The following is a 72,089-nucleotide window of genomic DNA, read 5'->3' on the forward strand; positions in this document are numbered from 1 at the left end:
ATAAATTCTTAAAAATTTCATTAAAATGGCAATTAGCTTTACATTAAAAAGTAAGAGTAAAGAGTCACCTATGAAATTATATTCATTGCTATAACACATTTTAGTCACATAATAAGAGTAAATATGGTATCATATAATTGCCAATGTTTATGACAATGTAAGCTCCGATCTGAATAGCATTTTTTTGTTTTGACTTCTCGTATTTATTTCAATTATAAATAGGATCACACTGCCATGTTCATTTTTTCTTTTTGAATTGTGATGCAGATCACACAGGTAATTCTTTTTTTAATTTATTTTTTTATTGTACTTTAGCTTCTGGGGTACATGTGCAGATCATGGAGGATTGTTGCATAGGTACATGCATGGCAATGTGGTTTGTGTCCTACAAAGGACACAAACTCATTGTTTTTTATGGTGGCATAGTATTCCATGGTGTATATGTGCCACATTTTTCTTGTGTTGAGAAAACTGGCTAACCATGTGCAGAAAGCAGAAACTGGACCTCTTCCTTACATCTTACACTAAAATTAACTCCAGATGGATTAAAGACTTAAACATAAGACCTAACACCATAAAAACCTTAGAAGAAAACCTAGGCAAAACCATTCAGGACATAGGCATAGGCAAGGACTTCATGACTAAAACACCAAAAGCATAGGCAACAAAAGCCAAAATAGACAAATGGGATCTAATTAAACTCCAGAGCTCTGTACGGCAAAAGAAATGCTCATTAGAGTGAACTAGTAACCAACAAAATTTTTGCAAGCTACTCATCTGACAAAGGCTAATATCGAGCATCTACAAAGAACTAAAACAGATTTAAAAGAAAAAAATAAACAAACCTATTCAAAAGTGGGCAAAAGATAGGAACAGACACTTTTCAAAAGAAGACATTTATGAGGCCAAGAAACATATGAAAAAGTGCTCATCATCACTGGTCATTAGAGAAATGCAAATCAAAACCACATTGAGATACCATCTCACACCAGTTAGGACGGAGATCATTAAAAAATCTGGAGACAACAGATGCTGGAGAGGATGTGGAGAAATAGGAACACATTTACACTGTTGGTGGGAGTGTAAATTAGTTCAACCATTAGGGAACACAGTGTGGAGATTCCTCAAGGACCTAGAAATAGAAATTCCATTTGACCCAGCAATCGCATTACTGGGTATATACCCAAAGGATTATAAATCATGCTATTATGCAGACACATGAACATGTATGTTCATTGTGGTACTGTTTACAATAGCAAAGACCTGGAACCAACCCAAATGCCCATCAATGACAGACTGCCTTGTTCATGTATACGTATACTCCTTTAAGACTCAAAGACTTAAATTTATGATTTTTTAAAATTGTACTTTAGTTTCTGGGGTACATGTGCAGATCATGCAGGATTGCTGCATAGGTACATACATAGCAAGGTGGTTTGCTGCTTGCATCCCCCCATCACCCCTATCTGGCATTTCTTTCCATGTTATCCCTTGCTAACCTCCCCACTATCCACTGTCCCTCCCCTAGCCCCACCAACGGACCCTAGTGTGTGACGCTTCCCTCCCTGTGTCCATGTATTCTCATTGTTCAACATCCACTTATGAGCGAGAGCATGCAGTGCTTGGTTTTTGTTCTTGTGTCAGTTTTCTGAGAATGATGGTTTCCAGATTCATCCATGTCCCTACAAAGGACATGAACTCATCCTTTTTTATGGCTGCATAGTATTCCATGGTGTATATGTGCCACATTTTCTTTGTTCAGTCTATCATTAATGGGCATTTGGGTTAGTTCCAGGCCTTTGCTATTGTAAACAGTGCCACAATAAACATACATGTGCATGTGTCTTTATAATAGAACAATTTATAAACCTTTGGGTATATACCCAGTAATGGGATTGCTGGGTCAAATGGAATTTCTATTTCTAGGTCCTTAAGGAATCACCACACTGTGTTCCACAATGGTTGAACTAATTTACACTTCCACCAACAGTGTAAATGTGTTCCTATTTCTCCACATCCTCTCCAGCATCTGTTGTCTCCAGATTTTTTAATGATCTCCGTCCTAACTGGTGTGAGATGGTATCTCAATGTGGTTTTGATTTGCATTTCTCTAATGACCAGTGATGATGAGCACTTTTTCATATGTTTCTTGGCCTCATAACTGTCTTCTTTTGAAAAGTGTCTGTTCCTATCTTTTGCCCACTTTTGAATAGGTTTGTTTTTTTTTCTTGTAAATCTGCTTTAGTTCTTTGTAGATTCTGGATATTAGCCTTTTGTCAGATGGGTAGATTGCAAAAATTTTATCCCATTCTGTTGGTTGCCGGTTCACTCTAATGATTATTTATTTTGCTGTGCAGAAACTCTTAAGTTTAGTTAGATTCTATTTGTCTGTTTTGGCTTTTGTTGCCTATGCTTTTGGTGTTTTAGTCATGAAGTCCTTGCCTATGCCTATGTCCTGAATGGTTTTGCCTAGGTTTTCTCCTAGGGTTTTTATGGTGTTAGGTCATATGTTTAAATCTTTAATCCATCTGGAGTTAATTTTAGCGTACGGTGTAAGGAAGGGGTCCAGTTTCTGCTTTCTGCACATGGTTAGCCAGTTTTCCCAACACTATTTATTAAACAGAGAATCCTTTCCCCATTGCTTGTTTTTGTCAGATTTGTCAAAGATCAGATGGTTGCAGATTTTTAATTCTGGCTATTTTATTTAATTATTTTGTGAAGAAAATTTAAAAATGAGTTTTAAGATAAATAGCTAGAAGTATATATTAATTTTTACCTTTCAAAATTTTGCTGCTTCTTTTAATCAATCACTTGTCATGTAAATATTTGAGTACAAACTCTGCTACCCAGCTCTATTCTCGTTGGTAAGGATACCAGGACTATAAATGAGATTTCATCCGCAACCTGGGGGAGGTTAGTTTCATGTAATACACAGATAGTGAATAATATGATACTATAAGTACAACAATCAAGATATGAAAATCACTTTGTAACACAAGGAAATTGTGACAAACTCTCAGAGGGAACCCTGGAAAATTCTATGGAGAAAGAGATGTTTAGAAGTCTAGCAGTTCCTCAAAGGCTTAAACACAGAATTACCATGTGACTTAGCAAATCTACTCTGTATCCTCAAGAGAACTGAAAACATACTGTCCATATAAAAACTTGTACACAAATGCTCATAGCAGCATTAATCAAATAATCCCAAAGCAGAAACAACCCAAACATCTGTCAACTGATAAATGGGTAAATAAAATGTGGCATATACAGTGGAATATTATTTGGCAATAAAAAGGAATGAAGGACTGATAAACACTTCAACACGGATGAACCTTAAAAACACTATGCTAACTGAAAGCCAGTTAGAAGAACCACATATTATATGATTCTGTGTATATAAAATGCCTAGAATAGGTAGATCTATAAAGACAGAAACTAGTCTACAGTTGAAGGCAGGGAGGAGTGGGGATTAACCACTAATGGGTGCAGAGCTTCTTTGGAGAGGCGATTAAAATGGCCTAAAATTGGTGATGGTTGCATATTACTGCAAATAAACTAAAAACCATTTAATTATATAAGTAGATGAATTGTATATTTAAACTATATCTCAACAAATCTGTTTTATATTAAAGTAGTTCATATATGTGAAGCTTTTAGAACAATGCCTGGCACATAGTAAGTGCTATATGAAGGTTAGTTATTATTATCATGATGATAATATAAAATATAAACTTAAGAAGAGAATATGTTACACTTGTGAGATTGTGAAATAGTTCAGCACTACACAGTAACAGCCAGAAACTCTACAATCACTCATTCTACACTGTAGATAGAATGTAAATTTGTGCAGTTTCATGGGCAGACAGGTGACTTATTAGAATAATAAATACTTATGCTTTTTGACTCAATAATTATAAAAAATTGTATTTACTATAGCATGGTTTATATTGCAAAAAGATCTAAATAACTATTAATAGGTGTCTGATTAAATAAATAAAATAAAATCAAATAAGAAAATCTTATGTGGTCCTAAGAAGAAAGAAAAAAAAAAAAAAGAAAAACTCTTTCTCAATTAGCTAATCTCTAAGATATATTGTTACGTAAAAAATATAAATTGCAGAAGACTCCTAGTGGCATGCTGACATTACTGTAAAAAAGAAGTTGTATGTATGTGGATAAATACATACACATGCACACATTTACAAACACATTAACGCTTGTGTGTTTATAGACTTTTCTGGAAGGATAAACTTTATCAGAAAGGAAACTAACAGCATGTGGAGAATGAATAGGGGATTGGAAGTCTTGGGTCAGAGAAAGCTTTTGTTTGGCTGTGCATAATTTTGTACTATTTGAAATTTCAATTTTAGTGTTTTTGTTTTTGGTTAACAACAGATTACTTTTTCAAATAAAGAGTTAATTTGAACAAGAGGCTGAACAAGGTGGCTCACACCTGTAATTCCAGCACTTTGGGAAAATGAGGCAGTGGAATCACTTGAACCTAGGATTTGAAGATTAGCCTGGACAACACAGGGAGAGCTCTATCACTGCAAAAAGAAAAAAATAAATTTTTAATTAGCTGGGTGTTGTGGCAGACACTAGTGGTCCCAGCTACTCAGGAGACTGGTGTGGGAGGATTGCCTGAGCCTGGGAGGATTGCCTGAGCTCAGGAGGTAAAGGCTGCAGTGAGCCATGACTATATCACTGCACTCCAGCCCGGGTGACAGAACAAGACTTCTGTCTAAAAAAAAGAAAGAAAAAGAAAAGAAAAGAAAGAAAGAAATCAAAGATATGATGCCAGCACAAAGTTCCAATCAAAGGAAATTGGAAGTTGTCCTCCATTTTTCTAACCCAGATTTGGGCTACGTGAACTTAACTATGGCAGAGTGTGTTTGTGTGCATATGTGTGTCTGTGTATGTGTGTGTGTGTGTTTGTGGTTGTAGCTTCATAATTAATAAATCTAGTGAAAGTTTAAAATAAATGGAACCCTGCTTTCTACCCCGTTTGCCACTGGATCATCTTTTACTCAGTGTTGTTAATTCACCTGACAACTACTGGCTAACAACCTCCTAACTTCCCAGCACCAACAGATGCTGTGGGAAATACCTCAGGCACAGAAGAGCAATACTTCCTTCAGGTTACTTATGACTGAACAGAAGAAACAAGAAAGCTCCGATCTGGCCCAGTGCCTCACACGAGTAATACCAGCACTTTGGGAGGCTGAGGCAATAGGATCACTTGAGTCCATGAGTTCGAAACCAACCTGGGCACAGCAAGATCCCCGTCTCTATTAAAAATACAAAAATTAGCCAGGTGTGGTGGTGCACACCTGTGGTCCCAGCTACCGGGGAGGCTGAGGTGGGAGAATTGCTTGAACCTGGGAGTTGGAGGCAGTACTGCAGCCTAGGCAACAGAGTGAGACTCCGTCTCAAAAAAAGAAAAAGAAAAAAAGAAAGCTCTAATAACAATATAAGAGGTTAGAATTTATTCATTCATCAGGTCGATTCTCTTTCAAGCCTCTTACAAGGGCTTGTTTGGGATATTACAGTATCACCAGGAAGTCAGCAGGGGGCACCTCAAACTCATCTTCTGCTAAATGGGGCTAAGCTCATTTTCAGAGCAGGCCTTTGACATGGGTCTGGAGTTATCCCTGAATGTGACACCATCAGCAAAAACATCAATGACGTTGCATATTCCAATTATTAACTGAGCCTCAAAGTTTTCTTTCTTCTTCTACACAGATTTAAATTTTTAATTTTTTGTTTTGTTTTGAAAAAACGGGGAAACCACTTATAAAAATTCATGAGTTAGAAATCCAGTGGGTTGTTTGTGGGACATTCTTTTACGTTTTTGTGAGCTGTCTTCTCGCGAAGGCCTGTATCCTGCTCCCCCTCGGTTCCTCAGTTCCTCTGGGACACCATCTGGATAGCGTCCTCTGTTCTTCTTCTTTTTTCTGTCTTTGTTATTTTCTTTTCTTTCTTTCTTTCCTTTCTTTCTTTCTTTTTTTTTTTTTTTTTGTTTTTTGTTTGTTTGTTTGTTTGTTTGAGACAGGGTCTCACTCTGTCGTCCAGGCCGGAGTGCAGTGGTGTGATCTCAGCTCACTGAGACCTCCACCTCCTGGGTTCAAGCAATGCTGGGGCCTCAGCCTCCCGAGTAGCTGAGATTACAGGCACCTGCCACCACGCCCAGCTAATTCTTATATTTTTAGTAGAGATGGGGTTTCATCATGTTGGCCAGGCTTGTCTCACCTCCTGACCTCAGGTGATCCATCTGCCGCGGCCTCCTAAAGTGCTGGGATTACAGGCGGGAGCCACTGCACCTGACCATGCCCTTTTCTTTTCCCCTTACCATGAAGTCTCTTCCTGGATGCATCATTGCAATGCACTGGCGTTTTAAAAACTTCTCTCTTTTAAAAAATTATTTTGAAATTTATCTTAATTTTATTCAGACAAAACTTTTAATGCTGATTATAAAATATTATTTCTTCCTGTCTCTTTAGTTTTTTTCTATTGTTTTTGGAAAGGGGAAGGGCATGGATTTTCTCAACTCAGGAAAACTGAAATCTTAAAATGTCTCCAGGTTATCTTACACTGTAACTTTACGGCCTGAAGCAGCTCTCCCCACATCCCGCCACATTCCCAGATCCCAGAGCTGCGAACCTCAACTTCATCCTCACCTTCAGCAACACATCTTCATCTCTGTTCAGAGCCAGTTTGTGCTACAATTTAGCGAACAGATGTGAGTGGGTGGTGGTGGGAAAGCCTTTTATGAAAATTTTTAGTGAACATCTTTGTTTTTCTTATTTAAAAAGTCAATGGATTTTAATTTTTTTAAATATTTATGACCATATTTATACGTTTTGTTTGTATTAGGTGTTTTTACATTAATTATAATTTTTATTATAAGGACAAGATCTGACTCAGTACTGATATTCTTTAGAGCCCAATTACACATTTCATTTTATTTTAGTTTAGCAAGAAAGCCACAAAACAAAAATCTACATTAAAATATGTGTGTACAAAACAAAAATTATATTCCCAGCCTATTCCTGTTTGCAATTGCAGCAACATTAAAATGTAACACATCAAATACATTTTTTTCTTCTCACCTGCAATCGCCAAAGAAAAAAAAAAGCATCTTATGATTTGTGGCTGCTGCTACTTAATCTTCCCTGAGTTTCATCTTCCTTCATCTGTAGAAGGGAAATATTATTCAATTTGGAGCACTTTTGTAATGATTAAACGCAGCAGAAGATGAAAAGTGCCCAGTGCAATTAGCAATCCTTCAATCAAAATAAGCTAGCTAGCTAGCTAGATGTCTAAATAATGCTTCCCTCCATCCAGAATTTCCAGTTGTTCATTAGGTATGCACATTCAACTTTTTACTTAGGTCATTTAAAATGTGTCCCAGGGGCAACTGTCCTGCTATAAAGATGCTGTTTTGCTGAACGTTTATAAAATGCTTAGCTGCTTCTCACCTAACACTCTTAGTCTGTTGCAAATTAAATGTCAATTATAGAAAAAGTGAAGCCTTGAGCTACTGAAGGCCGAGTCACCTCGCTGAAGTTTGGATGAGTCGCTTCACTAGTGCACATGCAATCCTGACCTGGAGATCATGTGAGTTTCTGCGTTAGAAGGCAACCACCTGATCGCTCCCAGCGCAGCCAATCAGGAGAGTGTGTTGCCACCACACCCACCTGCTCCGGCTTTCCCCGGGAGAGGAGCCAGCCTGCCTTTTTTTTTTTTTTTTTTTTTTTTTAACCAGGCTAAGCTGCTACGAATTAAGTCTTCCTGGAAATCTCTGCAACTCTAATGGATGTGCTAATGGCACAGTTCACTCCAAACTGGATTCATATTTAAATATTACATATCCTCAAACTCTTGAGTGCTTTGATTTTTTTATCTGGTTAGCCTGGGAAACCATTTTAAAAAATACTTTACAAGTATCAGACTTTCCCTTAGCAATTTCATAAAATCTCCTTGCAGTTCCCTGAAAGGCACAGAAGTGCAGTTTGGTTTGGTTGTCTTATCAAAGGACATTTACACGTGAAAATAGGCTGCAGGAGTATTCTATGTAAGACAGCAGGCATTTTTGCACGTCTGTTTATATGCCATTTACACCATGAACACATCCAATGCAATCGTACTCATCTTCTGTCATTTTTTAAAATTAGAGTTTATACAAGATTTTTGGAGGACGGCCACATCATAGTTATTCATCCCTTGCATGGTTTCTTCTGCCACTTCTAAAGTTCTGCGGAGTTTAATTTTTGGCAGGTTTGAAGATTCTCTACATATTTTGTAGGACAGAGTGAGCGTGCACAACATATTGTGTAATAATCGCAATACAAGACAGTGTGCTCTGTTGTGGCATGGCATGCAACTTAATGAAAGAACTTTGTTGTGCAGAATAGCAACCTTTGAATTATCTGGGTGTTATCAATTTTTTTTTCATTTTTCGAGAAAAACTTAAAAAGCCTTTCATTGTGTGTTCGTTTGTGTAGTGATGGAGGGCGGGATGAGTAGAAGACATTAAAAATATTCAGACCATGAATACAGTGGATTAGAGGCTCTGATTTGATGAGCCAGTTTCTCAGCCATAGACTGGGAGGGGGTGGGGGATAGAGTTCATTGTCCTTTATGGCTATTATAAGTCTCTTATAGTTAAGAAGATATTTAAAATTATTCCAAGCATTTTTGGCAGAAAAGCACAGTATCCAATGTGATTTTTTTTCTTATTTTATGTGCATGCCTCTCACCCATTTAAAAATAGCTTTTTTGACCTATAATTTAAATACTATATAATTCCCCCAGTTAAAATGCACAATTCTATTGTTTTTAGTATATTTACAGAGTTGTGCAGCATCACAATCATGTAATCTAGGGCGTTGTCATCAACTCCCCCTAAATCTGTCTATTCTTCCCCTCCCCTATTAACTACCCAGCCCCAGGCAACCACTGATCTACTTTCGGTCTCCATAGATTTGTCTATTTGTGGACACTTGAAATAGAATCATACAATGTGTGTCTTTTGTGATGATCTTACTTATCATAACTCAGGATGGCTTTAGATTTTTTCACCTCAATGTACTGCCTCTGAACATAAAATATTATCCTTGCATTCCTTGATGAGTTTGAGGATCGAGAATAATTTGCATGAGGAAAAATTAGAAGCTAGTTAGAGCAAGTGGGCTTTTCTCCATCACATAAGCTGATCCATCTTGCCAATGTTAAAATACCAGATTGTACAAGCACAAGCTGGGACGCAATGTGAGTCCCTGCATCCCTACATTGACTTTGCGGCGCGGAGGGGGTTGGGGTGGGGTGCGGGGTGAGGGGGGACGACTGCAAGTGATAAACAGGACTCATCAAATGAGGGGTGTATTAAAGGGCCGATCAAATGTAATTTAACAGCCATACTTTCCTTCCTTGGAAAACAGGTGATTGTTGAGTATTTAACATGAATCTAGATAAACCTTGCCATTAGTGCTTAGCCAGGGGGCCCCGGGAGAGTGGAACCCCTTAGGCTAAGCCAACAGGAGCCTAAAAGAGCAACTTTTTCCATCTGCCCTTTTCCCCTCTTCTCGCTGGCAGGGTTGATCCTCATTACCGTTTGCTCAAACGTTTGGAAATGAATTTAGGGCCCTCCCCCCAACTTATTATTTTATAGCCAATAGGTGATGAGGTTTATTTGCATATTTCCAGTCACATAAGCAGCGCTGGCGTGAAAACAGTGTCAGACTCCATTCCCTCTCTTCCTCTTCAAGGGAAAGCTGCCCACTTCTAGCTGCCCTTCCCTTCCCTTAAAGAGCGACTTGCCCAGCGCCAGATCGCGGATCCAGCCCTCTCCCGCCAGTGGCTCAGCCGGTCCATCGGTCCGTCCGCGCCTTGCAGCTCCTCCAGAGTGACGCGCCCTGAGATGGAGAGCAAAGCCCTGCTCCTGCTGGCCCTGGCCGTGTGCCTCCAGAGTCTGACCGCTTCCCGCGGAGGGGTGGCCGCCGCCGACCGTAAGTTTTGCGCGCAATTTCCCCTCCACCTGCAGTCCCAACGGTGGCAGCTGTCTCCCGAACTGAGGATGGGACTGAGGAAGTTGGAAGGGGCTGCGGCTGCGCCCGGGGACTCTCCCAGCCTGGACACTCGCCCCGAAAGGGTCCGTGGAGTGGGATCCAGGAGGGGCAGGGAGGGAATCTCCCCGCGATCGCTAAGCGGCGGCCCCCTGTTCCCGCTTTTTCTCTCCCGGGTTCCCGCGCTGCCCCTTCCACTCTGGCTGAGACCGCGTGCCGGGCGCTAGGGCTCCGCTGGGGAGGTTCGGGGTGTGGGGGGCGAGACTGCGGAGGAGGGGAGTAAGGGTCCGTCTGGCGGTGACCTGCTGTCACTTCCCTGCCGGAGGGTCCCTGAAATGAAAGGCGCGCGGGCCAAGGTGACCTCGGCTTGGCTGGGGCGGCGGCTTAGCCCTCGCCCCGGGACGCGCGAGCAGACAATGTCCCATTCTGGGGAAGCCAGGGCGCGGGGAAGCATTCCGGGCATCTCAGCAGCTCGAGACACGCTCGCCCTCGGCGGGACCTCTGGCTCCGCTGTGGGAGTGGCAGTGGGTGTAGGGGTGGAGAAGGGACTCATGGCGCGGAGTCCTGGGGACGCGGCGTCCAGTCCGCTATCGGGCGCCCGGGACTCTCTCCAGCTCCCAGGCTCGCACGCCCCTCTTTTCTTAGTGCCCCAGCGAGGGGCTGACCCTCCCGAAAACGTGGCGCAGCGATCAGAAATCTGTGGCCGCCGACTCGGGGGCTGCCTGGTCTGCACTTGGCCACCCTTCCTGTCCTGGGGCTGAGACCAACTCCGGGCTCTCGGCGGCGCGGCTGGTAGCACGTGAGGTCACCGCCACCAGGGCGCTGTCCTCTCACAGGGGTCCAGGCGTTCGAGGCCAGACAGGAATGTCTCAGACCTGCCCGCAATGGAGGCAGCCTGTTTAATGTGAACCTTGATTCAGTTAACTTGTAACAGCAACACAGACAGCAGCTGAAGCCATTCATAACAAGGGCCAGTATTTGCTTTTTTCTTCATGCTGGAATTAGGGCGGTGTCGCTTGGATGTGCTTTCAGGGGCATGTCCCCAGTGGTTCACGTTTGATTGCCGCTGAACTTTTGTTTTATTTTGGCATTAAATGTCGTGAAACCACATTTTTGTTAGGTTAAAAAAATGTTGGCCAGGAGCAGCAGCTCACCCATGTAGTCCGAGCACTTTGGGAGGCCGAGGCCCGAGGATAGTTTGAGGCCAGCAGTTTCAGAGCAGCCTTGGAAACATAGGGAGACACCGTCTCTACAAAAATTACAAAAATTAGCCGGGCATGGTGGCATGTGCCTGTGGTCCCAGCTAGCCAGCAGGCTGAGGAGAGACGATCACTTGAGCCTGGGAGTTCCAGGAGACTGCAGTGAGCTGCGATGGCCCCACTGCACTCCTTCCTGGGTGACAGGGAGACCCTGTCTAAAACAAACAAACAAAAATTTGATTCCATCAAAGCAAAATTGGTTAAGACAAAAAAGTCTCTTTTCTATTGGACCAGTTTGAAAACACTGTACAGTCGATGAGAAAGTCTTCAACATCTTATGTGGGGGTATGTTCCCCTTCATACTGCTTAGCACTGACAAGATGGTAGGAGCGAACTCCAGATTCTTATTTCAGAAAGCACACCATAGAATAATGTTATTTTCATTGCAAAACAAGCACAGAAATATGTCGGCACATTCAAGTTTTTGCTAGACTCCCTTGGAGGTTCAAGAACCTAAATTCTTGGGAGTCAGTGTCACCTCTCTGGGTTTAGCTTCCTCAATTCCGAAATGATGAGTTTGGATGAGGCCAATGTTCTCTGAGGCCACTGTAACTCTTGATTCTTTGATTTAAGTGGACACTTATGTGAGTAATTAGTTTGATTGAGTTTTAGCCAACACATGTTTTCCTGGCTGTAAATGCATTAAGGAAAGATTATTTCAAAGTAGACTTGAAACAACTGCCTCTCATCCCTTCTACTTTTCACTCTACTCATCCTATATATCATGCCTTTCCCATCACTGCGAATTTCTGCCTCTTTCTCCTCCAGATGCATTCATCTAGGAAGGCAAGAATTTCAGGGTGAGAAAGATGTCACCGTGGTAACAGCGATGCTGGCCCTGGTAACAGAGGGCAGCACCTCTTCTGGGCTCTTGAGTTCACTTATTCATTCTGGATTCTTTCTGAGAAGAATGTGAGGATAAGAGGCACTGCCCTCAGGTACTTTGTCCTGTTGTCCTGGGAGGCACCACCCTCTCTCCCTGGCCCCAATTAGGAAAGTGTGAGCTAAGGGAAAGGAGCGTATGGTCAGTGCTTAGCAGCTGCAGTTCTATTTGCCTAGCCTTTATGAATTTCCAGGCTATCTTTTGAGTTGAACTTGATGGCAAAGGAGAGCAAAATAGCAGATGTCACTGGAGGAGAGCTCAGCGAGGGAGTGATTGATTAATAGCTGTTTTGAAAGGTGGGAGTCAGGTACGGGGAAGAGTTGCAATGGAAAATTTTCACTTTCTTTCAGCAACTTATTTTTAACTCAGCTCTCTATTCTTGCTTTATTGTGGAGGAAAAACCGGGTCAGAAAGGCAGTTTACTGCCTTTCTTATGCCAGATTGTTCAAGAAACTGCCTTGCAACTTACAACATTTTGCGGCTAGTTTCTTCTGTGACCACCACAAAGGCTGCATTGACTTAAATATGAAGATTTTCTAGCCATCAAAATGATGCTTCGTAATGATTTTGGATCACAGAGTGTAAGGAAGATATTCAAGACATGAGTATCATTATTTTTTCAGGTCTGGATGAAGAGACAATCTGGATTTGCTCATAATGTAAATTCCAACTTTTATAGCAATATAAACGGCAAAAACACTTATCAGCATAAAGCTTTGGGAGCATTTATCCATTTAATGAATTTGTCACCACAGTGAACTAAATGCCTTTTATTAACAGAGACTTTCTAACCTGGGAGTAAAGTCTTTGTCACAGTGCTTTTGTCACATTCTGCCTTTGCAAAAGTTGAAGGCTCCGTTAGTTTCTGAAGGAGTAATAGGATAGGGTTCCAACTTACTCAGAGGCTAAGAGTTTGAAATTTACTCTTAACAATATCTGTTTATTAGACTGCATAACTGCACTTTGCTATCCTGTGGCCATTTTGAGATTGTGTGCATTGATGCCGTTTGGGTACTCAACAAATGTTACTTCGTATAAATATCTACTATAAAGGAATGGATTATCTTACTTAGGTGATACAAATTCTGCTGGAAGCGAGCCTATTAAACTGTGTCAATTCACTCTTTTTGCTCGTCCCAGTCTGTGCTCTCAGAATGATCAAATGCTATCTAAGTAATTTGGTGATTTTGATTTTTTGAATGAATAAAAGAAAACGTCTCCCATCATCATTTGACAGAACAGAATAAAGGTGACCCAGGTGGCATGGCCACCCTTTGTCTAATCCAGCCACAGTATTCACAGTACTCAATTCCTTTTTCTGTGTATGCTCATCCATGTTTCCATAAATGTTGAAGTCTCTTTCTCTGCACTCAAGTAGGGGTAATGCCATTCTGGCTTGGATTAATAAGAGTATAGTGCAGAAGTTTAGAGAAGCTTTTAAGTAGCATGAAAAGTTAGATGCTTTTGGAAGGTTGGGGTTGACTGTAGGTCAATGGATCTGCATTTGGAGATCATCAATAGCCCTTCATTTGAGATATAGCTATCATGACATCGACGATGTACTTTTGAAAAAAATTGGTGGCAGAATTAATTATGGTGAAAAATAGTGTGAGTGTTAGCACTTACATTTTAACTAAAAAGAATAGCATCCCAGTCTTTATCTAGGCTTCCCTCCAATAAAACAGTTGTTAGCAAAGTAATCATGGACTTTCATTGTATGAGTACAAGGCAACTGGAAGTTTCCAGTTGCTTCTTCAGCAACAAGAAGAAAGTAGTCTCAGATTAACCATGTAAACATTTTATATTTCACTTTAAAAATCTTGACTTAAATATGCCTACATGATGATACTCAACCAAATTATTCCATTAACCAGTCCACAAGATCCCATGGAATAATGATGGCTTACACTTGTTCACACTTGATGGTATACTTCAACTGGGCAATTTCAACACACATCTGTGAACCTATTTTTTAACCTGTCTCTTCAGTAGTGTGGAAGGTTAGCCCTAATATTGAAGAAAATTCAGTGTAAAATTCAGGTGATACATACAGGATTATTTTTTACTATTCCAATAATAAAACAATTTTTATAAAAAGTAAACCTGCTGGTTTGATAAAGCATTGTTTAAATTGGAATATCTGAACAGACGAATGAATTCAGTGTGATCATGATATTGATGTTTTTCTTCATCAAATCGACCAGATCAGTAATTCAGTTTGTTCTTTGGTATCCTACAGACACTGCCTGAGTCAGTAACTATGACCATCAGTCTCAAAGAGCAAATGAATTACTGAGGAAGCTCTGTAGGAATGAGAGAAAAGGGGAGACCGAGAGAGAGAAAGGGGTGAGGAAATAAAGTGACAGTCAAAATTCCAAAGATAACTGCATTATCATTGAGCTCTTGTGCCTCATGTCATTGCATAAATGTTAATCTTACTCGTGTGATAACTTTGATCTGCCTTTACAGCACCATCTGTTGCTTTCCTGGGATGCTCAGTGCTTCCCTCTTTCTAGCAACAAGAATTCACACTCTTCCCCTCTGTACATTTATCTTTCTCTATGTGCTTTAACTTCAACCTAATTTTCTCTCTGTGAGTTATTATGTATGTTAGAATAAATTGTCTTTGTTTACACACTCAGATTTATAGTTGTTTGGGAATTTAGGAATAAAGATCACACGGTCAGGAAAGGCATAATTTATAACCTGCTTATCACCCAAAACTTTCTCTGAAATGCTTAATATGAACGTTTCTGATGGGCCTGATTGGCAAGCGATATGGAGATATTAAGTTAAATTCAGGATGGAAGTCCTTCCCTCCCTTCCCTTCCTGCCTTTCTTTTCTTCCTTCCCTCCCTCCCTCTCTCCCCACCTCCTGTACTCCTTCTCTTCCTCAGTTCTAAGGTGGCCTTAATTTCTAAGGGACACAGTAAAAAACAGTCTAGATGGATGAGTGCAGTCACTAATATTATTTCCATGTGTGGAAAACAATAGTTTCCTTAGTAACAGTTGCATCAAATCAGTTCATCTGCCACCCAATGACAATCACAGTGTGCACTGAGACAACTAAATATACTGACTGCCCTACAGCCAGGGTCCACCTTCCCACCCATCTCTACATGGTCTAAGTCAGTTGCCAGAGAGCTGACTGAAGTTTGGGAAGCACATTAACCTTAGGACACCGAGACATCCTCGGTGGGTTGCAGACACAGGTAGTGTGAAAATGATCAGAACATCCAAGAAAAGGAAAATTTGACTAAGTGCCAGTAAGATTTATGATTTCATATCTGACATAGAATTGAAACCATCCCATAGTTCATAGAGTGGCACTATTTTCCGGTCAAATTAAAATCATTTCCTTTAAAAGTGAAATCATAGTCTCCAAATACAAATGTCCTAGAAAATGTGTAAATTTCATATTTTTCTTTACATGCTCTGGACCCAACAGAGGGAAATTGGAGCTGTCAGTGAGCCATACATGCAATCTGCTATAGGATCTACTGATTGAATAGACTTTTTTTCATGGAACTATACAAAGGCAGTCTTAGTCATTTCAAAGAAAATTTGTGGTCATTTCAAAACCACCAGCAATTCCAGGGACACCAAATTGCATAATTGTAGGGGAAGTAGACTAAAAGTGAATGGCAGCCTCTGGGTTATCCTGGGCAGTAGTCTTAAAATATCAATTTGGCAAATAGGTGGTAAGCTAGATTTGTCTGCCAGGTTGTTCAGATCATCTCTGCTTTAAAAAGATCGATAATCAGATATGTTAAAATAAGACTAGAGAGGAGGTATGAGCTATTTAAGGTGGAAAGATGTGGGAGAGGGTAAAATTAACTTAGTTTTAAATTTTCTGAAGCACTTTTGAACAGGAAAAGAAGTTCCTGGACACTAAAAGCAGAATTATATTAAGAGTACTCAATACTCTTTTCTGTTATTAGAGAAATAGTAAAGGTACCAGAGCGCCTTCTGGTTGGGAAGGAAGAAGATGACCAACATCTTCAAATAAAGATGAGAAATTGAGCATATTCTTGGTGAATGGATGAATTCATGTGCAGTTTTACTATATGAAAATAAAAAGAGCTTTGAAGATCAGTAGTTTAGCACAGATTCTTATTTGAATAAATGATCTTATTTACCCATTGTAACAAAACTTCTTTACTCATAATTAGAATCATTAAGAAATTACTCCTACATTTTAGATGATGGAGGTGTGTGTGCACGTGTGTGTATGTGTGTGTAATCAACTCACTGCATATTTCTTAAACCATAATACTGTTTAAGAAAGTGTGGAAAATAATTACTCAAAAGGAAAATGTTGGCCAGTCCTCAGATAATTAGATAAGGCTGATTCGAATGCCTGTACTTTCGCTGTTGTTACTATGACACTCTTATTTTTATTCTTGGCTTGACTTCTGCAGTTATTTTGAATTTATAGATTTTCACATTTTGAGTTGAAAAAAAGAGCCCATTTAGATTCAGAAATGAGAAATAGTCCTAGCAGCCTCATTAATCTCCTGAAAGTTTTGAATGACAAAACCTAAAATCTACAAGTTATTACCTTCTTACAGTAAATAGGTAGGTTTTATTTTTTTTACTTTTTTACTTGAAAAGGAATTAAATGACTTCCCTTAATATAACTTCCTTTATTGTGCTCTGCTTTGTGAAGTCTGATTTTATTTGCAATATAATTTACTTCAGCTATTCACTGTACCCCATGAAGATTTAGTAGCATTTATCAACATTGTCCATAGTTTCAAAAACTAGCTTGTCTTTCTCTTCTTATCTAGTTTGGAATTAACTATGAAGAACCAAAGTGAACCCTTTCTACAACAAGCTTTGCTGTGGTTTTCAAGTTTTGCCTTTGTGTGGAAGACTGCAATGACATAGTGGGCAAAGAAATATTTGGGAAGAGAATTAACCATGGCTCATACCTAGCATGAATATTTCTGAACAACGTACTAAATGATTTCTTAGAACATTCTGAAGTATATCTTGCCATGGGGTGGGAACAATTTCATACAAAAACTTCCGCATGCATTCAATTTTCTTTAAAAAATGTTTTTAAAATTATTTTATTAATAATAGAAGCCAGTCCTGATGGCTTACAACTGTAATCCCAGCACTTTAGGAGGCTGAGGTGGGCAAATCACTTAAGGCCAGGAGTTCGAAACCAGCCTGGCCAACATGGTGAAACCTCATCTCTACTAAAAATAAAAAAATTAGCTGGGCCCAGTGGCTCACACCTATAATCTCAGCACTTTAGGAGGCCAAGTCAGGTGGATCACTTTAGGCCAGGAGATAGAGACCACCCTGGGCAACATGGCAAAACTTCATCTCTACAAGAAATGCAAATTAGCCTGGTGGGGTAGCACACGCCTGTGGTCTCAGCTGCTCAGGAAGCTGAGGTGGGAGGATCACTTGAGGGTGAGGCTGCAGTGAGCCAAGATCACATCACTGCACTCCTTTGGTCTGAGCCAGAGAATGAGACTCTGTTTCAAAACAACAACTACAACAACAAAAATCCACAAATAGTGGAACTACAGGACACAAGATCCATGCGTGAGTTGATGTTCTCTAGGAAAGCAAGTTTGAAAGTAGAACTCAGAGACCTGGTTCTGGTCCTCACTCTCCCACTAATAGCAGGATGACCTTAGCCAAGTCACTTAAATTCACATCTTGAGAGAAGATTGAATTAACTAAGGAATCTCCAAATAGCAGTTCACATACTTGAAATCATGAACGTACACACACCCACCCTGACTGAGGAGAGCTACAGGAGAGGCTGGAAGACTTGTGACAATCTTGGCTCAGAGTTAAGGCTGTCTCTCTGTCAATTTCGATCAATGCTGGAGGATCTGTTGTTCTCTTGAAATCCACATTTGTTTTTGAAAAAACTTCAGAAACATAAATAGCATCAGTGGTGGTTTCCTGTGAACCTAAAACATATCATTCCAACAAATAAAACCAAGCAACTCTCCAGTTAGCCTCATATCTAATTTTTCTTTACAGACAGAAGAGATTTTATAGACATTGAAAGTAAATTTGCCCTAAGGACCCCCGAAGACACAGCTGAGGACACTTGCCACCTCATTCCTGGAGTAGCAGAGTCTGTGGCTACCTGCCACTTCAATCACAGCAGCAAAACCTTCATGGTGATCCACGGCTGGACGGTAAGGGAGGCTCTTTGGAGAAGACTGGATTGGGGTTGACCAGGTGTCCTGAGGGGCCTGCCCTAGTTGTTGGGGACCCAGTGATGGGTCCACATCCCATATCTCTCATGGCTCTCCTTTACATTTGAATACGGTTCTGGCTCAGGTGGGATCTGAAGCCACAGGTTCATGACAACTCCCCCTACGCAGTGCCAGCCTTCATTGTAACACTGTACCTGGTTGGTGCCCTTGAGCCAGAGCTTCCTTGGAGGTGGGAAAATGATGCTCTGCCCAGTCACAGAGCAGAAGATAGGTGACCGCTGTGGGGAACCGGTGGAATCCTGGCATGATCCTGCATCATCCAGCACATTGCCAGGAGAACCTTTCTAAAGAAGACAGTCTAGAAGAATGAGTAGAGGGCTGGAGTGGAGTGAGGAAGTATGGGGTCTGTGCTGGCTTCACCATTCTCCAGCTCTTTGCTGTGGGTCAAGTCACTTGTCATCTCTGGGCCTCCATTTACTGATCCATAAAGCAGAGGCTGGACTAGATATACCTAAGGACACTCTACTTCCAGAATTTTCCAGGTGTAAACTTTAGGGAGCTTTTCTAGAAATTAAACAAAAAGAGCTAGGCAGGGAACTGACATGCCAGAGGATTAGAAAAAGTGAAAGTGTGATTAAATTTACTTTTAAAAAATATTGATAAAAGTCCCCTCTCTAAATAAGTCACATAGTCACTTTACATTATGTAGTCCTTGCTTAGTTTGTTTTAAAATTTTTCAATCCTGAGTGAGTAGACTGTGTCATTTATTTAAAAGGATTTATGTAAAACGGATTGCTAAAGATATATTATCTATCCATTATGTCAGGGCTTGTGAATATTATAATACTAATTTCTAGTGAGAAGAACTAGCTAAAAATAACATTCATCTAGTCCAATTTTCTTTTCTATATAATTTAAATGCCTTTGTTACTGACTGAAGAGGAAAACTGCTACAATTTTTATAGAAGTGAAGACTGCTACTAACAGAATTCACACCGATGTTTAATAAAATATACCCACTTACTAGTGTTAACATAGTAAATACAATATTTTATGATAAAAGCTCAAATTCCTAAACATAAATCCTTTTATATTTTCATAAGTGTAAGTAGGAAAAAAATTTTGTTGTTGTTGTTGAGGTAGAGTCTCACTTTGTTGCCCCGGTTGGAGTGTAGTAGCCCATCTCAGCTCACTGCAACCTCCACATTCCGGGTTCATGCGATTCTTCTGCCTCAGCCTCCCGAGTAGCTGGGACTACAGATGCCTGCCACCACACCTTGCTAATTTTGTATTTTTAGTAGAAGTGGAGTTTCTGACCCCTCTTTTTGTTCTTCCATCTCTGCCTGTTCCTTCCACAACCCAGGCACACGGAAGCCCACCTTCCTCCCCTTAGGAGAGAAGATGGTCAACACCCCTGGTGTCTCTCACTCACACACTGATTTATGGGGTCGGAGCTGGGCTGTTCCTGTTGTAAATAGAGCTCCAATCACCAGGCCGGCCCCCACACACCCTCACTCACTCCACCCTGTTGGCCAGGCTGGTCTTGAACTCCTGACCTCAAATGATCCACCCACCTTGGCCTCCCAAAGTCTTGGGATTATAGGCATGAGCCACTGTGTCTGGCACAGAAAAAGGAATCTGTGGAGGCACTGGCCCTTTGGTTACATACTGAACTTAGCTTTGAATACTTTTTTAAAAAATTGAGCTTAATAAACACATTTATACAACAGAAATAAATTGAATATCTCAGGCATCTCAATCTTATCCCTGAGAGACTTGGGAAGTTGTGGAAAAACATGTGTTTTTTTTTATGCTAAGATGACATGACCAACCCAATATCAACAGATGGTGCCACTTCCTATCATTGGTCCTACAGCCCCACTAAGCCCATCTGTATCTTTCATATCCTGCTTCCTGACATTTTGAGTGCCTGAGCCCAGAGACTGGTGTCTGGCTGTGGGATTGAGTTGGGTCTGTGCAAGAACTAAGCCAGCCACATTGATCTTGGCTTATCTCAGTGAACTCACTGGCAAGGTCAGGTGGCCCACCTGGTACAGGTGGCAGGGAAGGCTTCAGTTCAACTATGTGTCTGAAAACCAAAGATTTAAAACATAGTAATTATTGAACCTCAGAAGAAAAGCTCAGACTGAAAGGACTTAGAAAATAAGATCCTTTCTGAGTTGAAGAAGGTGAGTACTTAGATTTTTCACTCACTTTGTTTGGGGTTATTTCCATCAGTATTTTATGTTATCCAGAAATAAAGGATTCAATTAGTTGGTATGCAGTTAATAAATGTGTCAGCCACTGTCGGAGCAAGGTGGATGGCCAGCCCTTTTAGATTGCTTAATTTAGAAACACTGAGCTGGGCATGGTGGCTCACGCCTATAATCCCAGCACTTTGGGAGGCCAAGGCAGGCAGATCACTGGAGGTCAGGAGTTGAAGATCAGCTTGGCCAACATGGTAAAACCCCATCTCTACTAAAAAAAAAAAAAAAAAGAAAGAAAGAAAGAAAGAAAATTAGCCAGGTGTGGTGGTATGTACATAGCAGTCCCAGCTACTCAGGAGGTGGAGGCATGATAATCACTTGAACCAAGGAGGTGGAGGTTTCAGTGAGCTGAGATTGTGCCACTGCACTCTACACCCTGGGTGAGACAGTGAGACTCTGATTAAAAAAAAAAGAAGAAAAGAAAAGAAAGAAATGCTGGTAATACAGAAAAACTTATAATGGGGCCTAAAGTAAACCAAGATTTCCTTTCTTTTTCTGAAAAGACTGCCTGGGGACTCAACGGCACAGACTAAGGGAAGTAAGGAGGCTCTTTAGTGGTGTCATGAGAGAACTGAAAGAATGCTTAGCATGCAGCATGCATGTGATGTATTCCAACCTGTTGCTTAGACACAGCTATCCTGGAGCTTTGCCACTTGCTAGGATGTCACTGGCTTTAAGTACAGGGTTCCCATTGTGAAGTCGGAGACCCTGGCTAAAACAGGGAGCCATGAGCATTATATTCTGAAGAAATGACATCTTTTATCTTAATCCTGAAAGTCAACTACAAAGGATGCCCAACGCCCCAACCTTGAGAAGGCGAGTGAGATTCGTAGGGAGAAGGTGAGTGGGATAGGACCGATTCCTCAGGGTTCTGTTCCCAGGCAGAAGCTCCTGCTAGTTTCCTCAAAGACCCATTTTGAATTCAAACCGATCTTTCCTTCTAATAGTATAAATGATCAAAAGTTTACTGAATTTCTACAATATACTTTTAAAATGGAAAGCATGGTGAACTCCAGTCTGCTGTTCCTCAACTCAACACATCCCTTCCTGCTGTACTTAGATCTGCTTTGGAAGGGACAGGCCTGTCTCTGAACACTTTTCCGGTATTTGATTTTTCTATCTGTGCCAGTGGACTTCCAAGTTTGTTTTTTCCATCTCATGCAGGTGTATTAGGCTGATGTATCTATGACAAGTGGTAGGTGGGTATTTTAAGAAAACCTGTGTCATCGTCTTCAGGTAACAGGAATGTATGAGAGTTGGGTGCCAAAACTTGTGGCCGCCCTATACAAGAGAGAACCAGACTCCAACGTCATTGTGGTGGACTGGCTGTCACGGGCTCAGCAACATTACCCAGTGTCCGCAGGCTACACCAAACTGGTGGGACAAGATGTGGCCAGGTTTATCAACTGGATGGAGGTAAGACTGGGAGAAGAAGACTTATGTGTCCAAAACAGTGTTGTTGACTGGAGCCAGACAAATGGCTGTTCTTTCTTCTTTTTCTCTGAGATATAAATATTTTCTAGGGGCAATTCAGAACTTCAGAATGAGCATGGGTATTATTTTAGAGCCAAAAGCACCATTTTGATAAGAACAGACTATAAGGCCAATAAATAGTCCTGCCCTGCTCTATTGTTTGATATTTTCATAGTGAATAGATCTGCTGAGATCAAGAACTAAGTGGGCCCAACAGACAAAAGCTTCTGATTTCAGGACAGAGGAAAGATGGTATGTCCCACCAAATCCTTCCCCACCAGTTGGCTGGCCTGTGGACATTTTATCCTCTCTTTGATATACCAGTATCTTTCATGAAAATATTATTAGTATTTATTCTTTAGTGTGGAATAAGGATGAATATTTTTGTTGAGCATTAGAAAGTGATGTAATTGAGCCAGGAAGATGTTGGTACATAGGATAGCAGGGAATTGAGGTCTAGAGTTCTGACTTAGCTGCAAGAGATCTACTTTTTCAGACCATCCCCTAAAAAGTACCTCTAAAAAGTATGCTGGGGTTGGAAAGAAGTGAATACTCTGACAGAGGCAAATTATTTTAACCAGGTAGTTGGAGGTAAAAATAAGCTGTATTTATTAGACTGACCATCAAAGGACAAAAGTTCTTTTCTTGGTTCTTTTGCTGACCAGGCAAATGAACACAGGCAAACAAGATCACCTTTCTGGGGCTCAGGCTTCTCACCAGTTAAATGAGGAGCTGGACCATGTGTCTCTGATCCCTTCTACTGTAATGTTTCCTGAGCCTATCACTGCTTGGCTAACCTTCAATGACAAAGTGATACAGGTATTTAGAGTAGGGAATAATGGGAAAATATATACCCATATACTACATATACAAACATATACACATACACATATGTGTACACATGCATACATATGTATATATGTTTGTACACAGAGTATATGGTTATATATGCAAATACATATACAAATATGTATAGATATATTATGTAATAAATAATACTATTTCAGATGCTTGGAAAAACTTTGTAATTTAAATCTGTTATTAAAGAAAGAAAATCTATACTGGATTTGTTGATGCAAAAGTGAAAAAAAAGGAAAAACAGAGAAAATTGCAACACTAGGGAATATCTTCTCTCTTACCTGTAACACAAAATTAAAATAAGTAGAATTAGTTTTCAGTATTTCCTATGTTTTGAAAACAATATTTATATTCATTTTGTTTCTTTAAGTTTTGATTTTTGGCAGAACTATAAGAACCTTCGTTTTCTTTTTCTCTTCCAAAGGAGGAATTTAACTACCCTCTGGACAATGTCCATCTCTTGGGATACAGCCTTGGAGCTCATGCTGCTGGCATTGCAGGAAGTCTGACCAATAAGAAAGTCAACAGAATTACTGGTAATTAAGCAATTTCATTGGTCTTATTATAAGAGTGGAGAAGACTGTCATTCTGAGAGAGAATCAGAACAAATTTTCTTAAATCCCCACAGATGTGTAATGGTCTTCCAGTAGGTATGCCCAGCACTTGATTATCTCATTGTAGGGCTCTTTATTACTGATAAGAAAACATATAGATGCTCTGACAGGCTTACCGTCAACTGGCAACAGCACGGAAATAAAGCAGAATTACACACAATGCCTGCAGATTTCTCTGGGAAGCATTTTTCCCCACTCTCAGCTCTGTGTTTTAGTAGTATAATGCACATCTTTACTAGCATACAAGAAAAAGGACCAATTTCGAAGGCCACTTGGAAAGAATCTATCCAAAGGTGTGGCATCCACACAGAGACAAAGAACCCACTTCTGTTTATACATCTTCTCAACAGAGTCAGAAATAATTCACAAAAGGAAATCCAGCCATCCTGAGTGAAAATCACTGTATAAGGCTAGTTTAAGAGACTCAAACTCATTTTAGAAGGAGCCAAGCCTCCTTTTAGGATTCTCTAGTAAAGATTCAGTGACTACAGAATAGGAGCTAATAGAATCTAAATAGCTACCAGTGCATTCAAATGATGAGCGGTGACATGCTAATGTCATTTGAATGGAGATTTAAAGATCCATGGGCTTGTTTTTTCCCTTTTAAGGCCTCGATCCAGCTGGACCTAACTTTGAGTATGCAGAAGCCCCGAGTCGCCTTTCTCCTGATGATGCGGATTTTGTAGACGTCTTACATACATTCACTAGAGGGTCCCCTGGCCGAAGCATTGGAATCCAGAAACCAGTTGGGCACGTTGACATTTACCCAAATGGAGGTACTTTTCAGCCAGGATGTAACATTGGAGAAGCTATTCGTGTGATTGCAGAGAGAGGCCTTGGAGGTAAATATGATTTAGAAGAGAATTAAACTGAGTCCTTTCCTTAATCCTTATTGACCCAATGTCCTCCTCAGTAGCTTCAAAGTATGTAGTTTTCATATGCACATTTGGACAAATTACATTTCTGAAGAATTCTGCATGACTACCTTAGAGCCAGGCAAATAGCCATTTATCTTTTATGTATTATATTGTAGACTACATTGAGAAGTGCACTTATAGTAGCAAGAGAAAAAGGAGAGATTTAGACAGCAAAACTCCACTGACCTCAATAACGGCATCATAAAATGCTATCTGGCCACATGTTGTCATACCTTGAATGTAGTTGCAAATCCAATGGAAGGATTTTAAAAGGTATTGAAATGGGAAGAGATGTTAATTAGTATAAATCTTCCAAAATTTTCAGAAGAAAACATAATTTAATATTAGCTTAGCATTTACTTTAATAATCATGTTAGCTTGTGTTAAATTTATGATTTTTTTTTTTAGATAGAGTCTTGTTCTATTGTTCAAGCTGGAGCACCGTGGCACAATCACAGTTCAGTGTGGCCTTGAACTTCTAGGCTCAAGCGATCATCCTGCCATAGCCTTCCAAGTATTTGGAACTAAGGCACACACTACCATGACTGGCTAATGTTTTTATTTTTTGTAGAAAAACGGGTCTTGCTATGTTGCCCTGGCTGGTCTCAAACTCCTGGCCTCGACTGATGCTCCTGTCTCAGCTTCCCAAAGTTCTGGGATTATAGATGTGAGCCACTATGCCCAGTTTATGATTTATTTTTAAGCCCTTTGCATACCTTATGGACATTGGGACCTCCCTAGGGTATTCTTGTTATTTTTGTGCACATGTTATGTATAAATCTTAGAGCATAATGTTACTATTTTCAATTGTCTTAAAAACTTGTAAGAAATTCATTCTTACGGCATTGCTGATTATTTCTATGGTTCATCTGATGTAAAAGAGGGTTAGTAGGGGCAGAATCCTCAATTATACATAATATTAATGATAGAATAAAATTCATTTAACAATTATGCCCTTAAGATGCGGTTTCTAGAAATACGGATTGTCCTTGACTTAAAATTTTTCCAATTTTATGATTGGGCTGTAACCTCATTGTAAGTTGAGAAGCATGTGTATGTATATATGATGGTTCAACTTAAAACTTTTTGACATTATGATGGGTTTTGGGGTATTAATTGCACTTTGACTTACAGTATTTTTGGCTTATGATGAATTTATTGTAAGGTAAGGGGCATGCATATGTTTCTAGAAGCACCTAGAAGTGTTAGACACTTTCAGTATAAGAGAAGGATGAGATAAATGAGGGAATCAGCCTCTACATTGGAGGCTTATTATGGCTTCATAAATATACTCATAAATGTAAGAAGCACAAAAGTCAAAAATTCCCTGTGAACTTGCACTGTCTTGGAGGTGGGGAAGGCAGCTACCACCAAGAATATTTGCTGAAATAGGGCCTACAATCATAAACGCACAGGACTATATCCTTGAGTCATTTTATCCTAACACCACATCTAACCTGTTGTAGACACACCAAGTGAAACATTCACTGTAGATTTCTGCAGAGATACAATCTTTGTGTCTCCTTTCACTCAGATGTGGACCAGCTAGTGAAGTGCTCCCATGAGCGTTCCATTCATCTCTTCATTGACTCCCTGCTGAATGAAGAAAATCCAAGTAAGGCCTACCGGTGCAGTTCCAAGGAAGCCTTTGAGAAAGGGCTCTGCCTGAGTTGTAGAAAGAACCGCTGCAACAATCTGGGCTATGAGATCAACAAAGTCAGAGCCAAAAGAAGCAGCAAAATGTACCTGAAGACTCGTTCTCAGATGCCCTACAAAGGTAGGCTGGAGACTGCTGGAGATAAGGAAAGCAAGGAGTCCTATTTTTATCATGCTCACCATATCACATGTACTGATTCTGTCCACTGGAACAGAGATACTGACTGATCTGAGCCCGCACTGGTGTTTCTGTTGATGAGGGGTTGCACTGATCCATTTGACTGCGGCTCCTAATTCCCACTGCCAGCAGGCCCCAGTGCTCAGCCTGGGATTCAAAGCCTTGCTCGCCTCCCTCCCCTGTAACTGTGGCCATGAGCGTGGCTAGACTACCAGCACGGGGCTCAGAGCTCATTTGGAACCATCCACCTGGGGTCAACAAACTACAGCCCTTGAGGCAAACCCAGCCTACTTCCTGCTTTTTTAATAGTATTTTTAATTTTTAAGCTCAAGGATATGTATACAGGTTTGCTAAACAGGTAAACTTGTGTCATGGGAGTTTGTTGTCCAGATTATTTCATCACCCAGATATTAAGCCTACTACCCATTAGTTATTTTTCCCAAAGCTCTACCTCCTCCCACCCTCTGGGAGGCCCAGTGTCTGTTGTTACCCTCTACGTGCCCATGCAAAGTTTTATTAGGACACGGCCACACACATTCGTGACCATATTGTCAAAGGCTGCTTTCCTGCCACCGTAACAGAGTTGATAGCCCACAGAGCCTAAAATATTTGCTCCTTGGCCCTTTACAGAAAGTTCATGACTTACATGAAGGCAAGAACCATCTGTCTGTTTATTTATTTATTTATTTATTTATTTATTTATTTTGAGCTGAAGTCTGGCTCTGTCTCCCAGGCTGGAGTAGAGGGGCATGATCCTGGCTCACTACAGCCTCCACCTCCTAGGTTCAAGCAATTCTCCTGCCTCAGCCTCCTGAGTAGCTAGGACTACAGGCACATACCACCACGCCTGGCTAATTTTTTGTATTTCTGTAGACAAGGGGTTTCACCATGCTGGCCAGGCTCATCTCGAGCCACTGACCTCATGTGATCTGCCCTCCTTGGCCTCATCTGTCTTCTTCAATGCAACTATTCCTAGAAGGCAAGAATATCTCAGGCCTTTTAAGATATTGACATTTTGTCAAGAGTTTGTTTCACACTTGAATGGCAAGTTTGGCCTCCTGCTTAGAGCCAAACCTAAAGAAATGGCAGAAAAATGGGAGAGAACAGCCTTAGTAGCTGTGGAGTTTTGTTGTTTTTCTGTTTGTTTTTTGCTTAGTATCTGGCTACTGTTTAATTATAAAAAGAGATGTCTCTAAACAAAATAGAAATTGTCATCAGAAGTTCACAACAACAACTTTTATGGAAATTTTTTTTCACCTGAACAAGAGTCTAAAGCAGCATAAAAGTACAGTTTGCTATATTCTAAACCATCAGTCTTAAGAGATCTGTGTCTCAGCTTAAGAGAAAGTACATTTAATAGTAACACAAATAAGAAAAAAATCTGACCTAGGATAGTGGGATATAGAAGAAAAAAATATTCCAAGAACTCTTTTTCTTTCTTCAGTCTTACTCTGTTGCCCAGACTAGAGTGCAGTGGCTCGATCTTGGCTCACTGCAACCTTTGCCTCCTGGGTTCAAGCAATTCTCTTGCCTTAGCCTCCTAAGTAGCTGGGATTATAGGCACCCGCCACCATGCCCAGCTAATTTTTTTTTTTTTTTAGTGGAAACACGGTTTTACCATGTTGACCAGGCTAGTCTCAAACCCCTGACCTTAGGTAATTCACCTGCCACTGCCTCCCAAAGTGCTGGGATTACAGGCATGAGCCACCATGCCTTGCCTCCAAGAACTCTTTCCCCCCATCATCGTGGTGGTATTTTAGCCCTGCTTCCATTCTTTTTCATCTCTCTCCAGGCCCATTTGCTCAGGGTTTTTGGTAGAGACCAGAGGAGGAGCAGGGAGGAAATACAGAAGTTCAAGTACCTACTTCCAGAGGCCACCCCTAGTATAGAATACTTTAGGAGCTGGCTTTACAAGGCAGTCCTTGTGGCCTCACAGATGGCTCAATGAAATAAGTTTAAAAAAATTTTTTTTTTTATTTCCATAGGTTATTGGGGAACAGGTGGTATTTGGTTACATGAGTAAGTTCTTTAGTGGTGATTTGTGAGATTTTGGTATGCCCATCATGGAATGAAAAAAAAAATCAGTGAAATAAGTTCTATGCTGCACCTGCTAGATCCCTATTCTGCACTAGATGGTGGGGGAATTAAAAGGGTGGGCATCATCCTCTGACTGGAAGCCTGCTTATAGTCAGGGTGGGAGGAAATACTCATGAAACAAACACAGTGACATATAGTAACACAGAAGCAAATGCTGAATATGCTTGGTCCAGATGCTAAGGGACAAGATGGGCATGGATGATGGAGTTCATGGAAAAAGCGTTATGGGTGTTTTGGCCTTCTGATTTGATCTCCCAAGCACCTCATCATGGATTGCTACTTCCCAGTGCTACTTGGCAATTCAGACACATTTGGGTTTTTTGCTTTTTTTGTTTTTGTTTGTTTGTTTGTTTGTGTGTTTTTGAGACAGGGTCTTACTCTGTTGCCCAGGTTGGAGAGCAGTGGCTTGATCCTGGCTCACTGCAAACTCCACCTCCTGGGTTCAAGCGATTCTCCTGCCTCAGCCTCCCATGTAGCTGGGATTATAAGCACTCGCCACCATCCCCGGCTAATTTTTGCATTTTTAGTAGAGATGGGGTTTCGCCATGCTGGTCAGGCTGGTCTTGAACTCCTTATAATCTGCCCACCTTGGCTTCTCAAAGTGCTGGGATTACAGGTGTGAGCCACCGTACCTGGTCAACATTTGGATTTTTCCTATATAGCCACAATTTTCTGAAAAGGAATAGAATTCAAGGTCTATATTTTCTAGACATGAACATTGTACACAAGGAAGTCTTTCCAAGCCATACCAGTGGTTCCGTGTGTGTGCACTTCTTGTTTGGGCACTAGTGAGATACCTTCTGTGGCTCTGAATTGTCTGATTATTTGGGGATGTGATATTTTCACAAAGACTGATCAGCATGTGTTCCAATTTCCTCCTTGACAGTCTTCCATTACCAAGTAAAGATTCATTTTTCTGGGACTAAGAGTGAAACCCAGACCAACCAGGCCTTCGAGATTTCTCTGTATGGCACCGTGGCTGAGAGTGAGAACATCCCATTCACCCTGTGAGTAGCATAGGGGGCGGTAATCATGGCACTGCTCCCTCCCTTGCCATAACCCTTGGTCTGAGCAGCAAGCAGAAGCAGAGAGGGATGCCTAGAAAACAAGTCTCTAGTTTAATACATCGGAATTTCACAATTTAGGTCTTTGCTCTATTTTATAATGAGGAAAAATGCTTTAAATTGGCCATTTTATTTTCACTTGCTAGTTATGTTTTTTCTTTTTATTTATCATCTGATATCTGCTTATTTCTTTTATAAAGTTGCTGTTAAACAATACAATTAAATTACCTTAAAAGGTTTGATGTTAAAGAAAATGTACAATAGTAACAGAAAACTGCTCTCTCTCTCTCTCTCTCTCTATATATATATGTATATACATGTATATATATATGTATATACATATATATATATATATATATATATATATATATATATATAATATAAGTAATAAGAAGTCCATGACAAAGTGTTAGCCCTTACTATTTTTTTGAGATGGAGTCTTGCTCTGTTGCTCAGGCTGAAGTGCAGTGGCACGAGCTTGGCTCACTGCAACCTCCACCTCCCAAGTTCAAGCAATTTTTCTGCCTCAGCCTCATGAGTAGCTGGGACTACAGGTGGTCGCCACCATGTCTGGCTAGTAGAGAACAAGTATTTTTATCTTGTTGGCCAGGCTGGTCTCAAACTCCCGATCTCAGGTGATCTGCCTGCCTCGGCCTCCCAAAGTGTTGGGATTACAGGCGTAAGTCACCGTGCCAGGCCTACCCCTTACTATTAATCAGATAAATATAAAATTAAGGCAAATTAATATTCTTTTACAATTCTAGATGAATAAATCTTTAAAAATAGCCAGTGCAGATAAGGTGGTGAACCTACTATGCATCGTTTATGGCTAGAACCCTCTAGGTGAGGAAGGGAGTGTGTTAGTCACTTTCCATAGCTACAAAATGTTATTACGTAGAAGAAAGTGTTTTTTCTAATATTTACCCTAAAGAAATTATCAACAAAAAAATTCTTCAAACATCTGTTACAGTGGTACATATACTAGCATAAATTAGAAACTCGGTATCCAACACTGAGTCAATGGTTAAATTAATTGTGGTTTATCAAGTCTATAACATCGATCTAGCCTTTAAAAATGTAATTCTAGAAAACCAGGAAAACATGGTAAAAAATGGAAGGTAAAATATAAAGAAAATAAAGACTAGAGAATCTTATGTTTGCTGTTATTGTATGTAAATAAAAATATGTCCAGGTATCAATACAAATTGAATAGGAATACGTGAAAATGAAAATTATCTTTCTGAATAACTAAAGGATTTTCTTTTAGAATTGTATTAAATGGTTCATGTCATTAGGATAAATGCTGGAATAGACCAAAGGGATGTGGATTATCATTTAAAATACACTAAATGCCACTGACCTCCATTTTATTATGTTGGGCATTTTTCAGATTTTAAAAATATCCCCTAATCAAGAAAGCTATTAATATAATGGGAGTAGAAAAAAGTCGGGGAGGGAGCTGATTTCTATAACTAACCAAATTTATTGCTCTTTTGTTTAGACCTGAAGTTTCCACAAATAAGACATACTCCTTCCTGATTTACACAGAGGTAGATATTGGAGAACTACTCATGTTGAAGCTCAAATGGAACAGTGATTCATACTTCAGCTGGTCAGACTGGTGGAGCAGTCCTGGCTTTGCCATTGAGAAGATCAGAGTCAAAGCAGGAGAAACTCAGAAAAAGTAATTAGATATATTTTTCTCCACTGACTTTAGACCCCCACCTGATGTCATTACCTAGGGGTTGTATTTCAGGGGCCTTCATGGTTCAGGGAGAGCTTTAGAAAACCTTGTGTATATTACTATATGACCTAGAATTTTCTTTAGGAATATTCTTTTATTTTCTTTTTCTTTTTCTTTTTTTTTTTTTTTTTTTGGAAAATGACAGTATTTTTGTATTTCACATAAGGAAAACATAGCCCTGAATCCCTGAATCGCTCACAGTTACTCAGTGAGAGCTGGGAGTAGAAGTCAGGAATCTCAGCTTCTCATTTAGCACTGTTTCTTGCAAGCACAAAATAGTTGAAGAACTAACTTCAGAGATGTTACTTGGATTATCAAAGATTCAAACCAACTTCTTCAAGAAGGATAATATTCTAAGATAATCTCAACCTGTCTCCCCAGCCCCACCCACGTGTATCCAGAAAATCAATTACATAAAGAACCCTATAGAATTTGAATTTTTTTTTTTTTTTTAATTTTGAGACAGAGTTTCACTCTTGTTACCCAGGCTGGAGTGCAATGGCACGATCTGGGCTCACCACAACCTCTGCCTCCTGGGTTCAAGCAATTCTCCTACCTCAGCCTCCCGAGTAGCTGGGACTATAGGCTGCGCCACCATGCCCAGCTAATTTTTGTATTTTTAGTAGAGATGGGGGTTTCACCATGTTGACCAGGATGGTCTCGATCTCTTGACCTAGTGATCCACCCGCCTCGGCCTCCCAAAGTGCTGGGATTATAGGCGTGAGCCACCATGCCCGGCCAGGATTTAAAACTTTTATACTAAATGTGCTGGGATTTTGCAAACTATAGTGTGCTGTTATTGTTAATAAAACTCTTTAGTTAGGATTGGCAAATTATTTCTCTTTAGTCATTTGCTTGTATCACACACACAGAAAAAGATCCTGGGGATGGAAATGTTATACAGAACCTTTTTTATCACTAGCAAGTTCTAGTTGAAGGCAGGTGCCCTAATTCCTTAATGCAGATGCTAAGAGATGGCAGAGTTGATCTTTTATCATCTTTCAGTGAAAGCCCAGTGATATAAGGCTGCTCTAGGCTGTCTGCATGCCTGTCTATCTAAATTAACTAGCTTGTTTGCTGAACACTGGGTTAGGCTCTCAAATTACCCTCTGATTTTGATGTGGCCTGAGTGTGACAGTTATTGGGAATATCAAAACAATTACCCAGTATGATCATGTAGTATTGAAACAGTCCTGACAGAACTGTACATTTTTGAACACTAATTTTGATTGTTCTACATAGCATATTCACATCCATTTTCTTCCACAGGGTGATCTTCTGTTCTAGGGAGAAAGTTTCTCATTTGCAGAAAGGAAAGTCACCTGCGGTATTTGTGAAATGCCATGACAAGTCTCTGAATAAGAAGTCAGGCTGGTGAGCATTCTGGGCTAAAGCTCTCTGGGTATCCTGAGCTTGCGCTTCAAGGGAGACAGCTTCATGTATTCCTCTTCACCCCATCACCAAGAGGTTGCCCTGACTCATGCGATCAAAACCTTCAATCAGTCTTTCTTAGTCCTTCTGCATACATGTCAGATGGCTCTGTTGCTTTTTGCAATACTTTCTCTGTTTTCTTCCTCCCGCTGTTTCTCCCAGCCCTGACCTTCATCCCAGGCACACAATTTAGGTTTTGTTTTACTCCTTGACCTACCCCTGCATCTTCATTTCTGCTTTTTTCTCTATTGTGTCTCTGCTGTCTTTGCAGATGCCATCTGCAGTATTGCAACACAAGTTTATTAGTTACAGTTCTGGCTGTGGGTGCAGCTTTTCTTTTTTTTTTTTTTTTTTTTTTTTTTTTTTTTGAGACGGAGTTTCACTCTTGTTACCCAGGCTGGAGTGCAATGGCGCGATCTCGGCTCACCGCAACCTCCGCCTCCTGGGTTCAGGCAATTCTCCTGCCTCAGCCTCCTGAGTAGCTGGGATTACAGGCATGCGCCACCATGCCCAGCTAATTTTTTGTATTTTTAGTAGAGACAGGGTTTCACCATGTTGACCAGTATGGTCTCGATCTCTTGACCTCGTGATCCACCCCCTCAGCCTCCCAAAGTGCTGGGATTACAGGCGTGAGCCACCGCGCCTGGCTGACGGGTGCAGCTTTTCATAGGACGTATTCAGGAAAGTAAAAGTTCTCACTGCATCACCTGCAGCCACATAGTTCTTGCTTCTCCAAGTGCCAGCACACTCCAGGACAGACAGCCAACAGGGCTGGCCCAAGCACCCATCTCAAAACCCTTGAAGCTGCCAAGTGAATGGAATGAGAGTTATAGGAGACTGTTCTTTTTTCTCTGTCCAAACAACTCTCTGCCTCTTTCCTACCTGACCTTTAAGGGTAATCCATGTGGCAGCTGTTAACTGAATCTTTCCAGAGCGTCAGTACTAAGCCGAGACTAAGCATGTGACCTTCACCACTCCTGTTCTGAATTCCTGGAATATGCCATTTTCATCCCTCCACACATCCCCTGCCAGATAGCAAGTGCTAATATGTTACAGGAATAAAGGGGAGAAATATTAGATCATGTCATACAAGCCAGTGGCACAAGAAATGATGGGAAAGGCTGGACACAATGTCATCTGGAAATAGGAAAAGCAATTGCTTTTGCTTTGTTCTCTTTTCCTGGTTTGCATTTAGAGACAAAGATATAAAATAAGAATTATCTAATTAGAAAAAGCATATTAAAGACCTCATATAGAACATCTTTAATATCTTCCATTTCTACTTTATAATAGGATTTATACATATTTACTATTGATTAGGAAAAATGAGCAAAAAGAAAATGAAATCGCTGTGACTGTATCACTCAGAGACAACCCCAATTAACGTTTTGATTTCTATCATTTCTGACATTATATATACATAATTTTTATGTGTTTTTCATCTTTCACAAAAATGGAATTAAGGTGTTTAAACTCTGAATGACTAGATGAGACCATCTGGATCAAACGTATTAATGTAAGAGCATTCAAGATAAACTCAAAATGGAGAATAGTTAGTAATATTGAGCGAGGGGAAATAATGCAATACTCATCTAACTGGAGACTTTTCTAAGAGGTTGTTTGTTTTTCTTCATCACAAATCTGAGGCAATATCATACTTTCTTCAATTCTTAGAAAGAGACTTTTAGATGAATTTTTGTTGTTGTTTTTCTTGAGAAGGAGTTTCACTTGTGTTGCCCAGGCTGGGGTGTAGTGGCGTGATCTCGGCTCACTGTAACCTCTGCCTCTTGAGTTCAAGTGCTTCTCCTGCCTTAGCCTCCCAAGTAGCTGCGATTACAGGTGTCCACCATCACACTTGGCTAATTTTATATTTTTAGTAGAGATGAAGTTTCACCATGTCGTTCAGGCTCTTCCTGAACTCCTGACCTCAGGTGATCCACCCACCTCGGACTCCCAAAGTTCTGTGATTATAGGCATGAGCCACTGTGCCCGACCCTAGATGAAGTTTTATACATGCATTTGTGTTATAAATAAATAGCATGCATATTCTCCCAGAGCATCTACAACTTTAAATCTATATGTGAATGTAAAAATAAAATTGCATTAAATTAGGAAATTAGCTGCTTGTAAAGGACATCCAATTGTATTATTTATGTAAGTCACAAGACTTTATCTGGGAAAGCCTAATGATGCATTCCTTGTTTGACTGTAGGATTACTGAAAGAACAGTTATTTAGGCAGAGAATGTTCAGATACATTTATTTATATTTATTTATTTTTGAGACAGTCTTGCTCTGCTACCCAGGCTAGAATGCAGTGGCATGATTTCGGTTCACTGCAACTCTGCCTCCCAGGTTCAAGCAATTCTTGTGCCTCAGCCTCCCAAGTAGTGGGGATTATAGGCGCCTGCCATCACTCCTGGCTATTTTTTGTGTTTTTAATAGGGACAGAGTTTCACCATATTGGTCCGGCTAGTCATTGAACTCCTGCCCTCAGGTGATCTGCCTGCCTCAGCTTCCAAAGAGTTGGGATTACAGGCAAGAGCCACAGCACTCAGCCAGATGCATTTTTTTTTAAATGCACCTGAACTTTATCTAGTAGGTAATTACAAATTAGACTAATAATCTTCTATAGTTTCTTTCTTCTGTGATTAAAATCAATCAATCAAATCAAAGATCCTCTTTCTCACGCCTTCTGCTAACTCCTCAGAAACCTCATATCACAAGAAAAGAAATGGAACAGGCTTTTAGAGGATTTTAGAATAAGAAATCCTCTAAATTTAGAAGTGATTTGGCCCAGTCCTCCAAAAACGATTCAACTTATTGGGTCGTGGCTAAATAGTCGTTCCAATGTATTTCACTCCTATCAACTTGCCATTATCTGATCCATTATACACATCTCGCCTGGGTTTATTCTCACAACCTTTGTCTGAAATTCCAGCAGAAGGCTTTTTTCACCCTAAAACCGGTGGGGGAGGGGCAGGGATTGTAAAACACTCGGCAGATAATAAATTGCCCTTTTCCTGTTTTTTTCTCAGAAACTGGGCGGATCTACAGGCGGAAGAACAGCACATGAATTCTATGAAGAATGAAGTGAAGGAAGTGACTTTTACAAAATATACCCAGTGTTTGGGTGTTTCAAAAGTGGATTTTGTTGAATATTAATCCCAGCTCTATCTTTGTTAGTTATTTTAGGAGACAGTCTCAAGCACACTAAAAAGTGGCTAATTCAATTTGTGGGGTATAGTGGCCAAATAGCACATCCTCCGATGTTAAAAGACAGCAGATCATGAAAAGCACTGTTTTGTCCTTTGAGAAAGAAGTAATTGTTTGGGTGCATAGTAAAATAAGTCTCTTTCATGTGGCATTTTGGGCCATAGCCTATAATTGGTTAGAACCTCCTATTTTAATTGGATTCTGAATCTTTCAGACTGAGGCCTTCTCAAAGTTTACTCCAAATCTCCAAAAATGCAGAAAATGCTTTTCCACAGCATGAATCAGACTCATCTACCTAGCAGCATGCATGATTTTTTGGAATGATTCCCTCTTGCTATTGGGATGTGGTCCAGAAGTCAACCAGGAACATGTGACTTGGAGAGGGATAGAGAAAGGGGCTGACAAACCCACAACCTTTAGACAGTTCCTACTGTTGGCTTGCAACATGACAAAGTTACAAATTCAGGGAGATATAAAATCTACATCAATTAATTCTTAATAGGCTTTATCATTTATTGCTTAATCCCTCTCTCCCCCTTCTTTTTTCTTTGTCTCACGACAAAGAAAATTTTAATAATGTTCTCTGGGGAGATATTGGAAACAAGCCTGTAGTCCTCGGCTGACACATAATCTGAATGGTGCAGAAAAAAAAAAAAGATACCATAATTATCAGATTCTCAAAATGATTTTCATCAATTTGAAATCATTCACTATCTGATAGTGACTGTTCAGTTTTAGGCTTACCTCAGTCATGCTTGTGTTGTACTTCCAGTGTGTCTCTCTTGTACCCGGCTTTGACATGAAAAGATGTGTTCGAGTTCAAATTTTGCACTGTGTAAGCTTCTACAGATTTTAGACAAAAGGATGGTTTTTACTAAGTAAAGGGTGGAGAAGTTCCTGGGGTGGATTCCTAAGCAGTGCTTGTAAATCATTGCGTGCAAGGAGCCACATGGAGCACCATAAGGGTTGCTATTTGTTGTTTTTAACAACTAATCAAGAGTGAGTGAACAATTATTTATAAACTAGATCTCATATTTTCAGAATGCTCTTCTATGTATAAATATGAAATGATAAACAAGTCAAATATCTCAGAGGCTATAGCTGGGAACCCGACTGTGAAAGTGTGTGATATCTGAACACAGACTTAGAAAGCTCTGCATGTGTGCTCATTCTTCAGCATAATTCAGAAGGGAAAACAGTAGATCAAAGGATGTATATTGAAACGTGTTGGAGTAGAAATCGTTCCTGATGTGCCAGAACTTTGACCCTTTCTCTGAGAGAGATGATCGTGCCTATAAAATATAGGACCAATGTTGTGATTGACATCATCAGGCTTGGAATGAATTCTCTCTAAAAATAAAATGATGTATGATTTGTTGTTGGCATCCCCTTTATTACTAATTCATTAAATTTCTGGATTTGGGTTGTAACCCAGGGTGCATTTACTTAAAAGATTCACTAATCAGCACATAGCACTGGGAACTCTGGCTCTGAAAAACTTCGCTATATATATCAAGGATGCTTTGGCTTTACATTTTATTTATTAGCTGTAAATACATGTGTAGATGTGTAAACAGAGCCTGTACATATTGGAAAGGTCATTGTGGCTATCTGCATTTATAAATGTGTGGTGCTAACTTTGTACGTGTCTTTATCAGTGACGGTCTCACAGAGCCAACTTATTCTTATGAAATAATACAATGAAATGGGCTTTAACAAAACAAGAAAGAAACTTAACTGTGTGAAGAAATGGAATCAGCTTTTAATAAAATTGACATCATTTTATTACAATACTAAGTCATTATTTTGTATCATTTTTAAAGTATATTTATTCTTAGGTCAGATTCACTGAACAAATTTTGACTAAGTAACCACTGTACTTATTAAACCAAAGAGCTTCAGAGAATTATAGTGCACATTATACATATTTTTAACATTTATATTTGTATAAAGCTATACAAAACCTTAGATATACTTTAAACTGACTATAGAATAAAATGATACAGAATTTTGCCTGCATAATATACACAGGACTACTCTTGCCTACAATATGCTTTTTCACAAGCAAAATGTTAATCTAATATAAAGCATCTTTAGCCATTTGATAGTATATATCATCTGTATTTCTGAGGCCTCATTGTTATAATGCAAGTAGCATTTGTGCAATAAAATGAACTATATGGGATGGGAGGTTGGGTACATTTTTTAGAATTTTGCTTTGGGTTACCTTGATAATTAAAATAGTAGCATATAGTCCACTTATACAGCTAAGAAGGGATTGCTTCTTAGTACAGTCAGGAAGAATTTAGCCCAGAAAACAATTGCTTCAATGGCCACTGACCCAAACTTCCAGGCTGGAGTGCAATGGCGTCATCATGGCTCACTGCAACCTCCACCTCTCAGGCACAAACGATTCTCCTGCCTCAGCCTCTCAAGTAGATGATACTGCAGGAACAGGCCACTGCACCCAGCTAATTTTTGTATTTTTTTTTTTATAGAGATGGGGTTTCGCCATGTTGCTCAGGATGGTCTTGACTTCCTGGCCTCAAGTGATCCACCCTCCTCAGCCTTCTAAAGTGTTGGAATTACAGGCATGAGCTACCATGCCCAGCCTTGACCCAAACTTTTATTGTCAGTTAGGCATTGGGTCTTCTGGAATTCGGATCTCCCCTGACAGGAGGGGACTCCCAGTTTACACTTGGCCACTGCCCATCAATGCCTGTTGATGCAATCAACACAATCGACAACTACAAGTGTTGTTGAGGATGGGGAGAAATGCGAACCTGCATGAGTTGCTGATAGGAATGTAAAATGACACAGCCACTGTGGAGAACAATTTGGTACTATTTTACAAAACTAAGCCATTTAACCCATATGACCTAGCAATTCCACTCCAAGGTATATACCCAAGAGAAACGAAAACACAGATCCACAATCATTTGCACACAAATGTTCATAGCAGCATTAATCAGATTAGTCCCAAAGTGGACATGAACTTATGAAAGAGATAAGCAAATGCGGCAAACTCATATAATGAAATATTTCAGAAGTAAAAAGAACAAGTAGCTGATATATGATACAATATGATGCGCCTCAAAAACCTTTTGCTGTATGAAAGAAACCAGATGCAAAATGGAACCATGGGCTTAGGTGAGGAGAATGGGACATTGGTGTAAAAGTTCCAAAGAGGAAGAAAAAAAGCTGCCTGCCTTGCTCCCAGGTCAAGTAACAGAGGAGGAAAGAAAATACTCACATTTGAGAGGACTAAAAGAAAGAGGTGTTCTCAAGATGAAGTAGGAAGTGGGACTCAACTCTGGAGGTGAGGCTCACACACTGTACCAAATTGAAGACTAGCTAAAACAGGGATGGGGTGAAAGCACCTTTTCATAAGACATGCCCACCATTGTTCTGTTCTCCCCGCTTAAGCCCTTGCCTTGCTCATGTCAACAAGCATATTGCCATCCATTCTTCCTGGTTACAGATATCTGTGGAGCTCTGAGTTTTTTTTTCCTAACCATTATTTTAGAAGCTGGCTCACTCTCTCTCCCTTCTACACTAGTTCTGTCATTATTCTTGCTGATTTCGGTATCTCTGAGGCGACAAATTTTATTTTCCAATGGCAGCCACAAAACGACCTTCCATTCTACATGTTCTCCTGCAATGTTGCCTTGATATTCCCATTAAGAGTTGGCATCTAGTCACCCCACTTTTCCAGTCTCCCTGTTCCTTTGACCTTGTGTGAGCTCTAAGATTGCTTCTACTAGTAGGATATAACTTACGTGACCCTGGGCCAATGTGGGGTGTAGACCTTAACTGGCTTGGCAGCTCTGCTTTTGGCTCCTTGGGGCATTCACTCTTGGGAAACTTCCCTTTGGAACTTAGCATTTATAATATGGGAAGTCGAATCCACATAAAAAGAGCCTATGTTGGTGCTCTCAACTCCCAACCAGTAACCAGTCTCGACTGTCAGGCATGTGAGTAACACATCTTGGACCTCCAGCCAGTTGAGTCTTCAGAAGACTGCAGCTCAAGGTGGCATCTGGAAACAACCACATGAGAGACCCCTGCCCAGCCAAGCCCAGGCAACTCATAGTACTATAAGAGATAATAGTAAGTTGTTGTTTTAACTAAGTTTTGAGGAGTTTGTTTTGCAACAATAGATAGTTGAAACATCTGCATGATGCACCCAATATTCTGGCTTCTCACTGCCTTTGCCTCCTCTCTCCCATTACTTTGTCTTCTAAATCTATTTTTACATAAAACATTCAGGCATTCACTATACCACATCATGCCATTACGAATAACTCATAAACTCAATTTCAACTTCTCCCTTCTTTAAAGTAGAAAGACAGGCTGCCACATCCTGTCTTTCTACTTTAATCAGTCTACTGTTCTCAGTCCAGCAACTTCTCAGCTGCCCCAGGCCCTCCAATACATTGATCTATCCATCCCTCATTTCCTTTCTTAGTCTCACTTTGATCCTTACTCAGCTTACATTTCAAGGCCCAAGGTTATTATTATTCCAATGCCAAAATTCTGAAGACCTGTGCTTCTCTCGCCCTCAGTTGAGCTTTCCAGGGCAAAACATAAACCCTGAATAAATCCAAGTCACCAATTACTCATTAACTGTATCTGAGCAGCAGAATGTGATAGGTAACACATCCATGCACACACAGCCCTGCTGTCTGTCACTTTACCGCCTCACTCAACATGAGGCCTTACAGCTGTCCAGCGGTCCTCCTCCACTTCCCTAGTCCAAACGTGGTTCACTCTCCCAGATGATTATTTAATTTCAGAACTCCAGTAACTTCTCACCTCTCTCTACTCTCAGTTGATGGCCTTGCTTATCTGCTGAGAATACAATCATAAAGAACTGTATGTGCTTCATTCTTAAATCTATCAATCTCCCTGTTTTCCCTTATAATGCAAGAAACGTTTTCCCTATTCCTATCTCTAATATTTGCACAAACACCTTGCAGGAAAAGGAAGTCCTTTTCTCCTACTCGAAGACATTGCTCTGGAGTTGTCCCTGTTCTCTCCTGCTCCTCAGTTTTCACCTCCCTACCGGATCATTCTAACAGCTAACAAACATGTGTATTTCCCACTTAAAAACAAATTAAAACTTGCTTGAACCCACTTCCATCTCCAGCTTCCATTCTATATTTTTTTGAGACAGTCTTACTCTGTTGCCCAGGCTGAAGTACAGTGGCATGATCTCAGCTCACTGCAACCTCTACCTCCCAGGTTCAAGCGAATTTCTTGCCTCAGCTTCCCAAATAGCTGGGACTGCAGGCACGTGCCACCATGCCTGGTTACGTTTTTCCTATTTTTAGTAGAGATGGAGTTTTGCCATATTGGCCAGGCTGGTCTCAAACTCCTGACCTCAAGTGATCTGTCCATCTAAGCCTCCCAAAGTGCTGGGATTACAAATGTGAGTCACTGAACCCAGGCTTATGTTCTTCTTTATGGCAATTGCTTAATATCTCTAATGGTTTCGACTTCCCCTCTCAATCCTCAAAGTCTGATCAAGCCACTTTCAATCTACCAAACTTATTCTTGCTAAGTGGATTTACCATGGTGGTAAATCCAATGGTCGATTCTCCTTTGTCCTCTTACCTGACTTCCTGGTGTAATTTGAGCAAGGTTGCTTTTCCCTTGAGACAATTTTTCATTGGTCTCTTAGGACTCCACTATTTGCTACCCTCTTTCTCTCATTAGCTATTCCTTCTCACCCTTTGTTGACTCCTGTCGATCTTCTTAACTCAACATGTTGACTGCTTCAGTGTTCAGTCTTCAGCTATCTCAACTTCATTTATATCTATTCACAAGGTAATACTTAGTTCCATGGCTTTAAATACCACATAGCTGCTGATTAATCCAAAATTTACATCTCTGTCTTGTACCTTGCTTCTAAATTTCAGACTTTTTGTATATCCAGTTGTCTATCAAATCTCTCAGTTTGGCTTTTTAATGGGCATTGTGAAACTATCATGCTATAAAACATACTTATCCACCAGTGTTCTCCTACTAGTTAATACAATTTCTTTCTTCCAGTTGCTCAGGAAGAAATCTTAGAATCCATATTTGAGTTCTTCGTTCTGTAATACATAATCAGTCAGTCAAAAAAACTAGCTTAGTGTCATGGCTCATGCCTGTAATCCTAGCACTTTGGGAAGAGGCCTGGGCAGGAGGGTCACTTGAACTCAGGAGTTTGAGACCAGCCCAGGCAACATGGCAAGACATCACCTGTACTACAAAAAAAAAAAAAAAAAAAAAAAAAAAAATTAGTTGGGCATAGTGGTGCATACTTGTATTTTCAGGAGACTGAGGTTTGAGGATAGCTTGAGCCCAGGAGGGTGAGGCTGCAGTGAGCTGTGTTATCAACAATGCACTCCAGCATGGGAGTCAGAGAAAGACCCTGTCTCAAAAAAACAATTCTGTCAGCTTCATTTCAAAGTAGATCCCGCATCTGACTACTTCTTACCATTTTTAATTTTACACCATCAGGTTTCAATGGATTATTTCAATAGTTTCCCCTGGTTTCTCTGCTACTGTCCTTGATTCTCATTAGTCTATTAATAATGAGTCAGGTGAACTTTCTAGAGTAGATCATAGCATCCCATTCCTCTACCTGAAACTTCATCTCTCTGTATTTTTCATCCTGCCTAACAACAAAAAACTATAATTTGTTGTTTGCATATGTATGTGTGTATACTTGTTATTCATCCTGTTTTACAGTCAGTTCACTTCTGGTTAATTTTTTTATATGGTACTATCTATGGATAGAGGTGTTTTTTGTTGTGGTAGCTGTGGTAATAATTTCTTTTTTACATAGTCAAATCGTTCCAGCAATTCGTTGAAAAAATTATCCTCTCTCCGTTGAATTACATTGGCAACTCTGTTCTTTGATATTCACAGATCAGTTACTCAACATGACTGATTTTTCCACAAATGCAGGATTTGAACAGAGTTCACCCAGATATCCTGTGCTGGAATTCCAGTATAGGGACCTCCTCTCTTTATCAGGGCTGATTCTTCATCCTCTCAACACAGGATCAGGATCTACAATGGAAATCTGCTTACGTGAGATTAAGAGAAGATATGTGCAGCCAAGGCACTTCTCCAACTGCTCTGACAGGGCTTCAACAACTCTAGAGTCTTTTAATCGAGAGACTGCTAAGCCAAAGACAATGCTTCCTTAGCGAAATGTGAAACACAGCAGTTTCACAGTGTAAATGAAATTCCTTCTTAGCACACAACTGGAGAAAGTTCTAAGGAGATAAGAATCAGTAATAAGATTGACAATAAGATTTGGTGGCATAAGCTGAGGATGATGAAATTTCTCTTAATCTTTGTGTTTCCAGATGGCGCTGGTGTGGCAGCAGAAATCCCATCATGGCTGAGACACTAAGAACTGGCACAAGATCGGCACTTTAGATTCAAAAGCTATGTGATCCAGGCCCTCAAATTTATCTTTTCTAATCTCCATAATAATTCTATGAGGTTGAAATCATTGACCCATTATAAATGTTGCATCCCTGAGGATGCAAACCCAAGACCATTTCCTGAGTCATGCTGCACTAAGGCAAAGTTAGGGATCCTAAAGCCCAGTAATGGTGATCCAATGGTCCACGGTGCAAGTTAAGGAGAGAAGGTTGGTAGAGATGATAAATCATTGTACTCCCCAGACTTCTCCAACTCATTCCAGTTACTCTTCATGCATTTAACTTGAAGCTCTTCCCCAGACAACTTGGCCTTTTACTCTTTCCCTAAACAAGGTTTTTTCCCTCTAGTCTCTATATTTTTGCTCAAATGGCCCTCCCTGCCTAGAATGACCATCCTATTTTCTAAGTATTTTTAATGACTACATTCACTCTTCTGAGCTCCCGTCTGCAAGCTTTGTTTCTTCCATTGCTATGTTACCACTAGGATCTGTCAGCACAAGTGTTGCATGTACTTGCTCTGATGCTGTGTTAATAAAAATAGTCACTACCAGTTATTCTGTATCAACTATGTGCGAGGCACTGTGTGAAGCACTTGGTTAACATGTTTTATTCTCACAATAGCTTCCTTAATAGGTATTTTTATCTTCTCTTTGATGACGAATGAACTGAGGTGCAGAGAAAATAAGTAATTTAGAAATCAAAGCTAGTAAGTGGGAGAGTTGGCTTTTAAACCAATGTGTGACTTCAAAGTTTGAGTTGTTGGGGGTTTTTTTCCCCTTTGAGTTTTAAGCCTGTTTGAACATACCTGGGGCACTTAGAGATGGTGCACCAGAAATCTATTGGCAAGAAAATTTTTTCCTAAGAGAAAAGAGAAGCAAAACACATAAAAGCAAGTCATGGACAGAAGGCCAGGAGAGAGAGGAGAGACAACTTTGAGTTCCATCATGTGTCTGTTTCTGTTGTCTGGCATCCCAGTGTGTGGGGGCATGCCTGAGATTTAGGGGGAAGTGACTATAATAATCTGTGAATTGTTAGATTTGGCATCTTTGGTGTGGGCACAGTGGCCCAACGTTTTCCCAGAAAACTTCTAATGTGCTGGGGTCTCTTGTGGCTTTTGTAAGCTGCACAGACTTCAGTGGGGACTCCATAGGTCAGGAAACCTTGACACCACTGGTGCTTCAGTAACTCATTGGTGGTGGGCTGTGACAAGTGATATTATTAACAGCTGGACAGACAAAGGAAGGAAAACATAGGGTCAATACAAATTTTTATCAGGTACCTATAATGTGTGGGCAATTTTGTAAGGTGCTAGGGTCATGCAGCCTGTGGCATGTTTTGAGCAAATCAATAAGAAAATCACACACACACACACACACACACACACACACACACACACACGCACAGAGAGAGAGAGAGAGAAGTAAAAGATGGGAACACAAAAGTAAATATAAAATGGTCATACCCTTAAACACATGAAAGGTAGACAGTGTCACTCATGTTTGAGCAGACATATAGGAGTATATAAAAAAGCTAGGAGAGACACAGGTCTTCATATACTTGTCTTTTTGTAATCCATTTGCTCAGATTCATGCACAGGCACTGTATTGTACATGCTAACCCTGACTTTACTCACTGCTCTGTTCCTCACCCAAGTTTGTTAGGAATGATTTAAAGATGCTGAAGATACCTGGATATAAAGAAGGGGAATGAAGAAGCTAGAAAAAATGCTGCTGTGCTATTATTTTGGCTCTATGTTTCCTCCAGCATTCTGTTGCCCAGAAATTGATTCGCCTCATTGTTTGTCTTGCCTTCTTAGTTCCTTTGACAATAATGATTATATCATCCATTTTTCTTTTAGAAAATTCCAAGTATAAAACTGTGTGTTTATTTTAGCAATAATTTGTTAAACAACATATACATAAATGAATTAAGATTGTCATGAATAAGTACTTTTAAACTCCAACAAGTAGCATAAATAAATGAAACTTCTCATCTTACTCTCCATGTCTCTATTCCTGCAGGTTTCTACAAGCAGAGGGTATAATCAAAATTGACCAGTACACTCATTCTTCCTAGGAACATGTAGGATGCTCTAAAAATACCTTCTTTGATTCATTAACATGAGTTTCGCAAGACCTTAACAAAAATGAACACAATTAGTTCTAGAAAGAGATTTTCCTGTATGTCCTAAAAAGGAGAAAACAACCAGGAGACAAAAAGGAACCGAGATACTGACCAAAACAGGCCATTAGGAAAGAGTGGGTGATTTTGAATTGGGGTTTTTTTAAAAAGCAACAGAAAGCAGAAACTAGAAAGAAGGAAGGAAGATACTCGTGTCTTGATACAATATCATTTTAATAACTTAATATTGATTTTAAAAGTAAAAAAACCGCAACCTTATTTTTCCACTGTATGTGCTAATATCATGTGAGTTTGTGTCACACATTGAGGGCAATGACAGTGCTAGTTAAATAAAGAGCTGGTTGATGTGCCTGAGTGACACTGTGAAGTCAGCATTTGATAACCATGTAAGGGCTAGAAAATCAGGCTCTTAGATGTCCCCAGGTTGGAGGTGAGCCTGGGTTGTTAAATAGGACCCTAAGACTCCTCTGCTGTCACACGTGATTTGGCTAAGGTGCCAATGATGAGTGTCCCTTCAGAGGTATGGAGACTTCTTTGTGAGACCACGCCACTCATTATTTCAACATAACCTCAAGTCCAAGGGCACATTTTAACTTAATGTACAACAAATCGCTTCACTCTGCTCCTTGATGTTTCCTGCATCACTAAAGGGTAGGATATAGGATGTGACGAAGCGAGGGTGGTACCTCTTATCCACACCAGTAAAAGAAGAAATGCTCAAGTCACGCTGTATAATTTTTATGAAAAAGGTAGAAGAAATCAGAACACTATTTTTATGAGGCTCACCACAGGTGGATATCTTTCCAGAAAGTGCTTTGTCAAAAGAATTGACATAATTACAGTGTTTCCCACATTTTCTCCTAAGTCACATGCCTAAAAGCTCAGCAGAAAAACTAATGAAAAGAAAATATAACCTATTTAAGATAAGTTGAAATATAAACAAAGTCAAAAGATTACAAACTGATCCCTCCAAAATAAGTTTTGGCCAGGCACAGTGGGCCACACCTGTAATTCTGGCACTTTGGGAGGCTGAAGTGGGAGGATCACCTGAGGTCAGGAGTTTGAGATAAGCCTGACCAACATGGAGAAACCCCATCTCTACTAAAAATACAAAATTAGCTGGGCATGGCAGCTCATGCCTGTAATCCCAGCTACTTGGGAGGCTGAAGCAGGAGAATCACTTGAATCCAGCAAGTGGAGGTTATGGTAAGCCGAAACTACACCATTGCACTCCAGCCTGGGTAACAAGAGCAAAACTCCATCTAAAAAAAAAAAAAGTTTCTAAAAATCAATAAGAAAATCATACACATACAGAGAGAGAGAGAGAGAGAGAGAGAAACAAAAAGTAAAAGATGGTAACACAAAAGTAAATATAAAATTGTCCTTAAACATATGAAAGGTAGTCAGTGTCACTCATAAGAAGAGATAGAATTTAGCAATACACGAAAATGCCATTTTTTACCAATTTAGATTGGGAAAATCTCAAAGTTAAAAAATACACCTTGTTGGAGACTCTGAAGGAAAATAAGAACTCTTACAATGCTGATAGCAATGTATATTGGTGCAATCCTTTTGGGAAGACAATTGGTAATACCTTTCAAAATCATAAATACATACCATTTTCTAATGGTTCTGCTTTTAGGAATTTATCTTGAAGATATACATCTGCGAAAGGTTATTAGCATTGTGTCAGTCATTACACTTTTGTTTGTAACAGCAAGTTAGTGAACAACACATATATCTGTCAATTAGGATTATTTTGTAACCATAAAAAATGAAGATAAAGATGCATTTGTCAAAATTTGATATTTATTCATGAAAAAAAACTCTCAGAAAATTAGGAATAGAATGGTATGTGCTCAATCTGATTAATGCCATCTACAAAAAATCTACAGCTAAAATTAGATTAATGGTAAAACATTAAATTATTTTCCTGAGATCAGGAAAAAGGCTAAGATAGTTGCCTTACCAATCCTATTCAACATTCTACTGGAGGTTCCACTCAGTGCAACAAGACAAGATAAAGAAATAAAAGGCATCCAGATTGGAAAGGAAGAGGTAAAACTGTCTTTATTTTCATACATGATCATCTATGTAAATAATCTGATGGAATCAACAAAAATGACGTAAAAAGTTGCCCATGTGATTCAATGAACAGTCTTTTCAACATGGTGATAGAATAACTGGATATCTCTATGTAAAAACAAACAACAAAACCCAGCCACCTCTATTTATAGCTTCCACTACATGCACAAAATTACTATAACCAAGCCTAAATATAGAACCTAAAACTATAAAACATCTAAATGAAAACAGAATAAAGTCTTTGTGACATTGGGTTAAGCATAGTTTTAAGTGAGACACCAAAAGCACAAACCATAAAAGAAAATACCGATAGCAAAGACTTAATCAAAATTTAAAACATTTGCTCTTCCAAAGACAATGTTACGAAGATAAATGGTCAAGTCAGACTGAGTAAAATATTTGCTAAAACAAAAAATCTGATCAAGGTCTTATATTCAAAACTATTAACCCTCAGAACTCAATATCAACAAACAACTCAATCCTTAAACGATTTCAAAAATTAAATTAAAACTAAAATGGACAATTCATGATACAAATAGATTGTAAATAATAGAAAAATATATATCATGCTAACAAGTAGCACAAGAAAGCTGACATATTATTTTGATATCTCACAAAATAGACTTCAAGGCAAAAGAAAATGTTACTGGAGACAAAGAGGGACACTTTCTAATAATAAGGTTGTCAATCTTCCAGGAAAACATAACAATTATAAATTTATATGCAACTAATAACAAAGTGCCAAATGCATGAAGAAAAGCTGGACGGAAATGAAGACAATTCGGCAATAATTGTAAGAGATCTCAATGTCCCATTTTGAACAATGTAGAGAAAAACTAGACAGGAAAGCAACAAGGCAACACAAGCCCTGAAAAACACAACCAAGTAGACCTAACAGATCTTTATAGTACACTTCACTGAGTAACAGCACAATACACAATTTTCTCAAGTGCACATGGACCAGACAGAGGGTAGGCCATATGCTAGGCTATAAAATGCTTCCTAAATTTAAAAAGAAAGAAATAATACAAAGTGGGTTCTCCAACAATAGTGGAATACAATTAAAAATCAATAGCAGGAAAAAAATAGGAAAACTCATAAATATGTAGAAATTAAACAGTAAAAAACAACAACAACAACAAAGAAATTAAACAGCATAGTCCTAAATAACCAATGGATCAAAGAAGAAACCAAAAGGGAAATCAGAAAATAATTTGAGATAAATGAAAATGAAAACACAACATACCCAAACTTATGAGATGCAGCTAAAGCAATTCTTCAAGAAAAATTTCTAATTGTAAATTTCTATATGAAGTAAGACCTCAAATTAATAACATTATTTTAGGTTAAGACACAGGAAAAAAAGAGCACACTATATCTATAGCTAGCAAAAGGACAGAAATAATAAACACTAGAGCAAAAATTAATGAAACAGAGAATAGAAAAATAGGGAAAAATAAATGAAACCAAAAACTGTTTTTTTCTTTAGAAGGTCAACATGATTGACAAAGCACTAGTTAGAATGACCAAGAAAAAAGAAGGGAAACTCAAATTAGTAGACTCAGAAATGAAAGAGGGGACATTACCAAGGCTACAGAAAAAAAAGGAATTACGAAGAATATTATGATAATTATATACCAACAAATTAGATAACTTAGATGAGATGGACAAATCTAGTAGAAAGACACAAACTACTAAAACTTACTCAAAAAGAAATAGACAGTCTGAATAGACTTATAATAAGTAAAGAGGTAAGTAATTACCTTAAAAGTTACCTAAACTGTATTTTACCAAAATTAAAAACCTTTGTGTTCAATGTTACTTTAAGATCAAAGCACAAAACTGTTATATTTCTATGCAATGAATAAATTATAATGAACACTCTGAAAATAAGTCAAACAAATATTTGCAATCATATCACATCAAACTACTTAATAAATTTAACAAAATAACTGCAAAAGTCATACATTAAAAACTACAAACAAAATGTTGTTGAAAGATATTAAAGAAACTGTGAATAAATAGAATCTCATAGTTATGGATTAGAAAACTTAACAGTGTTTAGATAGCAGTACTCCTCAGATTGATGTCCAGTGCAATCCCTATCAGAATCCCAGTTGTCCTCTTTGTAGAAAGAAATTGACAAGCTGACTCTAAAATTCATATGCAAGGATCCCAGAATAACCAAAACAATCTTGAAAAAGACAAGCAAAGTAGGAGGGCTTATATCTCCTGATTTCAAAATTTACTACAAGGCAGTAGTAATCCAGACAGGAGCGTGTTGACATGAGGATAAGAATGTATAGAATAAGGGAACAGAGTTAAAAGTTCACAAGTGAACTAATACACCTATGGTCAACTGATTCAATGAGGGTTCCAAGACCATTCAGTGGCAGTGGGGTGAGGGTAGGAGGGGAAGAATTGTTTTTTCAACTCATGGAGCTGAGACAACCCAATAGCTATGTGCAAAAGAATGAAGTTGGAACCTTACCTTATCTTTCCTTACATATCTGAAAATTAACTTCAAATACGAAAACTATAAAACTCTCAGAAGAAAACGTAGGGGCAAATTGATACTCTTTTGTATTCAGCAAAGGATTCTAAGATATAAACTTTTTCAAAGCACAGCAATGAAAGAAAAAAGTAGATAAATAGTATTTTATAAAAATTAGAAACTTTTGTGCTTAAAAATGCCATTCAGAAAATGAAAAGACAACCCAAATATATTGAATGAAGTTCAATTTATCTGTTAATTAATTTTTATATATAACATAAGGTAAGGATCAACTTCATTCTTACAAATCAATAATAATAAAAATAAACTAACTTAAAAATGGGCAAAGATCTGAATATACATTTCTTCAAAAAAGATGTACAAATGACCAATAAACATATGAACAGATACTTGATGTCATTAGTCATCAGAGAAATGTAAATCAAAACCGCAAGAAGATAACACTTCACATTCACTAGAATGACTACAATAATAAAGTCAGATAATCAGAAGAGTTTATAAGTATATAATTATATCAGAATCCTCAAACATTGCTTGTAGAAAACTACAATGCTTTGATCATTTTCAAAGAAGTCTGACAGTTGGTCAAACAATTAAATGTACAGTTACCATAAGACCCAGTAATTTCACTTTGAGTACATAACCAGGAGAAATTAAAACCTATGTCCATAAGAAATGTGTACATGGACATTTATAGCAGCTTTATTTATAAGGCACAAAAGATGAAACAACAAAATTCATCAACCTAAGAATGAATGAATAAAATGGGACATATCATAACCATGGAACACTATTCAACCACTAAAAGCAATGAAATACTGATACATGCTGTTATTTACTACAACAGGTAGACTTGGAAAATAGTATGCTAAGGGAAGGAAACCAGCCACAAAAGACTACATATTATGATTCCATTTGTATGGAAGCCTAGAATAGAGAAATCTAGAGAAACAGAAAGTAGATCAGTGGTTGCTGAAGGCAGGTGGTGGTGGTGGGGATGGGAAACTATTTAAAAATGAACAAATATTTAGACAATTCACCAAAGAAAAAATGTTGTTGGGAAAGAACCATATGATAAGATGCTCATCATTTGTTATATTAGAAAAGTTAAAATTTAAAAAACTAACTTTATTGTTAGCAAAGATTTAGAGCAACTAGATCTCCCAGAAGTCGTTGGTGGGGATCTCAAATGGTACAGCCACTTTGTAAAACAATTTTGCAGATTCTTGTAAAGTTAAATTTACATGTATCTAGGACCCAGATTTTCACTCCTAGGAATTTCACCCAAGAGAAATGCAAAATGTCAACACAAAAACCTACAATAAATATTTAGAGCAACTGTATTAGTTTCTATTACTACTGTGACAAATTACCACAATCTTAGTGGTTTAAAGCAAGACAAATGTATTAGCTTACAGTTCTGAGGCTGGAAATTCAAAACAACTCTCAGGCTAAATCAAAGTATTTTTGGCTTTGTTCTTTCTGGAAGCTCTAGGGGAGAATTCGCTTTCTTGCCATTCTGACTTCATTCCTGGATTGTAGCCTTCTTCCTTCATCTTCAAAGCCAGCCATGTAGCATCTTCAAATCTCTGTCTCTCAAACACACACACACAGCTCTGCTCCTCCTACCTCCCTCCTTCCCTTATAAGAACCTTTGTGATTACATTGGGCCAACCTGGATAAACCAAGATAATCTCTTCATCTCAAATTTCTTAATTTAATCTCACCCACAACATCCCTTTTGGGGGTTTCTGGGGATTATCATTCAGACACATTGCGTGTAGGAGACAAAGGGGTGGGGCTGGGCATGATGGCTCACACCTGTAACCCCAGCACTTTGGGAGGTCAAGGCAGGCAGAACACCTGAGGTTAGGAGTACAAGACCAGACTGGACAAAATGATAAAAACCAGTCTCTACTAAAAATACAAAAATTAGCCAGGCATGGTGGTGGGCACCTGTAATCCCAGCTACTTCAGAGGATGAAGCAGGAGAATCTACTGAGCCCAGGAAGCAGAGGTTGCAATGAGCTGAGATCCTGCCACTCCAGCATTCCAGCCTGAGCAAAAGAAACAAAAACTAAAATTTAAAAAAAAAAAAAAAAGCCAGGGAGGGGAGCAAGTGTTATTTTGCCTAATACAGTAACTTTATTTAAAATTGCTAAAACTGGAAAAAATGGAGATGACCTGTTACCTGATGAATGGATAAACAAATTGTGATATATTCCATGCAAGAGACACAAAATCTGGGACACGTGAACACCATTCCCTTGCACAGTCTTCTCACACCAACATGCCTGATGCATCTTAGAGTCATTGACCTCCTGACAAGGATTCTCTCTTTGAGCAAGCTCTAGACAGGCTCCTCTGAGCTCTTTTTCAATTAGACTTTGTCCATAGGTGTGTCCTCAAGGGCCAATTTTAGCAAGAATTCTGCTAAGTCAGTTTAGGCAGGATCCTCAATATGTCATCACCTTTGATATCTAATTGGGTTCCTCATCCTCCACCATGCCTCAGGTGATGTCCGATTCCCCTGGCCTGCCTTCAGTAAGAATCCTGTTAGTTGAATTTAGACAGAATCCCCTCGACCCCTGATGTTTCCTCTTAGCAATTTTTGATCCACTGCTAAGTATTGGCTGTACATTCCCACTTGTTCTTGTTGTATTTGAAGTTGAGCCCAATTTCTCCTGATTACTGCAAAACCCCATTTAGTAGAACTTACATCTATGGTGATGGTTCCAAATAAAGTGTGCCCTACCATTTTAACCGGTGTTAGAAATATTCTAATTCAACACTTCTCATGTTATAGACAGAAAACTAGCATCTGAAGAGATCAGGTGACTTGCCGAAGTGCACATATGTGAGATCTCCTGCCTCTTGGTTCGGTACTTTCCCTACCATACTCCACATTAATCCTTACTGAGTTCCCAGTCCTAGGAATATCATAAAATATGAATGAAAATTAATAGCATAAAGTATTAAATGGTGCTATTTCTTTCCCTTAAAGCATGAGTCTTGGTACAGTCATTAACAACTCAGACTTGGGGGCAAACAGGCAGAGTAGCAGGTCCTGACTCTGCTACTTCCCAATTAAATAATTCTCTGTGCCCTATTCTGCCTTCATAAAATAAAGCTAATAATATCTAATATTCAGAGCAGTTGTCAGAATTAAATAGGAATTTGCTGGTAAAATTCTTAGCATGATAAGTGCTCAGCATCTGGCGGCTCTTATCATTCTTGTCACTATCATTATCACTGATCTTTACTGAAAATCAAAGCTGAGTTCACAGACCCCATGAAGGCCCTTTAGCATCCACTCTTCCGAAAAAGGCAATTTGTAGAAAGGCACACAAGCCCTTTGTTAAAGTTCAAAATAGGCCCAAAGGATGCTTAGTTTAAAAATACAATAATAATTGCTTTGTAAAATACATGCTTGTAGTTGAGTGGATTCAATTGAATTCTACCGATTATTTTAGAAAACAATCGGTTGCATGAATTTTAGATCTCAAAATAAGCTAGTCTTTCTCTAGATAGGCAAAGGGGATAGAGTCTTCAGAACAAATAAATTTCATCCTTACTTTCCTCAGTTAGGTTATATCACATTTAATGTTTAGTGAGAAGCAAGGATGAGTTCATCACAAAGTATTACAGAAATACTTATAAATTTAATGTTTATTTTGGAAGGGAAATAGGTAGAAGAGTTTGTATACAATGCAAAATAATTGATTTCACCAAAAATTTCAACCTTTGTAAAATTTGTCACGTGTGCATCTGGAATAGAAGTGTTTATATTGCCTGTAAAACAGAGCAAACCCTGTGAAACAGCAAGACTCTGTCTCAGGAAAAACAAACAAACAAACAAAAAACCAGTACCATCACCACCAACAAAACCCATAAAAAACAGTTCTCAAATTATCTGTATTGTTTTTGCCCACACCACTGACAAGAACTCCAGTGACAAAAAGACCAGATGAGAGGTGATGACTCAGCCCAAACCTATCCTACTCCTACCAATAAAACAATGCCTAGAGCAGATCTCCCAGGAGGCATTCTTTATAGCAGGAAGGATGAAACAAGAATGATGGCTTATGAAGGATATTTGGTTGTTGCTTATTGCCTGAACCCTCCAGATCAGCCTGTCTAAATGTCCTCTGCTGACGCTGTAAGACACAGGAAAACTCTCCAGCAAGCCCTGTCTAAATTCTTGGCCCATAGAATTTTAGGGTATGATAAAATGGCTGTTGTTTTACATCACTAAGTTCAAGTAAATTTTGCTTTTCAGCAAAAGATAAAGAAAACTAAAACAGTAGCGGCTTAATAAAAAAAAAAGTACATTACAAGCTCTTTTGATTTTTGAGACAAAGTCACTCTGTCACCCAGGCTTCAGTGCAGTGGCATGATCTCCACTCACTGCAACCTCCACCTCCAGGGTTCCAGCAATTCTCAGACCTCAGCTTTTTGAGTAGCTGGGATTACAGCCATGCGCCACAGTAATTTTTGTATTTTTAGTAGAGATGTGGTTTTGCCAGGTTGGTCAAGCTAGTCTCAAACTCCTAGCCTCAAGTGATCCACCTGCCTTGGCCTCCCAAAGTGCTGGAATTACAGACATGAGCCACCAAGCCCACTCTACTAGCTCTTATATATGCTTATATATGAAAAATCCAAGGGAGGCTCTGGATTCAGATATGGCTTGATGCTGAGAGTTCCATTTTAAAAATTTCCTGGCTCTGCATTCACACCACTCTCAAGACAGGCCACCTCTATTCATTCTGACATGGGAGCTGGCCAGTTTTATATTCACAGCTTCAAGATCAGTAGACAGACGGGACCTCTATTAGGCTGGTTCAGGCCCCCAACAAATCAGTAATCACTGCTGTCTGCTAGATGAGATGCGTTAGCTGGCTTCCAGCCTGAGTTTTGGAACTAGAGTTTTAACCTGTACTACTGTTTCTCAGTGAAGAATCCATGAATCTTTCAGAATATTCCTGTAGTCAACAAAAAATTTCCCGAGCAGAAAACTCCTGGAAGAATAAAGTCAGGCTAAGAAATGCTGGGAAGGTGCACAAAGTCATGATAATGTTGACAATCAGGGTGCTCAGTTTTCGGTGTCAGGCTGAATGATAGCACCACTAGTTCTACTTGTGAGTTCACAGGCTGGGAAACTGGGTCACTAATATTCTTCCTTCTCTAATCAGGACTGGTTCAGGTGCTTGGGATGAACCCAGGTGATAGATGCAAGGGCTGTGCTGGGCAGGGCTGCTGGGGAAGAAAATGTCAATGAAGCCTCTCTAGCAGTAAGTCCTATTGCTGCTTTTGGTTGAAAAGAGCTTTCTGGTGACACAAAACGCCTCCTTGGTACTTTCTGATGTGTTTACCTGGCCCAGATCCTAGGGAACACCTCACAGATGTTAAGCCATGATGCCTGACCTCAAGTAGATAACTACACATAGGATGGTGATGAAACTGCAAAGACACAGATGGGAAGTCTGATGCTTGCTTGAATTGCAAAGGTTAAGGTTGGCTCCTCGAATCAGGTTAGGATATACTACATGGCTTTGGTCACATGGTATGTTGATAGCAGGGATGGATTGGACAGTATTAAACAGAGAAGCAATCTACATAGGCAAAACTCCCAACACATAGACAGCAGCCGTCTGGGTTACTGCTGCATATCTCTAAGCACAGGGTCTGTTTTGAAGGTAGAGGGCTTTGAAAATTTTGTCAGTGTTTAGTGTTCTGTGTGGCCTTCACCTTATGAGAACGCTAACTTTTTTTTTTAGTTTTGCTCTTTCTCCCCAGGCTGGAGTGCTATGGCACCATCTCAGCTCACTGCAATCTTCCTGAGTTCAAGTGATTCGCCTGCCTCGCTTCCCAAGTAACTGGGATTACAGTTGCATACCACTATGCTTGGCTATTATTGTATTTTTAGTAGAGACGGGCTTTCACCACATTGGCCAGGCTGGTTTTGAACTCCTGACCTCAAGTGATCCACCTGCCTCGGCCTCCCAAAGTGCTGAGATTACAGGTGTGTGCCACTGTACCCACCTGGGAACTAATTTAAAGTGAGAGATGGCTATAACATTAGGAATGTCTGCAGGGTCCCAGCAAGTGAGGGTGCTTCTGTTGGCTTATTGGCCTATAGACTCCTTGAGGGAAAGCTACGCTCATTCTGAAGAGCCTCAGCTAAAGCAGGAGATGGAAACTGCCTGGCCTTGCTACAGAGGGTAGGTGAGAACACCAGAGGTCAAACCACTGCAAGTCCCTGACCTTCCAGCTGATTTCATTTGTAATACAGATCAACAAAATACTATTTCTCAACTTCTTGAACAAGTGGAGCCAGCCTGGCTGGGTCTTCTCAATGATAGAGAGAAATGGGGGTGGAGGGGTCATTGCTGGACATGAAGGCCTTCTGGAATGTCAAGGAATACAGCTGGGACAGAGTTAGGACCCAGGCCAGGAATGAAAAGAATAGTAAAGGAGACCAAACACAGCCCTGCAACCCTCTACTTGGCTTAGTGTCTTTGATTCCATTTACTTTTTCCAAGTCTTCCAGAGACCACTAACTGTCTAGATTGACATTCTCTATTCCTTGTCAAGCAGGCCATTCTCCCTCTGGTCTCTGTTTTAAGAAATATTTGCTAAAAGTGATTTTGCCTATAGAATGATCTTAGAAAGAACTAATATATTGTGCTTTTGTGAATCTTGAAAGTTAACTGTGAATTGACCTTAATTTCAAATGTGCATATATATTTTCAAAGGCACCAAACAGCCAAATTCCCTATAAATATGGTGTCTCTAATTGACTTCGAGAATGTTTTGAAACTACTTAAGGCCTATCTCACAGTGCATTTAAATCGTTTCTCTGTTAGCATCTATCATTATCTGTCTTACATTGTGCTACATTGTGTGTCTCCACCCTACCACCTTGTGAGCCCCAGAGGCTCAGCACTGACCTCATTCATTTCTGTGTTTCTGTTAGCACCTAATTGAGCACAGATCTAGACGCTCACCCATGAGGAGCTTCATAAATGCTTGTTGAATTAAAGTGATCTGGCACCTGGTCAATATGGACCATGCTCCATGTTGTCTCTATCTGGCTTGTGTGGACAGGACATATGTCAAGGATGGACAATATCAACCCATCCTGGATGCTGTTTATGGCTACAACAAACATGAACAGGTGGCGGAATGTCATCAAGCCAAGTCCAAAAATATGTAGAGAACAGAGTGTGTGGCCACCAGTAATCTGGAAATACTAAGTCATTTAAAGAGGTATAATGCTAAATGCCTCATCTAATTGTTACAAGGGTTTGAGATAATGCAATTAAATTACTTAGCAAAGAGCCTTGCCCAATTGCTGAAGTGGTAACGTTCTTATTGTCACAATTATTAATGGATTAACAGTAACAAGCCATCTGGTATAATAATAGAATGCTGGAAAACAACTTGGCCTATAGGAGAATCAGACAAATTCGTTTTTTTGAGTAACAGTATTCGGGATTTGATTATTGGCAACCGAATGGACAAAGGATAGAGCCTTCTATTAATGGTGCTTCCACAATCTCTTCTTGGCTGAGGAAATCCTACATGCCCTGTAAGATTCAACTCCACCGACTTCTGTAAAGCCCTTTCCTCATCTTCTGCTTTCTCTCCCATAGTGCTCCTCAAAGGCACCACCCTCTCCAGTTCCAACTCTACATACCTCAAGCTGTTGCCAGGCTCCCATCACCCTCTACAGTACATGATACCACCAATTCTTACCAAGCAAAGCCATGTATGCTTTCGGGGGCATTTTTTAATCTTGGCATGGATGGACAGAGAAGACAAGCACACTGAACTTCAAAGGGTCTCCCAAGAGATTCTAATATGCCCACACCACCAGTCCACCTTGACAAATGCTGCTTTTACCTATGCTCTACCAAAAAGTACTGATTCACCTTTATATTACTATAGCCATTATATATAGTATATATAGGTGATCTATGTTGTATAATTGATATATATATATAAAACAATAACTTGATTCAATATAGTTTTTCAAAAGTTTATCTTCTTAGCTAATTTGCAAGTATCACCCATACCTGATAAATGCATGGTCTACAGAAGCCAGGCAGAGACAATATGGAACACGCTACAGGTGCCAAATAGGTTTAACTAGAAAAGCATTTATTGAGCATCTGCTAAGCATCTAGGTTTGTGCTGGGTTGGGTGCTAAGTGCACACATCTGATCCTGGGAGTGCTGCTTTAAATATCGTGGCCTGGTCCCCTCTTGCTCCACCTTATTCCCTGCAGATAAGTACTGACCTCAACCCCAGGCACTCCTCTCTCCTATCTGCATCTGCTGCTGACATCACTGAGAGGTATGAGGCTCTAGATGCCTCCTTCTGGCCTCCGTGTATTCTGAATTTCTGCCATGTATTTCCTGGATCCTTTCAGAACTTCCATGGCATCCCAGCCTTCAGGGTGAGGGAGGTATAGAGAAAGAGCCAAGTATGGAATCATCAGAAGTGATAAAGAGCTGAAATGTTGGCTCTTCCATTTAATGCTTCTATGACCATACATAAGTTCTATATCTCCCTGACCACAACCACAAAATGAGGATAACAATTCTTCCCCACTAAAGATAAGTGCAGATTAACTGAGGTATGTAATGTGTGCTTGATAAAAGTCTATTCCAGACACTCACCTCCCAACTATATCCTTCCCCTGTTCCTCAGTCAGACCCAGTCTTTGCTTTCAGGTTGCACTGCCCTGCTCTTTGAAGATTTCAACTTCACCCTAATCCTGGAAGAATTTGTGCCTCTAGGGCCTGAAAAACCCTAAACTTCTCAACCAGGATTTGAACAGGCAGGTAACAGAGTGCATTCAGAAAGGCTGGAAAATAGTGAAACTGAATGACACACAGTTATGAGAATATTTAGACTTTATCTTGACAACCATGGTTTAAGTTTCTAGAAAGACACCTTGACATACATACATGCACTTGGTTCCCAGTGGAACATCTCTAAAAGGATATTATCGTCATCTGTTTTCCTGTCACATCCACACATACACATGACAACATTTGCATCAAATTTCATCTAAAGCCAAAAATACACATAGTTACTCATGTTTATTCAAACAGATACGGTTCTTATTAGTCAGTTATTTCAACTTTGTTGAATGTCTTTAGAACATAGAATACTGTCACCGCATTGACTAGCTTTCATTACGCCTTCAAATGACAAAATATATGCCAATTTAAAAAGGCGGCCACATACCAGAGTCAGGAAAGCACCTGGAGCTTCTGGTTTGGGAGGGGTGTAGAGGGATTTCAAGGGTCTAGTGAAAGATTCAGCTGAAAAAGTAGAAGAAGGAAAGATCCCAGTAAGCCTCCAAAACCCACCGGTTGCTTCTACCTGGAAACTCATTTTCCCCCTTCCTTCCATATTTAAATTTTACTTAGAATTTACCTATCACTGTGGGGGCAATTTCCTGCAGGAAATCTCCCTGACCCTGGGTAAGGACCCCCCTTATATGTTCATCCTGCATCTGCATCCTGCATCACTCATGGTGGTCCTCAAAGGCACCACCCTCTCCAGCCCCACTCTGTGTATCGAAAGCTGTTTCCAAGCTATCACCCCCTAAGATAGATGATGCCTTCACTTCTTAGCAAAAGAGAGCCAGGTATGCTTGCATCCTGCATCCTATCTTGCATCTTATTCCTCCATCACAACACTACCCACCATCTTGAAATGGCTCCTTTGGTTGCTTCTCCTATGAGACCATGAACTACATAATGTATCTGCAGCCAATGCCTCACATAATGTCTACCAAATAGTAGGGGCTCAGTAAATATTTGCTCAATGAATGAATGAAGGAGTGAATAAAAGCAAAAGCCCTGATAAGAAGTTTGGACTTTATTTGGTAAATATTGGAGAAACATTAAGAAAAAAATTAAGATTCAAAAAAATTAATCTAGGTTTAAGAAGATTTCTTTGGAAGAACTAGATAGAAATAGTTTAGAATGAGGACGGGGTTGGTATTGAGAGAACTGCCAATCCAACGGTAACCCAGGAAGGAGAGGCAACTGTTTCTGGGAGAGAAAACAACAATAATTCAGATAAATGATGATGAGTGATCCAACAAGGTTAGTAATGCAGAGAAGGGACAGAGGAGAAGGAAATATCTGCAAATAAACTTCAAGCCTACAGGAAAGGATAATTCTGCATAAATAAAACTAGAAAATATGCTGGGTGCAGTGGCTCAAGCCTGAAATCCCAGTGCTTTGGGAGGCCAAGACAAGGGGATCACTTGAGGCCAGGAGTTTGAGACCAGCCTGGGCAACATAGGGAGACCCCTGCCTCTACAAAAAATGTTTCTTTAAAATAAGCTGGATGTGGTGGTGCAGGCCTGTGGTCTCAGCTACTTAGGAGGCTGAGGCAGCAGGAATGCTTGAGTCCAGGAGTTGGAGACTGCACTGAGCTATGACTGTGCCACTGTGCTCCAGCCTCAACAACAGAGTGAGACCCTGCCTCTAAAAACAAAAGATTAAAAAACAATAATGAGCTAGAATATACTAGAAGAGATTCCACCTTATGTAGGATGATGGGCTTATTTCAATAAATTGACCATGAAGGTGTAGAGGAACATCTACATGGCGACAGATAACAGGAGTTTGGGAAAGAGGTTAGAGATCCTAAGTGTAGATTTTAGGTCCCTACCCACGGAGGTGACAGCTAATTAAATAAGATAACCAAGGAATAAGTAATGGCGAGAGAGAAATATGGGACAAAATTGACCTTTGTGGATAGGTAAATTTAGGGAAGAGCCAGTGGAGGAAACTCTACTGAAAAAGCTTCAAAGGAGCTGTAGGATAAGTGGAAGTTATCAATGTCAGAACGTGTCTACAAAGAAATGAAGTCAGCTGATAATGACAAGGGAAGTGCCTGGGTCTGGCAGTAGTGTCATAGACAACTCCTTAGAATATACATTCTATACAGTGACAGGCACACAAACAAGATTGTAAGGGACAAAGAATAAATGGGATTTTCACAAATGGGATCAATGGTCTCTAGAGAAGTTTGCAGGGAACTCAAGCAGGGAGAGAAGATGGTAACCTAAGAGGTATTTAAGAAGTAAGATTTTTATTCTTTTTTTTTTTTTTAAAGAAGAGAGATTTGAGCATTTTTTTAGACCTATACATTAGTGAAGGAGAAGAGATCAATTTCAAAGAAAATATGAAAATAATTGACAGAACCTTGAAGAACAGTGAAATTGAATGACACACAGTTATGGGAATATTTAGACTTTATCCTGACAACCATGGTTTAAGTTTCTGGAAAGACACCTTGACATACATACATGCACTTGGTTCCCAGTGAAACATTTCTGAAAGGATATTATAGTAATTTGTTTTCCTGTCACATCCACACATACACACGACAACATCTGCATCAAATTTCATCTAAAGCCAAAAATATACATACTCATGTTTATTCAAACAGATATGGTTCTTATTAGTCAGTTATTTCAACTTTGTTGAATGTCACTTTAGAACATATAATACTGTCACTGCATTGACTGGCTTTCATTACACCTTCAAGTGACAAAATATATGCCAATTTTAAAAGGTGGCCATGCACAGTGGCTCACACCTGTAATTCCAGCACTTTGCAAGGCCAAGACAGGTGGATCACCTGAGGTGAGGAGTTCAAGACCAGCCTGACCAACATAGAGAAACCTCATCTCTACTAAAAGTACAAAATTAGCTGGGCATGGCGGTGCATGACTGTAATCCTAGCTACGTGAAAGGCTGAGGCAGGAGAATCACTTGAACCTGGGAAGAAGAGGTTGCAGTGAATTGAGATCACACCATTGCACACTAGCCTAGGCAACAAGAGCAAAACTCCATCTCAAATACATATATACACACATACATGCATAAAATTAAAAAGGAAGTGTGTTTCTCTTCATGTATGAATATGCATATCTATTTTGTAGCTAAAAATAAAATACCAATTCTATTCAGAATAACAGAAGAAAATGAATAAATTATATCACATAACATTTATCATTATACATGTCTTAAGGATAACCATTCATTAGTTTAAGTTAAGCCTTCTGCTTTGATGACAAAGGTTAGTTTAGAAAGCCTAGGACCAGTCTGCCTCTCCTGTGATATACACATTGGATGCAACAGAAACAAAATCATAGCTATTAAGAGACTCTATAAGGGTATAGAATAAACTAACAAATGTGGTTACTCATGACAGGAAGGGTGAAAAAACTAAATTATTCAGGATAAAGGTGAGCCTTTAATATATCTTTCCAGCACTGTTTCATTTTTGAACTATTTAACTAGATTACCTAATCATAAAGCAAATTTAAAACGTAAAATAAAACTAAACACAAATATCCAGCCATCGTTTTATTATCCCACCATGCTTCTATCAAAACACAACATTCTCCCTAAAACAATTTATCGCCCTTCATAACAGAAGGTTAACCAGGATCCTGATGAATGAATGCATCAATTGTTTTTCCCTGTCAAGCACAAGATAGTGTCTTCCATAATAGCATACACTAAAGTAACGAATAATAAAAGTCATTATCATCATTACCATCACACAAATTATTTGTTAGGGCAATAAAAACCCATTCCTTTAAGATGACTGTCCAAAAGGAAATTGTATATGGATGGTTCACTTAAGACAGTTTAATACTGTGTCTCACACACGCAGTGTTTGAAATGGGCTTCGCATCTTGCAGAGCAAACTCAATGAATATCTACTCCAAAGAGATCAGGAAAGATCCCAAAGTACATGCTCCTCATGATAAAGGTGGATCCTGCACAGATAATTGCTTCCCTTGAAAACTGGAGGAAGCGCTGTCCTTGCTGCTCACAAAGAGGAAACAGAGAAAGCATGGGATGGTAGAGGCTTGTAGGAAAATGTTAGATCTTAAGAGCAGAAAAATGCAAGAGAAACATATGACGACATCCATAATCCCTTGAGGTCTATGGGACTAGAATTGTTGTTTGGAAGTTAGATCCTATGGTAAACAACAATATGCTTCTTCATAAATGGTTTAGCCAGCAGAAGCACAGGCAAAATGACCTTTGAGGACAGTCTTCACGAAGAGAAGAAATCATGTCTCAAATTGCAAAACAGCAAGGCAAGGCTGACACGCTTTTCCATTAACAAAGCTTTCGTTGACCTTGAAATCTCTGAATGTTGGTGCAGCCTCTTGTTCCCTAAAGAAAAAGGATCTTAGAGCCCTGTATAACCACCTGGCAAAGCTTCTTCTTTCTTTTTTTCCTTCTGGACTTGTCAGAGAAGCTGTCTCAGCCTGCAGCAACTCCAGAGAATATGGGGTGAGAGGAGGCATGGATCTCACAAGGAATAGTTTGGAGCAGCTGTACTTTTCCCAAAGGCAAGATGACACCACAGTCTCTCCATTTGATACACACAGGAAGTTGGAATCAGAGCAAATCACAAACAATGCTAACTGTTTATAATAGGTGCTTGTGAAATGGGAAGCTAGAGTAGTGTAATTCCCCTTAGAAAGGTCTAAAATCCAGGCTCTGGAACCTAATTTGCTTATTCGACTTTGCAATACTTTTTATTATCTCTGGCCCTGACTACTAGAACAATTTTGTGAAAGTCTGAAAGATACTGTTAAGTAGTAAAGAATTTAAAGCTTGGCTAAGCAAACAATGTTTTATCAGCACATTCTGAAAGTTTGGTGAACATGAAACAACCACTGATGTTTTTGTTTGAGATGTATTTAAAGTTTCATTCATTTAATTATTTACTAAGTCACTAATTTAACAGTCATTTGAATGTCTGCTATGAGCCAAGCTCTATGCGACGTGCTAGGCATATCATGGTGAATGAAACAGACTTGATCCTTGTCTTTCAAGAAAGTGATGGTCTAATGGGGAGACAAGCATTTACTTTATTATGATATTAGATAATATACCAAGAATGAAGCGTACAGGGTGTCCTCAGAGTGTGTAACAGAGATGCTGAACCTCCTTTGGAAATCAGGAAAGATTTTCCCAAGGAAAACTGATTTAAATGGAGACTCAAAAGATGAATAGGAGTTATTCAGGCAAGAGAAGTAGGATAGGAAGGGGAAAGAGGGCATTCTACACAGTCAGAACAGCATGTTCTTGTCTGGAGAATAAGAACAAAGAGAAACCCACTATTTCTGGAGCCAAATGCAGCCTGGGACAGAGACACAAGAGAAGGCTGGTACTCAGGGCATGGGCACAGCCCTTCAAGAGCTTGTGTTCCATTTAGACTGCATCCAAAGATCAATGGAAGCCACTAAATAGTTTTACAAATGTCCAACAGCAAGTGATCTTTCCTCAAACCCATGGTCTTGAAGAACAGGAGGAACTGAGGATGGTAAGGAAGGGGAGTGGAGAGAGCTGCAACAAATCAACTTCAGATTGCGTTTTCTTCTGGGAAATCTCTACCTTACAGACAGTTTACTCCATCACAGCTTATTAGTCTAAAGACTGTCCCTGAAAATAAACATACCAAAAAAAAAAAAAAGAAAGAAAGAAAGAAAAAGAAAGAAAAGAAACATACTGCTTTAACTGGATCTTCTCACCCTATGTCTGACTTCTCTTGCTGGCAAGGTGGTCCCTGCATGCTTAAATCCAAGCTTGATTTTTTTGGAAGCTGCTGGCCCCGTTAACTGTCCACCTACAGAGCAGCACTGCCTGGCAAATGCTATAGCAGTTGAATGGAAAGTGAAGTGAAAGAGGTTAAAACACGTTATTTTTCTTCTAAAAGTTAGAATCTTCCGAGTTGTGCACAAAGGAGGAATACACAGTAGGAAATGGTTTGTTGTTGTTTTTTGAAGGTGAGGCAGCACTGAATTGAGGCAAAAATGACTTATGTTACTGGGTTTCAAGAAAGTGCTGGAAGGAACATGTAGATGAGCAAATGAATGCAGTGACTGCTTTTAACAGTATGTGTTTGGTGAGAATATTACTCATCAACAGACTAAATATCTTGAAAAGACGGCATTTCTGTCTCCTACTACCCCCGCCATCCCATGCAGCCCGCTCTCACTCTCTCTCTATATGTGTATGTGTTGACAATAGGGTGGAAAAGATAACTCATCCATTCACTTGGACAGCTTATGTGTTAGTCCCAAACATGAAATCCTCTTTTCAGCCAACTAGCCTGTTCCAGCTTCTCCATGTCCCCTTCCCATGAATGCCTTGCCTTTCACCTGAATGTTACCAGCCAACCAGATTCTACCCATTGGTGAGGCCTTACTGAAGGCACATCTTCTCCCTCAGGCTTTAGTCTAAAGCCAGATTCTCACTTTTCCTAAGCTCAAAAAGATGCTATTGCTCCACGACCCATTTGGCCTGAGCATCACTGCTTTGCATTGTTTCAAACACTTGTTTATTGTCTTGTTTGCTCAGACACCAAAGCTTACAGAGAGAGACAAGTCTGACACATCTTGGGAATCCCCCTCATAATAAATTACAGGTGTTCAAGAAATACCAGTTACTTAATTAAAATATAAATAAAGTTGCTTCAGAGCCATTCAACTTACAGAATAAAACTAGACTACAAGCTAAGATATTTCCATCCAGGTTAAAAAGAAAAAACTACTTTCTTTTAATAAAAATATGGCAGTGAAAAGCAAATGACTTCAAAGGATTTTTGTGACCAGTAAACAGGTTACGGGCTGCAGTATGTGACAGTTATTCCTTTTTCCATACTATCCAGTTATAATTGGTAAACAATTATATGATTAAAGCACATAATTTTTAAGTAGATAGATGGCTCTAGATACATAGATACCGTACACTGAAACACACACACTTATTTTTGGGTATAATCTGCTCTTCTTTTTCTAGCTTCTGAAGGCAGAAAATAAGGTCATTGATTTGCAACTTTTTTTCTTCAAAAATAGCATTTAATCTATAAATCTCCTAATTATTGCCTATGTATCTCCAAAGTCAACATAATAGTCAATAAAAGCACCTCTGTAGTCAACATAATGAACATATGCATTATTCCCAAATGACTAATAATGTCGATCACCTTTCTGTGAGCTTAATTGACATCAGTATTTCTTCTTTGAAGAATTGCCTGTTAAATCATTTGCCCATTTTCTTTTGTTTTATTTTTTCATTAAGTCGTCAGTTTTAAAATATACTCTGGATACCAAGTTTTTTTATCAGATACAGAATTTCTATATTCCATTTGAGTTAATTTTTGTACATTAATGAAAAGTCTAGGTCAAAATAAATATTTGCGTATGAATCTTGAAATGTTACTTTACCATTTTAAAAACTAGACATTTTATACTAAATTGTTTTTGTACTTTTGTTAAAAATTAATCACACATGTAGTGTCTTTCATAAATTTCCTGTTTGTTCCATTGACTTATTTGTCCTGATGACAGTGTTACATTATCTTCATTATTGTATCCTTATAATAAGATTTGAAGTCAGGTAGTACAAGGCTCCTAATTTTATTCCTATCTTTCAGTTTTGTTTCGGCTATTCTGTACCCTTTGCATTTCCACATACATATTAAAATAAGCCTGTCATTTTTTTTTAAGTCCTGCTTGGATTTTGATTGGAGTTACTGTGAATCTATAAAATATTGTGGAGATAACTGACATCGATACAACAGAATCTTCTGATCTATGCACATGCTGTATATATTCATTTATTAACTTTTTCTTTAATTCCTATCATTTCATAGTTTTAAGTATAGAGGTCTTGCACATTTGTTGTGAGAATGTATGCCAAGTAATTCATATTTGTTATATTATAAATGGTCTTATTTTAAAATTCAACTTCTCTTGGTTCATTGCAAGCATATGAAAATACAATTTGTGTATATTGTTCTCAAATCCTGCAATCATGCTAAATCGTTTATTAGTTTAGTAGTTTTTTGTAGAGTCCATAGATTTTTTTTGTAGATTTTACATAGACGATCACATCAAATACATATAGAGACAATATTGCTTCTTTCTTTCCAATTGGAATGTCTTCTATTCTTTGATCTTGTTCTATCACAAAGCGAGAACTTCTAGTAAAATATCAAATAGAAATTGTGAGACTGAATCTACTTCCCATGCATATTCCTGGTCTTAGGAGGAAAACATTTGTTAAAATCATCAAATATCTATCGTCTCCATTTTCCCAACTGTCTTAGTAATACTGACATTTTTTAAATTTGTTTATTGGACTGGAAGCCAAATAAGGTTCATACATTTTGATTGGCTGATACATCTCTTAAGTCTCTTCTGATTTGTAGGCTTGTCCTCTTTTTCTTCGCGCGTGCGCACGTGCGTGTATGCGTGCGTGCGTGCGTGTGTGTGTTTTGCAATGATAGCATTTAACATTTTCCTCTGATTCTTATATTTCATCTAAATTTGCAGGTAGATCTAAATGCTTGACCAGACTAAACCTAGATGTTTTTGGGAACATTACTTCATCGGTGCTGTGACCTCGCCAGAGTCATGAGGTCTATCTCTGACATTATCAGTTATTGATGATCATTATATAGACCTATTAATTCACTGGCAGTTACAAAATGCTGATATTCATATTCTATCTTTTTTTTTATCATTTATTAGCTGGAATATACCTACAGGGAAAATTTACCAACTTATTAGCTGGATTTCCTAACGGGAAAATCTACCAACTATTTAGTTACACTGGGATATAGGATAGGCAAGAAAATAATTCATTTTTATCTTAAATTAGCAAATTTTCAAAATAATGAGTTGATTCCTTAATACCCTTCAAAGGTTCCAATGAGTTTTTAAACTACCTTTTTAGAATAAATATGAATGCATGGATTAAAACCTATGTGTAATGTTTCAATTAATTGTGGTAATTATCCTTATCAGTATCCAAATGATATTCTCTTTGGCTAATGAGAGCCTCCTCACACTGGTTCCTGAGTCTTTATTAGCTGATCCTTGTGTTGGTTAGGCTGGGCTACAACAACAAGAGATCACAGATGAGGTGGCTTAAACAACAGAATTTATTTCTCCGTAATTCTGGAGGCTGAAAGTCCAAGATCAAGGTGTTGACAGTGCTGGTTTTTGGTGAGGTCTCTCTTCTTGGCTTGCAGAGGGTTGTTTTCCCACTGTCTTCATTTAGCCTTTCCTCTGTGTGTGCATGAAGAGAGAAAGAGATCTCTGTGTCTTTTCCTCTACTGAAAAGGACACTTGTCCCATCAGATTAAGGCCTACCCCTATTACCTCATTTAACCTAAATTGCCTCCTTAAGGCCTTATCCCCAAAGACACTTACCTTGGGGGTTAGATCTTTTAACACAGGAATTTTAGGGAGACACAATTCAGTCCATAACAACCCTAGTAGTCTTAGATAGCACCCTTGCATCCTTGCTTTTCTTTCATGACAAGATACTCTTGGCTCATCTTGTAGATTTCCTAACCCAAACCTGGAATCAGCCATTGTGATAAATGCTGTCTTGTTTATATATATATATATATATATATATATATATATATATATACACACACACACACACACACACACACACACACACACACACACACAAACACACACACACACATATATGCTGAGCCAGGGGCTTTCATGGGCCTCAGAGGGGAGGAAACGTATGCCAGTTGGTCCACGGGAGGCCATGGGACCAGAAAAGGCACCACAAGTTCCCACTTCAATGGGTGGGACTGGCAGCCCAGCCCCCAGCCTTCAGACCTTCCTGGCCTAAAGGTGGGACCTCACTGGGGACCAATCATCTTCAACACAGTAATCTGTCTGCCTCCTGCTTCTGCTCCTGGGCTCGGCCTCAGTTTTGCTCCCAGGTCAGAATGGGTGCCAACATCAGGGAGAAGCCAGGCAGTGGGAACAGGCACTTCTGAGCCTGTGAGGTCATGGGGGCCCTTCCTGGGCCCCTAATAGTGCAGGAATGCCCAAGTATGCAGCTGCAGTTTGGGAGACTGCAGCTGCACCTGTGGCTGGGCTGGCAGGCGTAGCAGGACTCCCACCTGCTCTGCAGAGCAGAAGCCCTGGGTCTGCAGCTGTTGTTTTCATGGCTACAGTGGCACCCAGGGGCCTGCCACCCAATTCAGAAGGGGTGGGGCTCCCACTTGTCACTGGCTCCCACCAGCTCCATGCAGTGAGTAGCCCTGGCCATTCCTCCCTGCTGCAGCCAGCATGATGGCAGTGGCAGGCTGTCTGGAACAGCTATTGCCATCAGCAGAATGCCATAAGGACTTTTCAGTGAACAGAGTATGTGTTCCCTTTATTTATTCACTTTTAATTTTTTTAATAGAGACAGGGTTTTACCATATTGCCCAGGCTTGTCTCAAACTCCTGGCCTCAAGTAATACTTTTGCCTCAGCCTTCCAAAGTGCTGGGATTACAGGTGTGAACCACAACATCCAGCAGCCTGGTTTATATATTTTTCATAATTTTTTTTATATTTCTAATTCTTCAATTGTTATATTATTTCTGAGTTTTCTAATCCTATTTAAATTTCTCTTTCCTGTGTTTTATCATATTCTTAAATTTTTTTAATTATTAATTTTATTTACTTACTTTTTATTTGACAAGCAGAGTATCATGTTTGGCATTTTCATGTACATACAATTATTAGGTTATCTGTCATATTACAATATATTTTTTTAATTTTATGTCCTTTAAGATGCATTAAAACACACACACACACACACACACACACACACACACACTCACACACACACACAACTGCAAACATGAAAGGAAGAAAAAGCATGGTACCTAACCGAATTTCCACATTTTAGCAACACTTCGCTCCTTCTTTTAATGAAGTTTTAAGAAATATCATCATGACATGAGCTTGAAATGTCTCTAGGCATTTTCCTTGATGCTCATGACATGGCACTGGTGAGATTGTAAACAGCAGAAAACAGGGGCTGCCAAATGACCAAATTATGGAGGCACAGGCCTGCTTTTTCCCACAGGAACACACCAAATGATGATGGCAATGATCTTCTCACACCACACTGGAGCACGGTGACATCACACGGCGTAGCTGTGTTCATCTGCCAATGCCTAGCTGCATTTGCTGTACTGTCTATCAGAACTTCAGCACACTTCTTAATCATGCTAATACTGGGATCGAATCTAGCTCTTGACTGGTTGATCACCTCTTGAATAAAGGTATCGTACTAAAGCACTTTGCGTGCTTTCATAATACGAACTGTAGCAGCTTGGAGATACGTTTTCTGATCCTCATCGACAGCACTTCTAGTCTGCTCCATTTCTTATGGTATGTCTTTCTGCATTGATGTAGTCCTTTTAGACTTTTACTACTGAAGTTCACATTTAATGAAAACGAAGATTCTGCACCAGTATCTTCCTTTTTTGAATCATGGTTAATCATTTTCAAATCAATTAATGATTTGATTGTTTTTGTCAGTTCCTTTTCATTCATCTGAGTGCTGTCTTGAAGCTCTTTATAACTGACAGTTTCACCGCTGTGAAAGGCAAGAACTGCCACTTGGGTATATTGTAACCATTGCTACATATACTTTGTCCAAATAGTTCATTTTAACTTCATCTGTACAGAGATAATGTAACCATGTAAGTCTCCTTCCACTGAAATTTTGGCTATAAAGTAATTCAAATATCTGTACACTTTTCTCTAATTCCTGGGGAATCACAAATGTAGATGCAGGAGCCTGAGTAAGAGGCCACACAACAGCCTGTAGAACATATATTTTGAAAACTCCCAAATCTACTACTGTGTCTTGGTTTTTGATAAAATTGCTGAACTCATTGTTGGAATCAGTACTGACACTCATAACTGTATATGTCCAATGTAGCTTGCTGGTAAATTCATAACCACAGGCTTGCTTTAGTTTGTTGATCATGGCTTCTCCAGAGTCCATAGACAAGGACAACCCATGAATTAAACGTTTTGCCAGCAGTCTTGAGTAGAACTTTCGAAAGACATCCTTGTCATCAATGTATTTGAACACCGTGGTGAAGCTCGTGAGCCTGTCTTCCACTTTATTCTCTGTCATCCCTTTCGCCAACTCCTTTAATAAGCTGTCACAGACTTAGCAAGCAGTTCAGGTGCTTGGCAAACAGACTTAGGCTCTGTAATTTACAGCTGACGTAAGTGCCTTATCCAACACACTCAAAGTGCTGATCACCATCCAAAATAGTGTTGATAAGTTGAATAAATTTACCATGCACTTCCAAAACTGACTCCACAGTGCTGACATGTTTTCCTGAGTAAGGTTGCTGCTTGCTTGAAGGCCCTCATCAAGGATATGGTTTTGCAACTCCTGAGTCATATGAAGTCCTCATCAAGGATATAGCTTTGCAGCTCTTAAGTCATATGTGGACATAGCACAGAGATAAGATATATTTGCCATGTCATTTTTTTTCTCTTGTCGAATGATATGACATTCTGCATGTAAAAGCTATAAGAGGTCTGCTACCATTCATTGTTGACATTCATGAATCACTTTAGTATATGAACTTGGATGTAGGTATTTTAAACATCGAATTTCTTCATCTTTTAATCTGCCTAGAACCTTTTCCATATACAGTGAGCAGTTTGAGTCTTGTAATAAATTTGAAGCTTCTTGTTTGTAATACTCTCCTGTTTCAGTCAGAAAGGGAGACTCAAAGATTTCCTGGTAAAACTTTAAGGGAATTTTTTCTTATACTGTTCAACATGAACAAAGGAGTTAATAACCCCGTGGATTACTTTCTGGTTCGGGTCTTCTCCCCCACAATCATTTTTCATTTCTTAGAGCAGCATTCGGATAAGGATGGCCTGAAGTGATGCAATCATCAATTTCCTCCACATATCCAATGCTCTCCTGTTTCTGTAAGTGGTCATTCATATCTACACCACCACAGCCATACTGAAGTTTCGCTTCTGTTAATTTATTCTTTTAAATAAACTGGGTGTTGAGATATGTATGTAAGCAATCCAGAGAGTCCGCGTCCTTGCTGCATTCTTCC

At 39.4% G+C, this 72,089-nt stretch overlaps 1 protein-coding gene and 1 pseudogene across 1 annotated transcript; one reads left to right on the forward strand and one right to left on the reverse strand.

Moving 5' to 3' along the window:
* Positions 1–9,719: 9,719 nt before the first annotated feature.
* On the forward strand, positions 9,720–37,707 carry LPL (lipoprotein lipase). The gene is made up of 10 exons (XM_003935583.4): positions 9,720–10,007; positions 18,219–18,379; positions 21,904–22,083; positions 23,423–23,534; positions 24,221–24,454; positions 26,064–26,306; positions 29,347–29,467; positions 31,026–31,208; positions 32,538–32,642; positions 35,737–37,707. Coding segments are annotated over exons 1-10 (1,428 nt in total). The 5' UTR covers positions 9,720–9,919; the 3' UTR covers positions 35,738–37,707.
* Positions 37,708–69,976: 32,269 nt separating this feature from the next.
* The window catches only part of LOC101032655 (cullin-2-like), a 2,388-nt pseudogene continuing 275 nt past the window's right edge, over positions 69,977–72,089 (reverse strand).

The sequence above is a fragment of the Saimiri boliviensis genome, chromosome 13, assembly GCF_048565385.1.
Source record: "Saimiri boliviensis isolate mSaiBol1 chromosome 13, mSaiBol1.pri, whole genome shotgun sequence".
In the NCBI taxonomy this organism is placed as follows: domain Eukaryota; kingdom Metazoa; phylum Chordata; class Mammalia; order Primates; family Cebidae; genus Saimiri; species Saimiri boliviensis.

Coding starts and splice junctions, on each gene's coding strand:
- LPL (XM_003935583.4), top strand. CDS start 9,920: ATGGAGAGCAAAGCCCTGCTCCTGCTGGCCCTGGCCGTGTGCCTCCAG. Junction 24,455..26,063: donor TGCAGAGAGAGGCCTTGGAG/GTAAATATGATT, acceptor CCTTTCACTCAG/ATGTGGACCAGCTAGTGAAG. Junction 29,468..31,025: donor GAGAACATCCCATTCACCCT/GTGAGTAGCATA, acceptor TCTTTTGTTTAG/ACCTGAAGTTTCCACAAATA.